Raw genomic sequence first — 60,948 nt, 5'->3', positions numbered from 1 at the left:
CCTTGTTCATGTATTCAGCCCATCCATTATGTACAGTGCACAACTGCCCCACAACTAGTCCCCACAATGTCCTCACAATCTAAACCCTTCCCTGCTACACCATCTCTCAAGCCATGCATTTACTTGTCGATCTTATTGCTCCTATGCTGACTAGCACATGGCACAGTGAGTAATCCTGAAATTAGAACCCCCAACACCTCACCTCAGATAGCTATGTCGTAATTCCTGGAACTCGCTCTGCAGGACCTGAAACCTATACTTTACTGTCGATGGTTCCTACATGAACCACAAATATTGGAGATTCTCCTTCCTTCTCTAAACTGTTCAGAACCTGCTTACACTAGCACCTGGGATGCAAAGGAGTTTAGGCAAAAGATATCAAAACCACGGAAACATTGATTCACTAGCATGATCAGATGCATTGATGATGAGGCTCAGAAAACCTGAATTGCATTCACTCAAGCAGAGAAAGTTCAAGCATGGACCCTGTGTACTGACATCATCATTTTAACAGCAGAGGTTACACAAAGAGTTCAATCTATTTAAAGTTTAATGTTAAACTTTATTTGTGACGCAGAGAATCTAATGAAAACATAGCCCTGCAGGCAGGGTTAATAGACCGTGGATGCACCGGCTCTTTGCACAAAGAAGTTAATAAATTAGACTCAAGTTAAAAAAACCAGCAATACACATCTTAAGCTCTATTGCTTCACATTTCTGTTCAGCCTTAAATATCTCAGTGTCATTTCTGTAAGAGTCAAACCCCACAACAGTTAGAATAGAGATTTGGTGCTGGACACATCGACAGGACAAGATGCTGAAGAAGCTGGTAGGTTCTCTCATCGTGTGTAATGTCTCGTCTGCACTAATTTACATTTTTACTCTTGTTTATTTCATTTTTGGTGGAGTTTCTGGGCATTTATTATTAATAATAATCCTCCTCTTTGACCGTACTTTCAATCTCCTTGCTTCCCACACCCTCCCCCACCCCGACCCCCAGCTCAGGTCCGTAACTGTCTGTCCAGTGCCTTCGGACGTCCTCCCAATGTGAAAGGCGCTTCACAATTGTAATTTTGTTGTTGTTGTTGTAATATTATTATTATTATTAATATTATCTAACTGAAGAACAGATCCTTGTGCTGCTTCTGCTAGTGTGCTGTGGAAATAAATTGAAATGGTTTCTATTTTATTCCTAATGAAATAGTCAGTACCAGGTCAGTCAGGACTGACTGCACAACACAGTACCAAGTGGTTGTTGGTGCCAAGTTGAAATTCATACTCTGAGAGATCATACAATATTGGTAAATGGAAGTAAGATTCTAGTCCGTATGATCCAAGGTTAGAGACATTACTGAGACTTCACAGTGGGAACGTTGCTCTGTATATAACCCTTGCTAGAACTTACATAAGAATGCTTGACAGAAGCATGTAAAGGAAGTTTGCTCTGCATATAACCCTCGTAGGATCTGATTTAAGAGTGCTTGATGCAACAGTATGAAAGGAATTTTACTTTGTAACTAACCGGTGCGGTAGATAACCTGAGAATGATTGGTTCTGTCACTGCTCAATAATAAATCATCCTTACAATAAATAGAGAGAAACTGCTTTCATCCCATCAGTTTGGACTGAATTCAAATCCACCCCCTGCTTGACCCAGGCCTTTCTACTAATATTGGCAACGGGGGGTGCAAGCTGTAATGCTACAGCAATTCCTTCAACTCTGTGTGCATTTACATGATTTATTTAGACTCCATTATCTCCACCCTGACTTCCCTCAGTAACCTGGGATGCATCCCCGTCTGGACCGGGTGACTTATCTACCTTGAGCACTGACAGCCTTGTTAGAATCTCCTCTCGGTTTATTCTTATCCAATTTCTCTACCCTCTCCTCCGATACTGTGGCATTGGCTGCGTCCTCTTCTTTTGTCAAGACATATGAAAAGTACTCATTCAGTACGTCAGCCTCTGCCGCCACAGGAAGATTTCCTCTTTGGTCCCTTATTGGACCCACCCGACCTTTGACTAACCTTTTATTCTGTATCTGCTTATAAAATACCTTAGGATTCCCTTTTATGTTACCCCCTAATCTTTTCTCATACAATATCTTTGCCCCTCTTATTTCCTTTCTCTGTACTTTCTATATTCTATTTGATTACCTTCTGTATTTTGGACCCGACATGTATCATAAATCTCCTTTTTCTGTTTTATTTTAATCCCAATTTCCTTATTCATTCAGGGAGTTTTGGATGCCCTCCTTTCCCCTTCGTGGGAATGTACTTGTTCTGCTTTATACTTTTATTCCTTCCCTATCCCTCCTGAATCCATTGTAGCCAGGAATATTCAGCTCCCATTCCTGCTCTTGTTTGAGCCAGGTCTCTGTTATTGCCACCACATCATAACCCCATGTGGCAACTTGAGCCGCAGCTCACCAATATTATCTGTCACACTCCGTGCATTTATGCACATGCACTCCAAGACCAACTGAGTCTGCTCTGAATTTCTCCCCCATCTAATCCCTCCTTTTTCTGGATTACTCCTGATCACATTGCTATTTGTCTCTCCCAGCCCTCTATGTAACTTGTACGTCCTCTCTAATGCTACATCCTGATTCCCTTCCCCCCTCAAAATTAGTTTAAACCCTTCTCCACAGCACTTGTTAACCTCCCTGTGAGGACATTGGTCCCAGCCCTGTTCAGGTATAACCCATCCACCTTGTACAGGTCCCACCTGCCCCACAACTTGTCCCAGTGATCCAAGAACCTGAAGCCCTCCTTTCTGCACCATTTCTCCAGCCATATATTCATGTGTTTGATTCTGCTGTTTTGATAGTCACTTGCATGAGGCACTGGGAGTAATCCAGAGATTACTTTGAGGTCCTTTGAGGTCCTACTCTTTAGCTTTTTCCCTGGCTTCTGATACTCTCCCTGTAGGATCTCAGCTCTTTGTTTCCCTACATCATGGATCCCAACATGACTTCTGTATGTTCCCCTTCTCCCTGTAGAATATTTTGCACCCATTCCATGATAAGACGTTAAACAGAGGTCCTGTCTGCCTGTCAGGTGGACGTTAAAGATCCCTTGGCATTATTCAAAAAGAGTAGGAAGCTTTTGGCCAACAAATCCCTCAAATAAAAATGATCTTTCTCTCCATGGCTGTCTGTGGAGCATTCAGTACACAAATTGGCTGCTGCATTTCACCCACAAAAAATGCACAATCAATACACTTCACAAAATATCCTGTGATGCACTCTGAGACGTCTCGATGATGATCAAGGTGCTATATCAAAAGCAAAGATTATTATATATATATATGATCGGTCTGTTATTTTTTCTGAAGTTTTGTTTATTGAGCCTGTAATGGGTCAGATGGGTTGAAATGTGACTCATGCTTCCTTTTGTTGTAGTTGCAGGGACATCTGCTTTTCCCATTGATCCTGGTGGCTGGAATTGGAGGAAGCTTCCAATATGGATTCAATGTTTCTTCCATCAATGCAAACTCAGCTGTAAGCAATGTAGCCTTATGCACTTTCCATAACATTCTGTCAATAGGACAGAGAAAAAACTTCAAACAAACTTAGCAGCCAAGGCGAGGATCAAATGACTTGTTACCAAATGGCTTATTGTCAAATAGCTTGGATTATTATTACAGTGACTTGGTATACAGGTTGAGTTCCAATCTAACCCTTCATTGAATTACTCACCTTGTATGTGCCAATCATTGCCTTGTGCACCTTGCTTACATGCCTTGTACATACCTTTTGATGGGACAAATGAAATCTTGGGGGTTAAACTTGCCTGTTTCTTTCCCTATTTTAAGGAACAAGGTTAAAATATGTTGAATAATCTAGCATCCAAACCTGGGAAAAGGCCTGGGTTCTGTCGTCTTTATTGTGGGGGGATCATTTTCAAATGCATCAAATGACCTTCTTAAATTTATGCACGAGACACAGGACACTCATGTATATTGTGTTCTGAGTTAGTGCCGTATCCCATGAATATTCCTGAAGAGACAATTTTCTGTGCTTACAAATGACAAGAGGCCCAATGGACTGAAGAGTTGTGACAGTGCTGTACAGTTTGTGATGTGAGAGAAACAAAGTCACTTACAACCAACCTCCGCTCCAATAAATTAAAACATTATTAAATGATTACAATAAATTATCAGCTTGTGGAAGTGCTCAGAGCCCCACACTCTCATGTTTCTGATTATGTGTGCAGCTACTTATCATATTTTGCTAAATAATCTCAATTATATATTTAGCAAATTAATTTTAATTTTGATTCATTTTACACAGATTTTCAGTTTTTAATACAGACTTATTTCAATCGGTGTTTACAGTATATTAAGCTTTTTATTGCTGAGACGTGGGCTGAGCGTTTTGGCACCAAACTGGAGGACACGACAGTCAAACTTATTTGGTCCTTAGTTGTTTCCATCTATCCTATTGGAGGCTTGCTGGGAACACTGAACGCCGGGCATCTAGCAGTGAAGTACGGAAGGTAGGAGCGCTGAAAATATGCACATAAATATCTTTCTATGAATTCTTTTTTGTATGGATTTAACAGCAACAGTTCCAGATAATTTAGGGCTCTTTGGACTATTAGATCTCTTTATGGAGTCCTGTAGCTCAGTGGTTAGAGCACTCACCTCGCAAGTGAGAAACCTGGGTTTGATTCCCGGCCGAGTAAAATGTTGGGCAAATTTCCTTATTCCACTCGCCTCTGTTTATCTCGCAGTAAGTAGGAACCCGATTGTTGGTCGATTGGTGGATCATCTTTCTGGGGGTAATAATTCCTTCAAAAAAATAAATAAAAATTGGTCACTCAATCCACGACTGTTTGTGGGACACTGCTGTACGCAATTGGCTGCCACGTTTCAACCACAAAATATACAGTGTATTCTGTAAAGTGCTTTGCCATGTCTTACAGATGTAATGAGGCTCTATATCAAATGCAAGGATTATTATTATTATTAATACACCATGCAACAGGTTATTCCCATTAGAGCAGAGAAGGGGACCTGATAGAGGTCTTCAAGATCATGAAAGGTTTCGACAGGCGAGATAGGAAAAAGCTGTTTCCGCTGGTAGGTGTGTCTGTGACTCGCGGTCACAGTCTTAAGATATCACCAAAAGAAGCAGAGGGGAGGTTAGAAGAAATGTTTTCACTCAGCGAGTTGTTTGGATTTGGATTGATCCGCCCGAAAGGGCAGTGAAGTCCGATTCGATAACAGCTTTTAAGAGAGAACTGGATAGGTATCGGGGGAAGACTGGTTTGTGGGGTTATGGGGAGAAAGCTGGTGAGTGGGGTTAATAAAAGTCAGTTGCTCTGTCAAAGAGCCACACAGACTCGATGGGCTGAATGGCCTCCTTCTGTGCCGTAACATTCTATGATTCTATGATTCTATCAGGAAGGGTGGTTGTGGCCAGGTCACTGGTCTCACTTACGAAACAGCTTGATGCTGTAATGGGAAACAGGTAGGAATGAATTCTGGAAGGATTAGATCAAATGGGTTGTAGTGTTTATTTTTTTGAAATATGCAGATTTCTGCTCAAACTGTAATATTTGCTCTATCCCCCTTATACATCAACAGTTTACATTTATATTAGATGTGTCACCTCTGAGTCAGAAGGTTGTGGGTTCAAGTCCCATGTCAGAACTTGAAATCACACAGTCTAAGGGCAAGCTGACAGTCCAGTGCAGTGCTGGGTATGTGCTGTGTTGTCGGAGACACTGTTCTTTGGATCAGACTTTAAACTGAGGTCCTGTCTGTCCAAGTAGATGTGAAAGATTCCATGGCACTATATCAAAAGAGAAGGGAGCTTCTCCTGGTGTTCTGGCCAACAATACCCCAAATTAGTCACTTACGACATGATTGTGGGACATTGCTGTGTGCAAACTGGCTGCCATGTTTCACCCACAAAATACACAGTCGTATGAAGCGCATTGAGATGTTTCCACAACGTGATAAGGTGCTTTATCAAATGCAATGATTATTATTATAATCTTATATCATTATTATCTCGAATTCAAGATCCTCATCCTCGCCTACAAGGCCATTCACGGCCTCGCTCCCTCCTACCTCTCCGACCTACTATCCCCCTATCTACCACCCCGTACCCTCCGTTCCTCTGGCTCCGGTCTGCTCCACATTCTCTGCCCCAACCGCCCGACCATCGGTGGCCTTCAGCCTCTCAGCCCCGAGGCTCTGGAACTCCATCCCCAGTGCCTTCGCCGCTTCCTCCCTTTCCTCCTTCAAGGCCGGTCTCAAGACCTTTCTCTTTGACTGTGCCTTCACCCCCCCCTCTCGACTCTCTACCCCCTCCTCGCTCCCTCCCTTCCCTCCCCTCACCCTGACCATCTCCCCCCTCCTCGCTCCTCCCTTCCCTCCCCTCACCATGACCATTTCCCCCCTCCTCGCTCCCTTCCTTCCCTCCCCTCACCCTGACCATTTCCCCCCTCCTCGCCCCTCCCTTCCCTCCCCTCCCCCTGACCATTTCCCCCCTCCTCGCCCCCTCCCTTCCCTCCCCTCACCCTGACCATTTCCCCCTCCTCGCCCCCTCCCTTCCCTCCCCTCACCCTGACCATTTCCCCCCTCCTCGCCCCCTCCCTTCCCTCCCCTCACCCTGACCATTTCCCCCCTCCTCGCCCCCTCCCTCCCCTCCCCTCACCCTGACCATTTCCCCCCTCCTCACCACCTCCCTTCCCTACCTTCCCTGACCATTTCCCCCCTCCTCGCCCCCTCCCTTCCCTCCCCTCACCCTGACCATTTCCCCTCTCCTCGCCCCCTCCCTCCCTCCTCTCCCCTCACCCTGACCATCTCCCCCCTCCTCGCCCCCTCCCTTCCCTCCCCTCACCCTGACCATTTCCCCCCTCCTCGCCCCCTCCTTTCCCTCCCCTCACCCTGACCATTTCCCCCCTCCTCACCCCCTCCCTTCCCTCCCCGCACCCTGACCATTTCCCCCCTCCTCGCCCCCTCCCTCCCCTCCCCCTGACCATTTCCCCCCTTCTCGCCCCTCCCTTCCCTCCCCTCACCCTGACCATTTCCCCCCTCCTCACCCCCTCCCTTCCCTCCCCTCCCCCTGACCATTTCCCCCCTTCTCGCCCCCTCCCTTCCCTCCCCTCACCCTGACCATTTCCCCCCTCCTCGCTCCCTCCCTTCCCTCCCCTCACCCTGACCATTTCCCCCTCCTCGCTCCCCCCCTTCCCTCCCCTCACCCTGACCATTTCCCCACTGCTCGGGTCCTGACCCAACTGTCCAGTGCTTTGGTACGTCCTCCCGACGTGAAAGGCGCTCTATAAATGGAATCTTGTTGTTGTTGTATTATTATTATAATATCATACCTTTCACATTGGGAAAAGTCTCAAGTGCTTCACACAATGACGGTGTGTCCAAACTGTGGGGTGGGAGTGGAAAGCTGAGAAGGGGAAATACAATGCAGGATTAGATCTAACCTTATTATTTTGTATTTCAGAAAGAAAGTCCTGCTGTTCAATAATCTGGTGGATATTCTAGCAGCTACAATAATGCTGCTCAGCAGGATGGCTCGATCTTTTGAGATGATTATGGTGGGACGCTTCTTGTATGGAATCAATGCAGGTATATGGCTGCTTCACACATTTGTTAGGATCAGTTCTGAATTTTTAAAGGGTGCGATTTATTTAACCTCTGAATGTGGTGCTGCACTTTGTGCATTTCACCTCAGAGATGGAGAGGAGAGACAAGGGACAAGCTATTGGTCTGCAGAGAGAAGTCTAGAGTCCATAATAATAATCCTTGCATTTCATATAGCTCCGTATCACGTCTTTGAGACGTCTCAAAGCGCTTCACAGGATATACTGTGAAGTGAATTGACAGCAATGTCCCACAGCCAGTTGTGGATTGAGTGACCGATTTATTATTTTTTTTGAAGGAATTATTACCCCCGGAAAAGTGATCTAAAGAATGAGAGAGTGCATGTGGAGGTCGCTGTTTATTGAGACATATTTTGCATCAGAGAGGAATCTAAACCAAGCCAAGATGAGGCCAAGGAACTCCTCATGATCATTAATTACACACATGTAATAGAGAACTGTACATCACAAAGACCTATTGACCAGTATTCACAACACACTTGGCTGCAAAATTCTTACATCATTGTTGCTTTAATAGTGTTTTCAGGCAACTTGGAGTCACTCAGGCTGCACAGTGCTCTCGTCAGACCTCACCTGTGCGGTTCTGGTTCTGCGACATAAGGCCCTGGAGGCCATGGCCCCAGTGTTAAAGGAATGAGTGGTGAGCAACGATTAGACAAGCTCAGGCTCTTCAATCCTGAGTGAAGATGGCTCACAGGGGACCGCAGAGAAGTGTATAACATTTTAAATAGGATTAACAAAGAGAAGCCAAGATCAATACTTTTGGATGCAACAGGACAGTAGAACAAGAGGACATGGGCTTAGAATTGTAAAGGGCAATTTCAGGAAAGATCTCAGAGTTTTTCTTTACACAGAGGGTCATCGATAACTGGTACAGGTTGCCAGGTAAGTGGGACAGTCCAAGACACTTGACTCATTTAAAAAGCAGCTTGATGCTGTGATGGGGAGTTAGTTTCTGGAAGGATGAGATCGGATGGGCCTAAGGGCTTTCTTCACCCAAACCAATCTAATGTACTGACAAACCTTGGACACAGCGCAGAATGTTTGACGAGCAGAAGATCCTCAGCATCAACTGATTTATGCTTCAATTCCTGGCTGATCAATCTGCTATCAATTATGTTTGCGACAAAACAGGCGCTATATGTCATAGCAGTGATTGGGAAGTAAACACTCTCTGTTTGTTAATGTGTGTTACTCTGAATGTGTTAGTGCTGACAACTGTGTGTGTGCGTGTGTGTGCTGGTGACTCTGTGTACGTGTGTGTGTGTGTGTGTGCATGGGTGACTGTGTGTACGTGTGTGTGTGTGTGTGTATGCCATGACAGTGTGTGTGTATGTGTACATGGGTGACTGTGTGTACGTGTGTGTGTGTGTGTGTATGCCATGACAGTGTGTGTGTATGTGTACATGGGTGACTGTGTGTACGTGTGTGTGTGTGTGTGTATGCCATGACAGTGTGTGTGTATGTGTACATGGGTGACTGTGTGTACGTGTGTGTGTGTGTATGCCATGATAGTGTGTGTGTATGTGTACATGGGTGACTGTGTGTACGTGTGTGTGTGTGTACATTGTGTGCTGGGACGTCCTCCCGATGTGAAAGGCGCTCTATAAATGGAATCTTGTTGTTGTTGTTGTTGTGTGTGTGAGTTAGGGTGTTTGCTGATAACTATGTGTGTGGGTGTGTGTGTGCTGGTGACTGTGTGTACACACATGTGTGTTTGTGTACAGGTGATTCTGTATGTGTGTGTGTGCTGATGACTCTGTTTCTTGGTGACTGTATGTGAGTTGGTGACTATGTGCGTGTCTGTGCCGGTGACTGTGTGTGTGCTGATGTCTGTGTATGTGTGTGTGTGTGCTGGTGACGATGTGTGTGCTGGTGACTGTGTGTGTGTGTGCTGATGTCTGTGTGTGTGTGCTGATGTCTGTGTGTGTGTGCTGGTGACTGTGTGTGCTGGTGACTGTGTGTATGTGTGTGTACTGATGTCTGTGTGTATGCTGCTGACGGTGTGTGTGCGTGTGCTGATGACTGTGTGTGTGCGTGTGCTGATGTCTGTGCGTGTGCTGTGACTGTGTGTGTGTGTGCTGATGTCTGTGCGTGTGTGCTGGTAACTGTGCGTGTGTGCTGGTGACTGTGTGTGCTGATGTCTATGTGTGTGCTGGTGACTGTTTGTGTGCTGGTGACTGTGTGTGTGTGTGTGTGCTGATGACTGTGTGTGCGCTGGTGACTGTGTGTGTGTGTGCTGGTGACTGTGTCTATGTGTGTGCTAGTGACTGTGTGTGTGCTGATGTCTGTATGTGTGTGTGCTGATGACTGTGTGTGTGTGTGTGTGTGTGCGTGTTGATGTCTATGTGTGTGTGCTGGTGATTGTGTGTGTGTGTGCTGATGTCTGTGTGTGTGTGTGCGTGCTGATGTCTGTGTGTGTGCTGGTGACTGTGTGGTGTGTGTGTGTGCTGGTGACTGTGTGTGTGCTGGTGACTGTGTGTGTGTGTGCTGATGTCTGTGTGTGTGTGTGTGTGTGCTGGTGACTGTGTGTGTGTGTGTGTGTGTGTGTGCTGATGTCTGTGTGTGTGCTGGTGACTGTGTGTGTGTGCGTTGATGTCTATGTGTGTGCTGGTGACTGTGTGTGTGTGTGTGCTGATGTCTGTATGTGTGTGTGCTGATGACTGTGTGTGTGTGTGTGTGCGTGTTGATGTCTATGTGTGTGTGCTGGTGATTGTGTGTATGTGTGCTGGTGATTGTGTGTATGTGTGCTGATGTCTGTGTGTGTGTGTGCTGATGTCTGTGTGTGTGCTGGTGACTGTGTGTGTGTGTGTGTGCTGATGTGTGTGTGTGCTGGTGACTGTGTGTGTGTGTGCTGGTGACTGTGTGTGTGTGTGCTGGTGACTGAGTGTGTGTGTGTGTGCTGATGTCTGTGTGTGTGTATGCGCTGGTGACTGTGTGTGTGTGTGCTGATGTCTGTGTGTGTGTTGTGTGCTGGTGACGGTGTGTGAGATGAATGCTGTACTGTACTGTCAGATGACACCCTCAGTCCAGAATTAGTGCAGATTGAATGGCAGCAGCAAAAGTAATAACAATGGGAATAAAACAAATGGAACATGAGGGCCCCCAAATGGTTTCGAGGCGGAGCAGTGTGTCCTGGGATTCGACAGTGTTAATGAACTAATCAGCTTTTACCCTTAACAGTATTTGAAGTGTCTCATACCCAGCTTGATGTGCCCACAAGTTGTGGAGCAGTCGATGGGACTCCAAATATGTTCAGATTCCCTCAAGAATCCAAACTATACACCGCACTGAGAATGGCTTGAGTCTGGACAATGCCATCACAACGAGATGCTCAGTAAATAACTTACTTGTTCTCCCTTGTTTATTTGAAGGGATTGGCCTCAATGTTCAGAGTATGTACCTTGGAGAAAGTTCACCAATCAAACTTCGAGGAGTTGTGTCTTTGACCCGAGCCATGTTTGTTGCCTTTGGCAAAGTGACAGGACAGACCATTGGACTCAGGTAAATGTGATCGTGCCCTTGACATTTGGACATATTCCTGTCTGCGGAATGCGGTGATATTTTACAACAACAAATTGCATTGATCTAGTGCCTCTCAGCAGGACATTCCAATGAGCTGGACAGTCAAGGGTTTGCGTCCGAGCTGTGGGCTGGAGTCAAGAGTGGTGGAAGGCAAGAGGGGTGGTGGTGGGAAAATGACCAAAGACGTGCCATTGAGGAAGGTTTTGAGATGGGCCTTGAAGGAGGCAAGAGAGTAGGCAAGCCGGAGGGGCTCCGGGATGGAGTTCCAAAGGGTGGGTGCAGAAAGGCTAAGGGCTTGACCGACCTGGAGTGGGCAGGATGGGGGAGGCGGAGCAGGCCAGTACCCACCAAGTGGAGACAGCAACTCGGTTGGTATGGTTTAGGAGGCAGAGCTACCTCTGACACAGAGTTGCACCCAATGACAATTTTAGTTTGTTATTGGGTGCAACTAAATCCAGTTTTCCAATTCATCATGTGATTGACAGTTGAAGGAAGTGATGGCAGAATGAAGCTGTTGCCATGCAACTATTGCATCTCTGACTTTCTTGCTCATATCCTTTGTTTTGGTCGGCTGAGTGTCTGATACATTGCGGAAACTCTTCACCTTGCATAAGTGTATCCAAACTAGACTGTGAGAGTTCCACACATTGCATGAAAATTCCCCTTTATCTGGAATGGAATGTGCACTCTCTTTCCTGAGAGATGATCCTGATCACCTAAACCTGGAAAGTATTAGATGCAGGTTGGTGGGAAACAAGGCTTTGGTACCCCAGAGATATTGCTGGAGTTTACCCAATTAAAACTGCTTGTTGTTGCAAAATCTGTCTGACAAGCACCACACTGCTTGTCTGATTAGGATGACCCTATCCATTAGGGCTTGCGCTTGCAGAGTTAACAAGTGCCAAGTGAGAGCATCAGCTCAATTCCAAGATTGACTGGTTCTTCATTAGATCTCAGACAAGTGCAGATTTGAGCCCCTGCTAAGTCGATAGCTGCTACCAGACGCACCTGACAGATGACACGGTGAGCAGCAACAACTCAACCTCAAATGTATAAGTGCAATGTTACCATCCTCCTCTGAGCAGTGGTTTCACCAGTTGGAACAGGAACAGATCTCTGCCAACCAATCAAGACAAATATCAAGTTTGAATATAGGAACATGTTTCACAAATCTGGACTCCACATAATGCATTCCAGGAGCTGTGGCCCCAAACCTGGCAGGTCCCACACTGCATTCTAAGGCAGTGCTGGGAGAATTGTATCAACCAACTGTCCTCCGATGAGACATTAAACCGAGGTCTTTCAGATAGTGCTAATATCCTCCAAAAAGACTTCTAGTTCGGCTTTAATAATTCACGATTTTACATAATAGCTCTCCTTCCCTTTTACAGTTACTCTGAAAAGATCCTGCTCAGTGGATGAGTGGCTTGAGCTGCCTTCAGTTTGTTTATCACTTGAGCTGCAGAAACAAGAAAGTCACTGGCTACATCGTTTTCTCATTGAGTACATATTGTTAGCCATCAGCCAGACTCCATCCCAGGCTTAATGGTCAGCAATATCCTTCGTGTACGGAGTACCTCGGCACAATCACTCATAGCACAAAGAATGGATAGATAACACTGCAACCCCTCAGCACAGGATGAATACGTTGTCAAAGACATTCAACAGCTGTCTTCTTAGAATCATAGAACTATTAAAATTTACAGCGTTGGAAAGGCCAAAGAGCTGTGCTGGCTCTTTGAAAAAAGCAATTAATATCGTCTCATTAACCTGCCTTTTCCCCATAGCCTTTAAATTATTCTTTTTTAAATATCTTTCTTGTTCCCTCTTAAAAGCTAATTTGGATTATGCCCCAACCCCCGCACCCAGCACAGCTTTCCACATCCTAACAATTCTGCGTAAAAAACATTCCTTCTAATCTCCTGACACAGGTGGTCTGAAGTAACATCGAACAATACAATTGTTACTCATAATAACAATAATAATCTCATGATCAATTGCTGTGTCACGCTGACTCTGATGTCATCTAATTGGCAAAACTCAGAAAGGAAGCAGAGAATTTCTGAAGGAATTTGCTCCACCTTTGAAGTCTTGACATATTCGAATCTTCCCGAAAGCGAAAACGTTGACTTACTTGCAAACGTTCACTCGCTCAGGAAGAGCATTTTACTGAGAGCTCGTTCCGTCTGGAACAATCTTTCTCGTGCAGCCTGGTTACCCAGGACCACAGGCTTCAGGTCCACACTTTTGGTCATCAATGTCATTGCTGTTGATGGGACATTGCAAATCGGTTGCTGGTTTACCTACAAATACATACTAAACTTTGTGGTGAATCCTGTGCAGCATTTTGAGATCACCTCCTGACTTGACGATAACAGTTACAAGGATTATTATATTTATTAATATTCTGACAATTATTAATAATCATAATCTTTGCATTTGATATAGTGCCCTATCACGTCATTTGAGACGTTTCAAAGCATCTCAATTCCTTTTGGTTAGGGTGTCAGTGGATTCATTGTTGAGCTGATTGTAGTCTCACCAACCCCTTCCCCCAGTGCAGGGCTGGACGGTTTTTGTGAGGGGCTACTTCTGACCATTGTCTTCCTTGAATAACGGTGGTTGTTAGGCATGATGCCATCTTATTGAGCAGTGGCTTTAGCTGCTTCTCCATAACTCCTGCTCCCCCCAAACCATGTTGATACAAAGTGACCAGATGTCTATGCCATAGCCTCTCATATTGATGTGTTTCCTTTTTGTTTCCCAGAGAAGTGTTGGGCACTGAACATAGATGGCATTTCCTGTTGGCCTTCAGTGGGCTGCCTGCCCTGATTCAGCTCATCAGCTTGCCTTGGTTCCCAGACAGCCCCAGGTACCTGTTGATTGACAGACAGGACAAGGTCTTGTGCTTGGATGGTAAGTCAACACACTGCTCATAATTTTGACGAATTTACTGTATTGTTTGCAGTATGAAATATTCATTGCATTGCTCAATACAGATTCTGTCTCGTCTCGAACCCTCCCCCACATTGACTAAATGGTCACATTAACAATGTTTGGCTCATTTGGAATTGCTCCCACTTCTGAGTCAAAAGGTTTTAGGTTCACGCTTCGTGTCATGATTTTGAGTTCATAGTCCAGGCTGACACTAATGAAGTGCTGGGAAACTTCTCCTCAAATAAGACATTAAACTGGGGTCCCGTTGGCCTGTTTAGTGGGCATTAAAGGTCCTATGACACTAACCTAAAAGAGAGGGAATTGGTCCTATGCAATAATCCTCCAGCTAAAAATTGGTTATTCACTTCATGTCTGTTTGTGGGACATTGCTGTGCATACGTTGGTTGCTGGTTTACGTACAAATACATAGCCATTAGACTCTATAACAAACTGTGCGAAGTGCTTTGATATGTTTGAATGTGATAAGGTACTATCTCAAATGCATGGATTATAATACTGACTTTTCATATAACCCCTTACATTGAATCCTCTGATCGCTTTGCATAATGGATTACTTTGATGTAAAGTAAAGGATATATATAGCAAACAATGCAACTAATCTGCACACAAATAGTAATGAGATGATCAAATGTAATATTTTTTCAGTGATGGAGGAATATTCGCTAGGATCAATAACAATAATCCTTGCATTTGATATAGCGCCTTATCACGTCTTCGAGATGTCTCAAAGAGCTTCACAGAATATACTGTAAAGTGAATTGACTGTATAATTTGTGGGTGAAATAGACAGGTTCAATTGGATTGTTCTTAGCCGATATTCCTCCCTCACTAAAAAAAAGGGACACGATGGGTAGCTGGGGGAAAGGAAACAGTTGCATTCATCTGGTGTCTGGCAGCTGAAGTTGGAGTAGAACTTCAACAAAAGTGAAGTGGGTTCCATGAGGAAAGTAAACACTGGCAGAATCAATATGTTGCCTTGACTACTCCAACTCCCTCCTTGTCAGCCTTCCCAACTCTTCCCTCCACAAACTGCAGATCATCCAGAACTTTGGAGCTCGTGTTCTCTCCTGAACGAGGCTCCGTGACCCCATCACCCCCACCCTCGCCCAACTCCATTGGCTCCTCATCCCCCAGAGGATCGAGTTCAAAATTCTTGTCCTCACCTTCAAGGCCATCCATGGCCTTGCCCCCTCCTGCCTCTCTGACCTGCTAACCCCTTATCAAGCTGTCCACTCCATCCACTCAGCAGGCTCCGGCCTGCTCCAGGTCTCCTGCCCGCCCGGCCCGCCCCACCATTGACCTCCTTCAGCCTCTCTGCTCCAACCCTCTGGAACTCCATCCCACATTCCCTTTGCCACACTCCCTCTCTTAAGGCATGCCTCAAGATCCTCCTCTTTGACCGTGCCCTCAGCCACCCTCCTACTCTCTCTGCCCTCCACCCTCCCTGATCCCAAAGCTCCCCCACCACTCAGGTCCTAATCCCTGACTGTTCAGCACCTTGAGATGTTCTGTCGACGTGAAAGGCGCGTTACAAATGTAATTTTGTATTGTATCCAGGAGATACTGGGGCTGTTCCACAGCTTGTGCCTCAGTCAGCTCCAGCAGATGGCAGGGTAAGCTGGGAGCACTGGGACCACAGTGTAGCCATGTAGCCCGAGTGATTCTGAACAGTTAGAAGGAAAGTTTCTATCTGCTTAGAGTGTAATTATTCTTTCTGTTGCCTCCAGCAAGAAGCCACCACATCCATAAATAGGATTTCGTTGTCATTGTGTTATTATTACAGGTATTTTGATCAGAATTATGTCAAAAGAGAATATTTATTCTGGTCTTTTCTGGAGGTGTACAGATACTTTCTCAATGCTCAAGCTGACCTTCAGAATTATTACTTTCACAGTTATTAGTTCAAAACAAAACTTAGCATATTCCGCTCTCCCAGAATAATCTAGCAAATTCTTTGCTATAGAACAAATCTGTTCCTACTTTTGTCCAGGCTTGGTGTGTTTTCTCATTCCACATGATTGGCTCATGTCTCTCCTGGTTTTTAGTCTTTTTTTTAGGTTTGTAGTCTATTTGTTGTTGTTTGTTGTTATTGTTGTTGTTTGTTGATGCTGGGCCAAAACATGACTTAGGAACATAGGAACAGGAGTAGGCCATTCAGCCCGTTGAGCCTGTTCCACCATTTAATTAGATCATAGCTGATCTTCTCTTGCTTTTCACTTGCCTTTCCATTCCCTATTGTCCCTCATGGATGTTCTTCATAAATTTCATTCTCAACTCCTTTAGCATTACTATTCTCTTCGCTCGATATATACTTCTTGTTTGTTTAATTCATGTCTATATTTCCAATATGGGCTAACTGCCTCTGAGTAACCTGCTTGTTTTCAGGCTATCCATTTTGTACCATGTTATTAATGGTAGCACTTACTCCATCTCTTCTGGTGACTTCCTTTATTTTGTTTATTTTGTTTCTTTTGCTATCCCCCACATCTTTACATCTAGGTTTTGCACTTAGCAAAAGTAACACCACTAACCCAACAAGCTGCAGTCCATGTCCCCCGCACCCCAGCAGGCTCACAGAAAGATCTGTTCCACTGCATTCATCCCCTACATTCCTCCAAATTCCCTAACATTTTTCTTCTATTTCTTTTCTCTATACCTCTCACATTCATCAAAGCCAGCTCCCATCCCGTAGGAATTTTTAAAAAAACTTCTTGACTCCCTTAACTCCCCTAAACCTTTTTCTTTGTTACTTTCCTATGTTTTACCTATGCTCCCCTCTCACGAGATGTTTTGAGACCTACCACCCTTAAGAACTCGTTTCTCAACACTTTTTCAAAATACCCAGCACTTTCCACCCCAAATGTAGAGGGATTCTCCTCCTCCCTACTGTCTGAGATCTCTTCAGATTACCCCCCTCTATCTTTCTCCCAATCTCTCTCCTTCACCCTCTTCTCCAGGCTTCACTTCATGTTTCCTTTTGTCCTTTGTCTCCTGTTCCAGCTTCTGTTCCTCTGTTCTCTGTCTCCTGTTCAACCCTCTGTTCTTCTCCTGAGCTCCCCTTACCTCACTTTCCAACACAAACCCCAAACCTTCCATCATTAGTGGAAACTCTCCCACCACAGTCTCCCTGAATTCCAGGGATCCTTTAACTTCCCCTTCCCCTCTCCTTCTCCTCCCACCATCTCCTCCTGGGGAATCACCACCACCTTGCTTGGATCCTGCTGAAAACTTCTCTCTCCCTATGAATTGTCTTTTCCCACTTTCCTTCTCGCTTCTTCTCTCCTTTACTACCACCCTTACCTTTAAATTTTATTTCCCTTTGTTCACTATAGGAAGACATTAGCATCTCCAGCGGCCTTTTTACCATTCTCTTTCACTTCCTTACTGTCCTCTTTCCTCCTGCTACCCTTTTCTCCTCCATGAATTTCTTGCTGAGTTCCCTCTTCCTTGTTTGCCATCTCCAGCATGAACATCCTCCTTCAACAAGGTGGAAGAATCTTTACAGACAATTTGTGACTTGCCAGCCACCTGGATGTTGTTGAGGTCTAAGTGCAACACCAAGATCACTCAGCACCAGTTGCTTAATCCAGGTTATCACATGAGGGAAATCCATATTCCTGTGAAGCAACTCTGCCTACAGTAAGGTTCCCAATCCTACCTGCTGCTCATTTCACCATGATGTTTCCGAGGGCAGCAGGCTGTAGCTAGTCAACGCCTAAACCAACTAGTCATTACCACTGGTATTAAACACCTGAGAAAAGATGGGAATTGCTGCTTTGAACCCCACCCATTAATGAGGACCAAGTAACGATTATACTCCTATAATGTGCTAATGTTTATGCCACTATAAAAGACCTACGGAATTTGCTGTGTACTTTAACAAAATATGTCTTATGTTTTCCCCCAAAATCTTGTTGATACAAAATTGCACAGAATTTCTATTCTTCCAGCCTCAGTCTCTGGAAAGCAATCGTCAGCCCTGAGGATCCTAGCTTTCTCCTTCCTAACCCAGGGGCACTGAGGCTAATTGTAGTGCCCCAAATTCCCGCTCTGGCTGGGATAAGATAACCAAGCACAAATTAGGATTTTAACCTGATCTGTAAAGTGTAGGCCTGAGGGCTCTATCCTTGGCCTCCTCCTATTCCTCATCTATATACTCTCTCTTGGCATGTCATCCGCAGACATGGGGTAAACTTCCACAGGTTTGTGGATGACATGCAAATCTACTTCTCCTCCAGGTACAACTCCAAGTCCAACCGTACCTTACCCACTACGCAGTCGAAACACTCATCCATGTGTTTGTCACCTCCCGACTTGACTTTTCAAATGCCGTCTTTGCCGGGGCTCCACCAAACACAGGATCCAGCTGATTCCAAACTCTGCCTCCCTAATACTAACCCTCACTAAACTCCATACCACCATCACACCAGCTCTAGCCGAGCTCCACTGGCTCCCTATCGCCAAACGGATGAATTTCAAGATCCTCTCAATCGTCTTTAAATCCTTTCATGCCCTGGCACCTCTCTACCTCTCTGACCTGCTTACTCACCAACCTATTACCCACTGCCTCTGCTCGACTGGCTCCTGCCTTCCCGTGCCCTCCGTTCCACCATTGTTGGCCATGCTTTCAGCCACTACACCCCTAATCTCTGGAACAGTTTTCCTCTATCCCTCCACCTTGCCCCTTCCTTCCCCATCTTCAGATCATGCCTGAAGACCTTCCTCTTTGGCTGTGACTCCTTGGTGTCATGCTCCGACACTGTCAAGCACTCTGCAACGCTATCCCACATGCAGGGCGGTATATAATTGCAAGTTGTTGTTGTTGTTGTGTGGGTGAAGCTGCTACTCATGAAGCCATTGTGGAGCTGCTAGGTTAGAAGACTTGAAGCAGGTGTAACATTCAGAGGTGCTGACTTCATACAGTTAGGAATAGGACTGAGCATGCAGCTCTTTAAGACAAGATAGCGTCACTGGCATATGAGCTTCAGTTGTCTTTTACCGGGCTATACCTCAAACAACAATTCTCTATCAAAATATAATTCAAATGTAATGGAACTTAGGAGAAAATGTAATGCATATTTTGTTAAAATACATACCATTTTTTGAGGAACAAACATAGCCAGTTATTGTCTCTCCAGTAATTAAAACAGAAGTTGCTGGGAACACTCAGCAGGTCAGCCAGCATCTTTGGAGAGAAGAGAGTGAGTAAACGTTTCAGGTCAGGACTTTTTGACCTGAAATGCACGTTCCAATCTCTCCCCTTCTAAAAAATAACCCGCTCTACTGTTTTTTCTACCCAGGTGGATGACTTTGCACTTCCCTACATTATACTTCATCTGCCACCTACCTGCCCAATCACCTAACCTATCTATGTCGCGCTGCATTTTTTTAATGTCGTCCTCTGTGTTGACACTTCCTCCTAGTTTTGTGTCATCTGTGAATTTAGATATATTAACTGCGATGTCCTCATCTTGATCGTTGATGTAGATGGTAAATAGCTGAGGCCCAATGACTGATCCTTGTGGCACTCCACTAGTCACATCCCACCAATCTGAAATGGACCCGTTTATCCCTACTCTTTGTTTCCTACCCATTAACCATTCCCCAATCCACAGTAATATGCTCCCCCCCAATTCCATGGGCCCTTATCTTTTGGACTAACCTTTTATGCAGCACCTTATTGAACGCCTCTGGAAGTCCAAATAGACCACATCCACTGATTCACCCTTATCTACTTTACTGGAAATATCCTCAAAAAGCTCTTTGAGGTTTGTCAAACATGACTTCCCTTTTGTAAAGCCGTGTTGACTCGGCCTAATTATATTGTGCCCTAAATACCACACTACCACATCCTTAATCAACGATTCTAAAATTGTTCCTATCACTGATGTGAGACTAACTGACTATAGTTCCCCATCTTTTCCTTTCCACCTTTTTTAAATAGTGGTGTGACATTTGCGATCTTCCAATCCATGGGGACTGTTCCAGAATCCAAGGAATTTTGGAAGATCAGACACAAGGCCTCCACTATCTCATAAGCTCCTCTTTTAAAACCCTGGGATGCAGACCATCCGGACCAGGGGATTTGTCACTTTTTAGTGCTAACAGTTTCCCGAGCACCAATTCTCTACTAATGAAAATTTCCCTAAGTTGCTCCCTGTCCTCATCCCTTTGGTGCATCTCTATTGTTGGTAGACTGGTTGTGTCTTCTACGGTGAAGACAGATGCAAAGTACCCATTTAGGGCCTCTGCCGTGTCCTTATCCCCCATTACAACTTCTCCCGTCTCTGACTGAAGTGGACCTACATTTACCCTCACAGCCTATTCCTCTTAATATATTTGTAAAATTTGTAAAAGCTTTTACAATCAGACTTAGTGTTCCCAGCGAACTTACCCTCATACTCCTTTGAAATCACCCACTATTATCGCTTTACCTTTCCTACATGCTCCACTGATTTCTTGATGGATACCCTGTGTTATATTGTGATCGCTGTCTGGGGGTCTATAAACCACTCCCATTAATATTTTCTGCCCTTTATTATTTTTTATTTCCACCCATATTGTCTCGACCTCCTGGTCATCGGATTTCAGATCCTTCCTCTCCACTGCTTTTATTTCATCCCTAATTAACAGGGGTGTCCCGTCCCACCCCCCCCCCCACCTCGTTTCCCACAGTGCCTGTCTTTCCTGTAAACTGAGAACCCTGGAGTATTTAACTCCCACCCTCGATCTCCTTGTAACCATGTTTCAGTGATGGCCACTCGATCGTACCCATATATGTCTATCTGTGCTTTTAAATCATCAGTTTTATTCCGAATGCTTCGCGCATTCAGATATAACATTTGTAATTTCCTACAATTTCCTCTACTCTCTGATTCCTTATCTGTTTGCCAAAGCTTCTTACCCCTCGTTAACATATTCCTATTATCTGCCTGCTATTCTGCACTGTCATCTTTACTTTTTCTGATGCTAATTTATGGTTTCTCTTACCTATATATTCCTCCCCTTTACTAGTTTAAATTCGTATTTATTTCCCTGTTAATTTGTTTAGCTCGGACATTTGTCCCAGCACGATTTAAATGTAGCCCATTTCTCCAAAAGAGCTCTCTTTTCCGCCAATATTCGTGCCAATGGCCCATAAAAAGAAACCCCTGAGTTCCGCACCATTCTTTTAGCCAAGCGTTCAAGTCGTTAATTTATTTGTTCCTGTACCAATTGTCGTACGGTACAGGCAGTTATCCCGATATCACCACCTTCGATGATCTTGACTTCAATTTGGACCCCAGCTCTTCAAGTTCCCTTCTCAAGTCATCTTGGCCAACTCTATCGATGTCATTGGTACCTATGTGAAGTACCACCAACGGATCCTTGCCTTCATATTTTAAATTACCCTCTAGCCCTGCCGAGACATCCTTCACCCTGGCCCCAGGGAGGCAGCAAAGCCTTCGGGTCTTCTGGTTGGTGTTGCAGATGATTGTGTCTGTCTGTCTAATAGTCTCGTCCCCAATGACGACAACCATCCGCTCTTTTGCCCCAGTGTTAGAGGTAGTTTTTCCTACCCCCTCACCGGCTTCCTTGTCGATACAAGTTCCAAGGATCTCATATCTGTTGTTCAAGGTTAATGCCGGATTTACTACCACTCTTCCCGTTGTCCCCCCGACCTCCTGACTGTCCATTGACCTATTCTGACCATAACCAATGTTGACCATATATTCCCTCAGGGGAGTGACTGGCTCCAGGATGTCGCTATCCAGGAAGCACTCACTGTCTCTGATACTCCGCAGTGTCTGCACCTCGGACTCCAGCTCCGCCACTCTGACACTCTGAGCTGGAGCTGCCTCAGTTGCAGACATCTTCTGCAGATGTGGTCGCCCGGGGTCAGACTGCCCTCCGTCAGCTCCCACATGGCACACTCCTCACATAACACCTGCCTCGGCATTGTCACCTCTTCCAACTTGAGTTAGTCAGTTAGTTAACTTAAGTTAATTAAATTAAGTTAATTAGGTTAAGTGAATTAAGTTTTAATTTAATCAAGTTGATCCAATAAAGGTAAGTCGATCAAGTTAAGTTTGTGGTGTGTGATGTGTTGATAGTAGTTACTGTCAGTCTGTAGTTGGTGTTGATACTGACGTTGCTCTGACGTCACTTTTTAATTTTCTCACTGTTTTTATCCTCTGCTCCTGCTGCTCCCCTCGCCCCGCTCCTCGCCCCTCGCTCTACCCCTTGCCCTCGTCCTACTCCTCGCCCCTCACCCTACCCCTCGCCTCGCCCCTCGCCCTACCCTCGCCCTACCCCTCACCCTACCCCTCGCCCTGCCCCTCGCCCTACCCCTTGCCCCTCGCCCTACCCCTCGTCCCTCGCTTACCCCTTGCCTACCCCTCGCCCCACCCCTCATCCTGCCCCTCACCCCTCACCCTGCCCCTCGCCCCGCCCCTCACCCCTCACCCCGCCCCTCGCCCCACCCCTCGCCCCTTGCCCCCCCTCGCTCTCGTGCTGCTGACTGGCTAACTGTGCACAATTGGTTGCCACGTTTCGCCCACAAAATATACAGTCAATTCACTTTACAGTGTGAAGCGCTTTGAGACGTCTCAAAGACGTGATAAGGCGCTATGAAATGTAAGGATTATTATTATTATTTCCAGCATCTGAATTATTTTGCCTATTGTCTCCCCAGTCACCGGCTTCACTGTGTTTCCTTTAAACAGCATTACAAAGGCTCTGGGGGAAAGGTGACTTCAGTGAGGAGATTGCGGACATGGAGGCAGAGCAAGCGGTAATAAAGGGAGAAGGTGCTAGAACAGCCCGGGAGATGTTCAGAGACAGGTCAATTCGGTGGCAACTCATCACAAATGTCATGGTCACTGTTGCAATGCAGCTGTGTGGTATCAATGCTGTAAGTATCATTGTGTAAAGATCAGACAAGAACTCAGCCAGGACTGTCTGCAGTATCTGTACACCTCTGTATTTCACTAATTCTGTAGATCAGTCAAGCTCAGCATTGAATTGTTTTAGTCGGTCGGGTATCTGACACATGTGCAAACTTATCACCATGCTCAAGAGTATTTAAACCAACAACAACAAAATTACATGTGTATAGCGTCTTTCACGTTGGGAGGACATTCCAAGGTGCTGGACAGTCAGTGTTCCTGGGGTTGGGGTCGGGAAGGGTGGAGAGCAGGGGGGAAAGAGGGTGATCGAAGGCACGATCAAAGAGGAGGGTCTTGAGATGGATCTTGAAGGTGGCGAGGGAGGGGGCGAGGCAGAGGGACTGTGGGATAGAGTTCCAGTGGATGGGGGCAGAGTGGCAGAAGGCCCGCCCGCCATTGGTGGGGCAAGCGAGACGGGGGACATGAAGCAGGACAGAGCCCGCTGAGCGGAGGGAGCGGGCAGGATTGTTGGGGGTTAGAAGGTCACAGAGGTAGGGAGCGCAAGGCCATGGAGGGCTTTGAAGGTGAGGACCAGGATCTTGAACTGTATCCTCTGTGTGATGGGAAGCCGGTGGAGTCGGGCGAGGATGGGGGTGATAGGGTCACAGAGCCTGGTGCAGGGGAGCGGGCTGCAGTGTTCTGGATGATCTGCAGCCTGTGTAGGGAGGAGTTGGGGAGGCCGACAAGCAATGAGTTTGCATAGTCAAGCCTGGATGTAATGAATGCGTGTATGAGGATTTCGGCGGCCTGCGGTGTGAGATAGTGAGACTGAGAGTTACACATAGGTAGACCATCTACCTACACATAGGAAATGGCCCTATTTCAGGAATGGAATGTGCAATTTGTCTCTCCAGAGATGGACCTTGCTTACTTAATTCCAGGTTCAGGTTGGCAAGAGTTAACACCTGGGGACCTCAGATTGTGGATTGAAGTATTGCTGGAGTTTAACCAGCTAAAGCCATATAGTTTGTCATTGACAGCAGTATCTTGCTGCTTGTTCAGCTAGGACAACCCATAGGTTTTCAGCTTATAGGAGCTGAGGAGGAAAAATGTCTGCTCCCAGTGACTGGACTGCCCCTCAAAGTCCTGCGCATGAGCCAGCTAGCTTTTTTATCATCAGCAGTGCTCTAAAATACTGCAGATTCTCTAGGCTCCGGAAAGAGTCTACCAAGACTCTCACAAGAGGGTTGATCGATTCCAACATTCTGTTGCCAAGCATGACACTTTAGAGCTAGTTCAGACCCCTCTTACCAACTCTAGCCCCCCTCCCCTGGAGGACAGTCACTAGTTGCTCATTCAGCTTTGAAAGTTACAGGAATATAAAACAGATCATTTACAAATTCCCTTTCTCCTGCATTCGGGCCAATTTTGATGGAAAATGTATCCCATTGCAAATACTTTGACAGAGGCAGGGACTGAAGTTTTCAGTTTGGATTCAAATCAGATTTAAATAGGAATAATTAATTATATTCATTATATAATTATTACTCATTTTCAAATCCCTTCATGCCCTGGAACCTCCCTACCTCACTGCTCGACTGGCTCCGGCCTCCTTCATTTCCCTCATGCCCTCCATTCCACCATTGATGGCCACGCTTTCAGCCACTCCTCCCCAAACTCTGGAACGCTCTTCCTCTAGCCCTCCACCTGGTCCCTTCCTTCCAATCACGCCTGAAGACCTTCCTCTTCAACCGTGCCTACAGTCACCTCCTCCTCTCCTCAGGTCGGCATTGTGCTCCGCCACTGTCAAGCGCTCTGGGACGCTGCCCTGCGTGAGGGGTGCTATGTAAATGTAAATTGTTGTTGATAGCATTGAAGACAACTTGGCCTGAATTTGAATGTTACTAATCTAATGCAGTTGAAAGTGCTTTTTTATAGAAATGCTCTTGATGCTTAAAACAAGGATTAACCTATCCAGCAAAGATATTTTCCCAAATAATGAAATGCTCACAGTTTCTATCATGTGTAACTTCACTTCACATTTGAAATCAATCTCATGTTTGTCTGTCTACATAAATATCTTGGTGCAGTAAGATTGGTAAGTAGAGAGAAAGAGTAAAGATTACAGTGAATGTGAACTATTTCTATTCTATTGAAATAAGATAAGATTTCTGTTCCATTTTATCCCAGTCAATTCACTTTACAGTATATTCTGTGAAGCGCTTTGAGACGTCCAGAAGATGTGGAAAGCGCTATATCAAATGCAAGGATTATTATTATTATTTATTTTTTGTCAGATTTATTTCTATGCCTCTGAGGTTTTCCAAGAAGCGGGAATTCCATCATATTCAATCCCATATGTGGTACTTGGAGCAGGTGGAACACTCCTTTTCACCTCACTCACATGTGTAAGTACATGGAAGCAACCTGGAGGCCTATGGCGTAGCAACAACAACAAAATTACGTGTATAGCGCCTGTCACATTGGGAGTGCTTCCCAAGGCACTGGACCATCAGTGTTTTGGACCCAAGCTGGGAGTCGGAATCAGGGAGGGTGGAGGGCAGGGGGGAAAGGAGGGTGACCGAAGGCACGGTCGAAGCGGAGGGTTTTGAGATGGGTCTTGAAGGAGGCAAGGGAAGGGGCGAGGTAGAGGGACTGCGGGATAGAGTTCCAGAGGGTGGGGCAGAGTGACTGAAGGCCCACCTGACAACGCAAAATCTGCAGGTATGTAGGTATGCTTGATTAATGAGAAAATCGCTTGTGTTTTTAACTGAACAGGGATTCTTTATAGAACGAGATGGCAGGAAAGCATTACTTTGGAAAGGATACGGAATGATGACCGTGTGGGCAACCCTCTTGTGTGTCACTCTCCCTCTGCAGGTAAAGAACACTTTCCATTTTTAATTTGCTTTATTATACCAAACAACCAAAGCTGATTAATGTCAAGTGAAGTAGACAATTTGCAGACATTTGCAAGTAAGACTCTGCAAGCAGCCATGGTTTGCACTAAATATGGTACACACTACACAGGGAAGGCAATCCAAACAATTCCAATTTTCATTAATAGAGCCCCTTTCACATTAAAGCACTTAACACTGCTGGCTGGGCACCTGAGCTCGGGGTGGAACCTGAAGGAGTGGGGAGGGGAAATATGACTGAAAGTGCAATCAAAGAGATGCATTTTGAGATGGGCCTTGAATAGGGTGAGAGAGAGGGAGCAGGTCAGAAGGACACCAGGATAGAGGTCCAGAGAAAGGGGCTAAAATGATAGGCAGAGCCAGGGCAGTGATCACTGAGTGAAGGGAGTGGCAGGTCACAGAGGGAGGGTGAGGTCCGATATGTCATGGAATAAAGGTGAGAATGAAGATTTTGAACTTGATTTGCTGGGGGATGGGGAGCAGGTTGAGCTGACAGAACCTGGTGAGGGAGAGGGCAATGGGCTAAGAGTTCAAAATCTGATTAATAGATTGAAGTGAACAATTTATTATTGGTTTTTTTCCCTCAAAAAAATAATAATAAATTGGTCACTTCAAACCACGACTGTTTGTGGGACATTTCTGTGCACAATTGGCTGCAGTGTTTCGCCCACAAATATACAGTCAATTCACTTTACACTATATTCTGTGAAGCGCTTTGAGACGTCTCGAAGATGTAACAAGGTGCTGTGTCAAATGCAAAGATTATTATTATTATATAGAATAACAGATATTTGGTAGGTTACAAGCTGGAATCTAATTGTAGGTTAGGATGGTTTATATATAAATAATGCGGCACTGGGAGTGAATTATACACAACATTTTAATTGGAATTTTTGAAAAAGAAAAGCTCAGGTGTCTTACATTATAAAAGGTTTCTAATTAAAAATACACAGCCTGTTATTCCCTGTTCAGTTTTAATATTCACGGGATGTGTGTGTGGGGGGGGGGGGGGGGGGGGGGGGGGGAGTTGTGTGTGTGTGTGGGGGGAGTTTTGTGTGTGGGGGGGAGTTGTGTGTGTGTGGGGGAGTTGTGTGTGTGGGGGGGAGTTGTGTGTGTGTGGGGGGGTGGGGAGTTGTGTGTGTGTGTGGGGGGGGGGGGGGGGAGTTGTGTGTGTGTGTGGGGGGGGGAGTTGTGTGTGTGTGTGTGTGTGGGGGGGGGAGGTGGGAGTTGTGTGTGTGTGTGTGTGTGTGGGGGGAGTTGTGTGTGTGTGGGGGGAGTTGTGTGTGTGTGTGTGCGGGTGGGGTGGGGGGGGAGTTGTGTGTGTGTGCGGGTGGGGTGGGGGGAGTTGTGTGTGTGTGGGGTGGGGTGGGGGGGGAGTTGTGTGTGTGTGTGTGTGTGTGTGTGTGTGTGCGGGTGGGGTGGGGGGGGAGTTGTGTGTGTGTGTGTGTGTGTGTGTGTGGGGGAGTTGTGTGTGTGTGTGTGGGGTGGGGGTGGGGGGGGAGTTGTGTGTGTGCGGGTGGGGTGGGGGGGGAGTTGTGTGTGTGTGTGTGTGGGGGGGGGGAGTTGTGTGTGTGTGTGCGGGTGGGGTGGGGGGGAGTTGTGTGTGTGTGTGTGTGTGTGTGTGCGGGTGGGGTGGGGGGGGAGTTGTGTGTGTGTGTGTGTGTGTGTGTGTGTGTGGGGGGGGGGGTGGGTTAGCTGGCTATGTTGGCGTGTTGATGACACCCTGACGGTATTGGCGTGTCTCGGTGCCTGTACCTCAGGCTTGTACTTGTGTTGGCTGATTGTGAATTTGCCCTCACTCAGGCTCGCTTTACCTGGATGCCGTACTGCAGCATATTCCTCATCTTTGCTTATATCTTCAGCTATGGAATGGGCCCTGGTGTGTTGGATTACAGTAATTCATTGTTATGTGATTCGTATCTTTGCTTTCGGTTTTGTGTTATTTTCCCATTCTCCAAAATCTTTTAACCCAAATAATAGGAAAATAGGAAATGGACAGAATTGGAAAAGATATGGAGACATCTGTCACGTCCTAATGTGAAACAAATTTCATACATTATTTAATTTTCAATCCCCTTGACTGAATTAGTTGCTATATAGCTATCCAATTCTCTGTTAAATTTGCTTACACAATCTGCCCCCACCTTCCTGCCATCATCCATTCCATCTTTTCCCTAAATCCAACATTCCATTGCCAGACGTATCACCTTGGAGCCAGTTCAGTTCTAAGGAGACTCCTCCGTCCCAAGGATGATAGTCCCTACATATTCCAGGGTTGAATCCAATGTCTCTTCACTTGTTACCAGATACTCCAGGGTTAACCTATAGTGCAGACTGGAACCAAACAGGTCATGTCATGACTTTGGGCTGTGTAACACTTACAACACTGGTGTTGGGAAAGGTTGGTCAACCAAACTAAAGAAAACTTTAAAATACTGAGCATTTGACTGCTTCTGGAATTGGAATTACCTGAAGCACAAAGGACATCTTTCTCTTAACAGCTATTTGTTAAGTGACTGACATTCATACACACAGCAGATTACCATATTATGTTAACTATCTGGCAAAACAGATATCTGATTCCATCAATAGAGTCTAAATCTGTTACTTTAATTCTATTGATTGCAATTATTAAATCTATCTGGGAAGTCTGGAGTAAAATAAATAATGTCTTATTCTTTTTCTAGCTGGTGTTACTGCCATTATACCGTTTGAAATCTTCACTCAGTCCTGTCGTCCAGTTGCATACGCGATAAATGGCACTTTCCACTGGCTGGGCCTCTTTGTCATGGGAATGGTTTTCCCATTCATTGTCGTAAGTAAATTTGTAAATTATAGAAACATCATAAAGAAGTAACATGGTCAGTCAGAAACGTGGGTTTGTGTGAATTGCTTTCAATATCTGGGAAACAGGGCAATTGGATGAGCTTAGTGCACTGTGGAAAGGAGTCAAAGAAAATTGGAGGGATATGGGGTATGAATAATAAGCGGAATATAAAATTGATAAGTGGAAATGATTAGGACACTGTATTTACCTCAAAGATAGGGTTGGTATCCTGAAAGGATTAGAAATGGGCTTGACCTGGCTCAGTTGGTCGCACTCTTGCCTCTGAGTGAGAAGGTTCTCGCCCCATTTTGCGACATTGAGCTTATAGACTAGGGGACTGATACAGCGATGCTGGAGAAGTGTTGTGATAATAATAAGAACATTTCTTGCATTTTATATAGTGCCTTATCATGTCTTTGAGATGTCTCAAAGCGCTTCACAGGATATACTGCAGAGTGATTTGACTGTGTATTTTGTGGGCGAAACACAGCAGCCAATTGCGCACAGCAGTGTCCCACAAACTGTCGTGGTTTGAAGTGATCAATTTATTATTTTTTTTGAAGGAATTATTATTACCTCTAGAAAAGCGGCCTGCCAATCAACTAACTTCCGGGTTCCTAGTTACTGCTGGTAAACAGAGGCGTGTGGAGTAAGGAATCTTGCCTAACATTTTGCCCTAGTGGGTATCGAACCCAGTTCTCTGCTTGCGAGTCGAGTGCTCTAACCACTGTGTCGAGTCCTGTACAATATCCACACAGTGGAGTCCCCCACTCCAATATACAATTGGAGATGGATAAGTCTTTAAACTGAGATTCTGTCTGCCTGACCAAGTGGGTGTTAAAGATGTCCTGGCACTATTTGGAAGGAGTTTCTCCTGATGCTTTGGCCAACAATCCCCCAGACAAAAAAAGTGGTCCATCACTTCATGGCTGTAACTGGGACATTGCTGTTTACAAATTGACTACTATGTTTATCTACAAATACAGTCACTATACCTCACAGAAACATTCTGTGAGGTGCTTTGAGATGTAATGATGTGATAGAACGCTAAATCAAATGTAACTTTTGTAACCTGTCTTTGAACACTACACATTATTTCTTTAACTTCTGGGACATTTACCCATTGAAAGGTTAAAGGTACTACATAAACGTAAAAATGTATAGTATTGTATTGTAATTTGTATAAAACCTTGGTGAGACCATATTTGGAGTACTGTGTCCAATTCGGGTCACCAGGCTTATAAGAAGGATGTAGCAGCAGCAATGGAAAGCTTACTAAAATGATTACAGGGCTGGCAGGTTACTGCTATTAGTATAGAATTGATAAGTTAGCCTTTTTTACACATTTCGGAGTGTCTTATAGAGGTGTTTAAAATTAAATAGAAATTCAATATGTTGCATAAATAGGCTGCTCCCATTAGTTCAGGACAGTGTAACAAGTATAAGACAGTGACTAGGGGAATCTGAAAGAGAATTGAGGAGGTAACACTTCACGCATAGGGTGGTGAGATTGTGGAGCTCGCTGCCTGAAGCAGTAGTTGAATCACATAGTATAGATGCATTTAACAGGAAGTTAGACCTTCACATGAGGGAAAAGGGAATTGGGGGAAGTAAGGAAGGTGAAGATTCGTGGAGAATAAACATTGTTGTGTTTAGTTCGGCCAAGTGCCCTATTTCTGAGCTGTACATTCTTTGTAAATCTTTGTAACTTGGCTAATAATATACTCTCTGTCTCATAGGAGGGACTGGGCCCATTCTGTTTCCTGATATTCCTGGGAGACTGCCTTGTCATCGCGGTGTATGTGTTCATTATCCTGCCAGAAACCAAAGGGAAATCAATCCTTGAAATAACTGCAGAATTTCAGAAACTAAACCAAAGGAGAGCAGGACCTGTCACTTTGCTTGATGGTGTTAAATTCAAACAAAACAATCCTGAAATTTTCATTATAGCCACCAAACTGTGATGTGGAATTCTGCAGGAAAATGCCCAAAGAATGAGGCCTCACGACAGCACCCATCCCATTCCCGGGCAGTTCATCTTCCAACAATCAGACGGATCTTTTCTCACACTGCAACTTGATCATGTGACCAGAGTCTGGGCACTCGCCAGACATACAAGATTACAAACGAGGTTAGAATGAAGAAGTCCCTTTGGCTCAATTGATCATATCCTTCCAGAATAATGCTGGCATCCCATTATAGCATTAAGCTGTTCCTTAAATTACTCAAATGAACTGGCCTCAATCACCTTTCTTGGTAATAATCTGTTCCAAATCATTAATTACACTGCAGTTAAAGAATTATTTCCTGTCATCCTGAAATTGCCCTTTGCAACCATGAACCAATACCTTCTTATATTGCCGCCTTGCCGTATCTGAAAGTAGTCTGACCATTGATTTGCTATCATTATATGACCCAGATCTAGGCTGGTTCTTTCACTGTGAGGCATTCTGATTATTGTCATGGTCAATGCTCAATGAGCGATTATATGCCTGGATTAGCAATCATCAACGAAGACACTCTTTAGCAGGTCATTTTTAACATAGACAGTGGCCCACCAGGTCTGAGGAATTCCCCAGGAGTAGTTTCAAAATTCCCCGCCAGTAAATTGCTTTTGCATAATAATAATAATAATAATAATAATTATAATCAAGGTAACGGCGATTTAAATAGTAGTCGTCAAGTGGTCACTATTTAGATGGTGGTGGTGTCGAATCTGTAGCGAGTCCTCTCGTGATTAGTCACTTTGACGAGCGCTGTGGACAGGGTGGACTCAGACTGGAGGGGCTCGAGTAGGGAGTGGACGGAGAGGTGTGAGCAAAGTTGATTTGCAACAACACATTCCAGAACTTTAGCAAGGAAAGGCAAGTTGGAAATGGGCTGGTAGTTAGCAAGCTTCGAGGGATCGAGGGTAGGTTTGTTGGGGAGGGAAGTGATGACAGCAGTTTTGAGGGGGAGTGCGACGGAACCTGTGGAGATCATAGAATCATAGAATAGTACAGCACAAAAAGAGGCCATTCGATCCATCGAGTTTGTGCTGGCTCTTTGAATAGAGCAATGGACTGGTTGACAACACTCGTCAAAGTGACTAATCATGAGAGGACTCGCTACAGATTCAACACCATCACCATCTAAATAGTGACCACTTGGCGACTGCCAATGAAATCGCCATTACCTTGATTATTATTATTATTATGCAAAGATGCAAAGATGGACTGGTTGACTGTCAGCCAGCAGGGGGCAGAGGAAGTGTACCCCATGTCTGCGGATGACATCCCGAGGGAACATGTAGATCAGAAAGAGGAGGGGGCCAAGGATAGATCCTTGGGGTACCCCACAGGTGACCGGGTGAGAGCGGGAGGAGAAGCCGTTTGTGCAGATGTACTGCTGGCGGTTTGTGAAGTAGGACTCGAACCAGGTGAGTGAGGTCCCACTGAGGTGGATGACGGAGGAAAGGCGGTGGAGGAGGATGGTCGGATCGACTGTGTCGAACGCGGCGGAGAGGTCCAGGAGGACAAGGAGGCAGAGGGAGCCCTGGTCACAGATAGAGAGGATGTCGATTGTGACTTTCACAAGAGCAGTCTCTGTACTGTGGGCGGAAACCGGACTGGAGGGGTTCGAAGAGGGAGTGGGAGGAGAAGTGTGCGCGGAGTTGGTTGGCAACAACGCGTTCTAGAACTTTTGCGAGGAAGGGCAGGTTAGAAATGGGGCGATAGTGGCTGGGGTTTGAGGGATCCGGGGGGGGGGGTTTGAGGAGAGGGGTGATGACAGCCGTTTTGAGGGGGGCAGGGACTGATCCAGAGGAAAGGGACTGGTTGATGACATCAGCCAGTAGTGGGCAGAGGAGGGGGAGCTGGGTGACCAGCAAGTTGGTGGGGAGGGGGTGGAGCAGCAGATGGTGGGTTTGATGGAGGTGATGGTGGGTGAGAGGAAGGAGGGAGAGATGGGGAGGAAGGAATGTAGGATGGGGGTGGTGCTAGGAGCAGATGATGGGGAAGGTGAGGGGGACAGAGATGGGGTGGTGGTGGGTGACAAGAGGCAGGTGGATGAGGCTGCCTGGTGGATGTTATGTATTTTAGATGAAAAGTCCATGACCTCCTCGCACTTGGCATTTGATGTGAAGATTGAGGAGGCCTGAGGGGGGGCACGGAGAAGGTAGTGGGTGGTGGAAAAAAGGATTTTTGGGTTGTGTTTAGCCTCCAAGATGATGTTGGAGTAGAAGGCCATTTTTGCACGATTCAAAGAACGGCAGTAGCTGTGGAGATGCTCGAGCCTACAGTTTTCCGCCATCTGCGCTCGAGCAGATGGGTAACAACGTAGTTGAAGGGGTGGCCATTGTTGTGGGTGGGGGAGTGTATGTGGAGGGTGAGGTTTAGGGAGGAGAGGTGGGCAGCAAAATCATGGAGGATGGGGCAGGAGGAGTTTAGGTGAAGGTTGAAGCAGGAGTTCATTGGAGACACAGAGGGATGAGAGGAGGGAGAAGATGTCCGAAAGGAAAGAGCCAGGAATTTGTGGGAGCAGTAGGTGAGGAAGATTTTGAACGAAAGAAGGTAGGGATGGTACAGGGTGAGGTGCTCAAAGGAGGGGAAGGAGCCAGAGGAACAGGGAGATAAATCAAGAGAGGTTTGGGAGATAAGAACCACCCACCACCACTTTGGTTGGGGTGAGGAAGAAGTTGTAGCCAGATGGGAAGCTTCGATGAGCAGGGTGGGGTCAAGAATATCGATGTGCTCATCCAGGATGAGGTCGTGGATTGGATTGTGACAGCTTTGTTTGAGAGGGAGCGGACATTTTGGAGAGGAATGCAAATAGGGGAACTGGCGGGGGAGGGTGTAGGGTTGGCGGTTGTAGATTGTGGGGGGAAACGACTGTTGAGTATAAGTAGGGAGGAGAGCTGGGAAGGTTGTGGATGAGGGAAGGGGGGGTTTAACTGTTGGAGACGGGATGGGGGAGGCTGGCCTTACGGAGAAGGTGAGAGATGGGGCAGTTGGGGCGGCTGCTTTGGGACGTGCCCAGGCTGGGGCAGTGGGAAGGTGTGGGAGGTCCAGGAGAGAGAGGTGAGGAGAGCAGTAGGGGAATAAAGCCGAGTGAGAGTCGTGAAGGGGCAGGAAATAGAAGTGGGGGCATATAGTCAGCCCGCAGACATGGAGACAGTGGGGCAACCTGGTCAGGATAGAGGAACCAATTATTTTAATCATTCTAAGGTCTGGAACATATATGAAATATTGCTTCATCTGCAGAAATCTGTTTGTAATGTTTCTGGATGTGGATAAAAGTGCCCCTTTGAGTTCACTCCCCACAGTGACAATTCCTTAAAAAATGCCCAATTCTTTCAACTTAAATTTTAAAATAAAATTGTAAGGACACAATTGTAATTTTAGATACTGGAACATGTTCTCCTGCGAGGGAGGTCGAGCCTCATTGGAGCTGAATTGGCTCCAAGATGATGTGTATGGTAATGTTAATAGATTGTCAGGATCGAGCCAGCCTTCTTTTGCAATCTTGGTATTCCAGCTCCTCAGCCAAGCAGGTTGGCAATAGTCCAGGGCATTGCTGATGACAGACTCATCGGCAGGACTTGGAGGCAACAAACTGGGGATACAGCTTGCTATGGTGCTTTCAATGGCAAGTTTTACTTTTATTTGGTACTCATTTGATCTCATCCTTCTCGAGTACTGCAGCAGTACTCAAATGCACACTCCGGCCCCCAAGCCTTGACTCTTGCCAATTTAGACCCAATGCTGGATTAGGTCAACAAAGTGTGTCCCTGCACGGAGAGTCACGGGAATTTCCATGTGGCACGCATGGAACTGTATCTTATTGGATACTCTTAAGCATGGTGATAGATTTTTACATGATAGACACCCAGTTGACAAAAAAAATGAACAACCAATTTTATTAAGGGACCTATAAGAATGCAGACGGTTGTCCAATAGTAATTTCGGCTATGTATATTAAATGTATTAAATATTTATTTTATTCAAATTTGTTTGATGTTTTTCTAATTATTTTGTGTTATTGTGAATGTTATACTAATTTTCATTATCTCTGTCAAATTGTTACCTTTTTCCTTCAAATATGATTCCACGGACAATGTCAGCCTGGCTCAGTTGGTAACACCTTTGCCCCTGAGTCAGAAAGTCGTGGGGTATGGAACTCAAGTGGCTGATAGTCCCACAGTGCTGCATTGGGGCTGTCCTTCGGATAAGATGTTAAACTGAAACATTTGTTCAGGTGGATGTAAAGATCCCATGGCACTATTTGAAAAGAGAAGGAATTTCTGCTGCTGCCAACAATTATGCAGATAAAATTGGTCATTCAGTCCATGGCTGTTTTGGGGACAATATTCTGTGCAATAGGCTGTAGTGTTTGCCAACAAAATACACAGTCTTTAGAATACACAATGCTTGAGAATAAATCCTGTGAAGTGCTTTGAGATACTCTCCTAATTTGAAAAGAACTATATCAAATGCAAGAGGATGCTACCAACTAAAAGATCAGAAAATCACCGCTTAACAGAATTGGCCAGGAGAAGAACATAAAAATCTTAATGATCCTTATAATAAATAGTAACAATAATAATCGTGGCATTTGATGTAGCACCTTTTCATGTCATCGAGACGTTTCAAAGTGCTTCACAGGCTAAAATATGGTTCAGTTGATAGCATTTACTTGCAAATCAGGAGAACAAGTATACAGTCACTACACTGAACATAATATCCTTAAGGACATCCTCCTTTAAAGCACTGCACAGTATGTTATATTAATTGCAAGGATGATTATTATTTTTGTTACACTGCACCATTCCTCATTACACTGCACCATTCCTCACTGTAACATTCCTCATTACATTGCAGCAGACCCTTCATGGTTTGCATTGTTCCCCGACTTGAAGGCAATTTAAAGGTCGATTGAACATTACATAACTGTGCTGCTAATTAGTTATTGTTTTTGCTTTTTCTTGTGTATTTTTTTCTCAGTAAAAAAATGAGAAAAAAATACGAGAAAAAGCACAAAAAATGCAAAAAATGACGTGTAATTCTGCAGAAAGTGTAATTTTACTCATCATTTAGATTAAAACTACTTGAAATTTTATTTCACTCGACATTTTTATAGCAAACCTCCCCACCCCCGCCACCCCCCTTCCCCCCTGAAAAATGCTAAGAAAAAAAATGCAAAAATTCCCTGCTCTTCCTGATTTGTTTGTATCAACTGATATCTTTACTGGTGCATTTATACCTTAAAATTTTAAAACGGGCTTTTGTAACAGCCGAATGGATGTGTCTGCTCCCTCACCGGCTGCTGTGCTTTTTTCTCATATAAATTCCCTATCTGCCTTTACCAATTCCCTTATTGGTCCGATATTCCTGGTCACATTTGGTATAAGATGGGATAACCAGTTTACCATTCCTATTAGTCTTTTAACGCTTCTCCTGCCCTGAGGTGTCTCACATCTTTGTTTCAACCTTCTTTGGATCTATTTTTAACCCTTTATGTGTAATTATATTGCCTCTATATTTGACCTCTGTCACTCCCATTTTTAAATTTTCTCCATTTAACTTTGCAGTTTCATTTAAGCACTTTTTAATTTTTTTTCTAGACATTGTTTGTATTCAGCTCTTGCCCTTTCGAATATTAATATGTCATATATGTAATTTATTACATCTGGTATTCCTTCCAGTATTTGTGCTATTTTTTTTCTGGAATAGCTCCAGGGCTGATTTTATGCTAAATGTCATTCTCTGAAAACAGAATCTCCCAAATGATGTTAAGAACATTATTAAGTGCGCACTGCTCTTTGTCAATTTAACTTGCCATACCCTGAGGAACAACCTGGCGTTGACAAACGTGTTGCTCCATGTAACATGTATTGCATGTATGTGTTCAAGCAGAGATATTGTGTAATATTCTCTCTCGCCCTCCTCACTCACACAAACTCTCACTCCCCCTCTCACACTCTCTCTCTCTCTCACGCTCTCAATTGTTGAATACTCAATCAGGATTATTTGGACAAATGACGAGCAGCCAATGAGGGGCGTATAAAAGGACATTGGGAGAGGGACAAAGAGTGTGTGATGTACAAAGGTGTTTTATTGAGAGTTTGGAAAGACACAATAAAGAAGTTACAATCAACCCTGTGACTTGGATTGAGTCTTATTACATCAATCACTCTCAACTCCCCCTCTCTCTTTCTCATCACTCTCTCTGCTCCCTCCCTCCTTTCTTTCTTTCTTTCTTTCTTTCTTTCTTTCTTTCTTTCTTTCTTTCTTTCTTTCTTTCTTTCTTTCTTTCTTTCTTTCTTTCTTTCTTTCTTTCTTTCTTTCTTTCTTTCTTTTTCTTTCTTTCTTTCTTTCCCTCACATTCTCTTTCAAACTCACCTTCTTTCTCTCTCCCTCTCTCAATCATTCTCTCCTCCCTCTCTCACTCTTTCTCACTCTCTATTTCACATGCTCTCCCCCCTCTCACATTCGTTAACATTGCTGCATCTTTTTGGAGCAATCCTTTCACTCCCATTTACCTGTTATTTGTAGCTTACTTCTTCTTGGGTATTTATCTTGTCCCCTTTGGAAAGACAATATGCTTCATCCACTGCTCCCGGCAGGGCAGGGCATTCCATATCCTGTGTGTGAAAAGATTTCTCCTAATCTCCCCATTTGCTTGTTTATTAACTATGTTAAATTGATGCCATTTATTTACTGACTCACGACCGGTGGAAAAACTTTCTTCCAACTTATTCTATCAAAACCCTTCATAATTTTAAAGATCTCTATCAGGTCCCTTCAACCTCTTTGTTCTTCAATCCAATAGAAAAAGTCCTGTTGGAATAAAGAAAAGGCCGAAACCTGAACCCTGCTATCGTCCTTGTAAATCTCTTCTGCATTTTCTCTATCGCCTTGATGTTTTTCCTGAAGTGGGGATAACCAACATTGGACACTATATTCTAGTTGTGGTTTAATTAACAAGTTCTATCAATTTAGCATCACTTATTTGGTTTTATGTTCCGTACCATCTTTATAAAACCTAAGATTCAATTTGCTTTCTTGACAGTTTTGCTCAGATGCCTTTCTACCTTTAAGGATTTATGTACGTCGGGGGGTGGGAGGGGTCCAACCTGTTGGCTGCCGAGGGCCGGATTCCCTATTAGAGAAAGGGCCACAGGTTGCATAAGCAATATTTTGTGTTTCCTTTCCAGAAACACAGCAACATTTACACAGCACCTGTTTCACATGGGTAGGACGCCTCAAACTGCTCGATACTGCCGGCTGGGCACCCGAGCTGGTGGTGGGAGCTGAGCCAAGGCAGGTGGGATGGGGAGGGAAATGATGACCGAACGTGCGGTCAAAGAATTAGGTCCTGATGTGCTTTGAAAGAAGGGAGGGACTCCGGAATGGAGCTCCCAGAGAGCGGGGGCAAAATGGCAATGGTGGAGCAGATGGCGTGGGGGGACATGAAGCAAGCTGATGTTTGCTCGTAGGGTAGGTTGTGGTGAGGTGGGGGGGTGGGGGTGGAAATGAAGGACATAGAGGAGTTTCTCAATGGGGAAAGAGGGAGCTTTCCATGAGGAAACTGCATGGCCCGTCACTTGGGTGTCTGACCCTCACGTGTGGGGGGGCCAAGAACAAAGAAAGCTCCGATCGTTGTTCTGACAATGAACCACAAAACCTTACCAGACTTCATTGGTTTCCTATCTCTGAACAAATCAACTCACTATTTTAGAGTGATGCTTCACTACCTCAATCTTAGTTTGAGACCTCACAGTTTCTGTGTGATGTCCAACTTTCTACAAACGTCTCTATTTACTATAACCTCAGTGTGTTACCGCACAGTCTCAGTGTGATAATGATAATAATAATAATCCTTGCTTTGGTGTGGTGCCTTTCACGTCATCGAGATGTCTCAAAGCGCTTCACAGAATACACTGTAAAGTGAATCGACTATATTTTGTGGGTGAAATGCGGCAGCCAATTGCACACAGCAGTGTCCCACAAACAATCATGGATTGAATTAACTAATTTATTATTATTTTTGTACAGAGTAGAACTGAAAAAGAGGCAAAGAGAGCATATGAGAAATGATTAGTGGGAAACATAAAAGGGAACACTAAAGTCTTTTATAATTAAAAGATTAATTACATAAAGAGTAAAAGGACGGTCAAAGCAAAGTTAGGGCTGACTAGGGACCAAAAAGATAATCTTTTTGTGGAGGCAGAGGGCATGGCTGAGGTACTAAATGAATACTTTGCATCTGTCTTCACAAAAGAAGAGGATGCAGCCAATGCCACAGTAAAGGATGGCTTACTGATCAGTGAAATGCCTTATTGTTTCAATGTGATGCCAGTGTGAAAGATAAACGTATGACTAACTATGTCACTGCATGTGTAGACATCCAGATAACAAAAGCACCCAGACGACCAAAAGTTTCAATATGGTGTCTCACTGTCTCAGTGTGGGGATCACTGTATCAGTATCCGTATTACGGACCCGGCTAGCTCAGATTACTGTCCTGTAGTTTACTGGTTAGAGAACTTGCCTCGCAAGTGAGAGATTTGGGTTTGACTCCCAGCAGGACGAAATGTTGGGCAAGTTTCCTTACTCCGCATGTTCCTGTTTACCTAGCAGCAATAGGACCCTGGTTGTTAGTCGATTGGTGGATCGCTATTCAGGAAGTAATAATTCCTTCAAAAAAATAAGAAGAATAAATTTGTCACTTCAATCCACGACTGTTTGTGGAACACTGCTTGTGCGCAATTGGCTGCTGTGTTTTACCCACAAAATATACAGGGAATTCGCTTTACATTATATTCTGTGAAGCACCTGAAGACGTCTCAAAGACGTGATTAGGCTCTATATCAAATGCAAGGATCATTATTATTATTGAGATCACCACAAAAGATCTACTCAATTCAGTCAGTTCAGCTCCAAAATGTTTATCTTCTCCTTCATTCATGTAAAACATGCTCTGCTTCAATGGCTATTTGTATAAGGTATTGCACTTTCTAACAATTTTTTGTAAAAATTGGATTCAGAGATTGACATGATGGAGAGAATTACTGAGGTGAAATAGTTTTGAAAGTGAGTTCTTAAAGATGCAATGTGGTTCAGCCTCCGATAGTGGAGCAGGGGGATGAGTTACAGTAGAGTTGGAAAGTAGGACTGGAAAAAGTTGGACAGTAGAGTGGCTTGTGACTGAGAGGAGATTTGAAAACATCTCAACAACTTTGAGATTAATACAATGCAGAACAGGAAGTCAATTTAGTGATGAATACGAGTGATGAGAGTGCAGGATCTTGGTTGGAGTTTCTAGATCAGTTGATGTGATACAAAGTGGATAGTCAGGGAGGTAATAAGGAGAGTGTTAGAGATATCTATCCTAGAAATGAAACATGATACGGGTTTCACCAGTGGAGGTGGTAAGCAGGACATGTTCTGGAGGAGGTTCTGGCACTGGTTCAGATGTGGGGTATGAAAGGAATGCCCGGAGTTTCAAGAAACATCCACGTAGTGTATAGGGAGGGATACCTTTTGCAGCCAATAAGCTGCAGTCCTCCAATCCTCTTCATCCCTGTTTCCTTTTGAGATTTTGAGAAGCCGAGATGCCATCCTGTGTGAAGGGCACTATATAAATACAAGTTGTTGTTTATTTAAGAATAACTCCAGGTCCTCTTCTCCAACACAAACTAGCTCCTTTGTCCACCTTCCCATTCCTTGTCCATCCTCTCCTCCAACTCCAACTATGAGGAGTTGATAGACTTCATCTATCATTGATTTCTCTGCTGCCTCCTACGCTGTTGACCATTCTATCTTCTCCACCGCCTCTCCTCTCAGATTCACCTTCACAGTCCTGCCCTTGCCTGGTTTCATTTTTACCATTGTCTCCACTTTGTATCCACTGACGCCTTCTCCTCCAGCCCTTGCAACATTACAAGTGGTGTTCCCCAGGACTCTGTCCTTGGTCCTCACCTCTTTAATATTGATATGCTCCCTCTCTGTGATATGATTTGCATGAGGTTAACTTCCACATAAATGTGGATGACACCCAACTCTATCTCTATCTCCACCCTCAACTCCAGGACAACTGCTGAACTGACAGACATGAAGTCCTGGATGAGAGCTAACTTTCTCCAGTTGAATCAATAAGACCGAAGCCGTACTGCTTGGCTCCTGTCAGAGCCTCCTCACCTCGGGCACTGACAGTATCACTATTCATAGATGCACTCTGCATCTCACCGAGCCAGTATGAAAGTTTCATGTATTGTTCGATCCTCAACTGTCTTCTAAACCACACATCGGTGTCATGTTGTTATTATTATTATTATTATTATTATTATTATTATTATGAGCATGTTCCCCTAGCTCTGGAACATTGCCCGCCTCCACCACTACCTTTCCCCTCAGGCTGCCAGGACCCTCATACATACTTTCATCACATCCAGGCTATGCTAACTCCCTGCTGATCGGATATCCCATGAGGATGGTTTGCACCATGGAACACATGGGACTTGGATTTAAGGAAGTGGATGGAGGTGGTTATTGTACTGGGGAGTGGCAAGCAGGGAGATGGTTCTGGATTTCATTGGGGTGAGTGAGATTAAGGTGCAGTAGAGATGGTGGTTTAGCAGCTTGATTGCTGCATTAAGATCACCATGGATGAAATTCCAGAGAGAAAGAAATTCTGAGGATGAGAAAGTGTTAGTGATGGACTCAGGGGGAATGTATTTTCCAGGGATGGAAAGAGATAGAGGAAGGTTTGGTAGAGGGAAAGGGGATTGGAAAGAGAGGGCCATTATTGAGAACTCAGGCAGAGGGCGAAACCTTGGGCAAGTTTCTTATCAACAGAGATATGTCATTTTCTATCTACGATGTGATGGTGGCGTTTATATAGGTGGTGAGGCGCTTTGGGAGTGAGAAGGGCAGCAAAATCAGAGGAGATTGGGCAGGAGGAGTAGAATTGAAGGTTGAAATCACCCATTATGAACAGACAGAGGGATGAGCGGCGATGTCTGAGAGGAAGGAGATGGGTAGTTTGGGAGGATGGTGGACAAGGAAGATTTTGAAAGACAGGGAAAGTACAAGGTGAGTTGCTAAAAGGAGGGGGAAGTAGCCAGAGGAATAGGGGAATAGACTGAGGGAAGTGATATTATACATATGGATTAAAAGGATCAATCAATTTCACCCACAAAAATACACAGTCAATCCACTTTATCTCTCTTGTAACTCTTTGAGATGTCTCAATGCCATGATAAGGTGCAATATCAAATGTAAGAATTATTATCGTTATTATTAATTGCAAAGAAGTTTGCTGGCTGTTGGAGTTGGGGAGTCGCATTTTGCATCCGTCAGTACACAGATAATTTACAAAGATTTACAAAGTCTGTTCATCACATAAACAGGCCACTTGGCCCAAGCAGACATGCTGGTTTATACTCCACATGAATCTCCACCCATTCCTTATTCCCTCCCATATCCTTCTATTCCCCTCTCCCTCATGTGAAAGTCTAGTTTCCTCTTGAATGTACTCATCTAAACTATCTGATTCAACCACTACTTCAGGCAGCGAGTATCACAGTCTCTGCATGAAGTAGTTGCTCCTAAATTTTCTTTTGGACCACCTAATCGCTACCTTATACTTGTGTCCCCTGGTTACAACAACAACAACAACAAAATGACATTTATAGAGTGCCTTTCACGTCGGGAGGACGTCCCAAAGCGCTGAACAGGTGTCGGGGGCTGAGCATGGGGGAGGGGTGGGGTAGGGGTGATGGAAGGCAGAGAGGTGGGAGGGCGACCAAAGACACGGTCGAAGAGAAGGGTCTTGAGACCGACCTTGAAGGAGGCGAGGGAGGAAGTGAGTGGAAGGGACCGTGGGATGGAGTTCCAGAGTGTGGGGGCAGAGAGGCTGAAAGCTCGGCCACCGATGGTGGGGGGGGGTCGTGCGGGAGACATGGAGCAGGCCGGAGCCCGCTGGACGGAGGGAGCGGGCAGATTGGTAGAGAGTCAGCAGGTCAGAGAGGTAGGAGGGGGCAAAGCCATGGATGACCTTGAAGGTGAGGACAAGGATCTTGAATTCGATCCTCTGGGGGATGGGGGTGTCATCCGCATAAATGAAGTCGGGCGATGGTGGAGTCGGGCGAGGGTGGGAGTGATGGGGTCGCGGAGTCTGGTGCGTGAGAGTACACGAGCTGCAGAGTTTTGGATGATCTGCAGCTTGTGAAGGGAAGACTCCCCAACCAGTGGAAACAGCTTATCTTTGCTAACCTTATCGATCCCTTTTATAAATTTAAAATTAGGCTCCTCTTAAATACTTTTTCTCCAGTGAAAAATGGCCTAACCTATCCAATCTATCCTGATAGTAACCTACATAATGATAACAGTCCTGGTATCACCCTGGTAAAACTACACCTTACTGTTTCCATAGCTGCGAAATGTTTCTTATAGTGTGGAGACCAGAATTGGACACAATAGTCTAAATGTCGTCGAACCAGGGTTTTGTACAAATTCAAAATCACTTTTATACTCTATCTCTCTGGATATAAAGTCCAAACCCCTTGGGCTTTGTAGCCTTTTTTATACAGATAATCAACACTGTGCTTCCAAAGCAGAATAAATGACAGAGTGAATAAATCTGAGCTATTCTTTGCCACTGGGCACAATGTGGATAAATTCAGTAAAAATGTAAATTGTTGAATATGAGGCTGATTTTCATAAAAAATTTGGTAATTTATTGTATTATACAAACACTTCAGAGGCACATTCATCCTTTCCTAAAGCTCTACAAAATCTCACAGCACAAAGCAAAATCTGAAATTGGGGAAAAAATGTATGGCTGTGAAAAATATAAATGAGTGCAGAGAAGTTGAATTAAATTCAGAAACAGCTCCTCACACGCACAATCCATTCACAAGCCTTCAACTCACATCACTCCATCCAGTTCACAAAAACAAGAATTTGAAGTTGTAAGAACATTACTCCTTTTAAAATCTTACTATTTAATATATACAACCTCTCTCTATTCTTACAACATTTTTGTTGTAGAATTCCTCTGCTACCTGTCCCCTCTGCATCATTCTAAATAATGTCTGCTCCTTCATCAATAAAGCCCTCACCATCCACAACCTCATTGTCAAGGAAAATATTGATCTCCTCACCCTCACTGAAACCTGGACCACTCCAGGTAACACTTTCCCCTTCCACTGAGGCCACCCCACCAGGTTACACCTTCAATCATACCCCTTGACCCTATGGTCATGGCGGTGGTCTCCAGGTCTTCTCTGGGTTTTTCTTCTTACTCCTCCAGATCCTCCTTTGAGCACCTTACTCTTTATCATCCCTCCAGTTCTTTCCCTCAAAATTGTCCTGATTTAGTGTTCCCCCAAACCCTCCTCCACTTTCCTCACTGACATCTCTATCCTCCTATCTTCCTTCCACCTCCTCGTCTTGGGCGATTTCAATGTCCACTTCACCCCTACTTGCTCCACCTCTGCTGATTTTTCATCCCCCCCTCCTCTCACAACCTCTCCCTCCACCATTCACACCCATGGGCACCTCCTCGACCTGGTGATAACCTGGGGCCTCTTTATCTTGAACATCACCATCACCAATAAAGCCATTTTGAACATCTATTTCATCTCCCTGAACTCTTCCATCCGACTGCCTGCACCCAACCCACAACTCCTACTTACAGACATTGTGAATCTCTCTTTGTCTCCTAGCAATGTTCCCAATGTTGTGATCCCGCTTCATAACTGAGATTGTGAATATATGTTAACCCAAGTAGTCCAAAGAATTACCTTAATGAATGGTTACAAATGCTTATGATGATTAGGCAGCATTTTAATTAATGGTTAAAAATAATGATGTAACCAGAAAAATGTCAAGATAATTTGTTTAACATTGTTGAAGATGTTTGTCCATAACAAATTCACCTTTTAATTAAGTGTAGTGTTAAAGACGAGGTAGCTGAAGATGTCTTCCCATAACAAATTCATGTTTATGTTAAAGTGTTCTATAACAAATCTGCAGTGTAATAACAATTCCACAGATTGTATGTTATTATTCTTTTTATGTGAGATAATTGCTTCATGGATGTGAGAAAGGAAAAATTGTTTATTCTTATCCTGTCTGTGGAAAATCGATTACAAAAATGAACTGTACTTTGTTCAGCCTTGGACAGAGCATATCATGTGCCGTCCATACAAGAGCCATCTTTTCATGTGACAATATGAAGTGGTGTTGCCTTCGGGGTTAGACTCAGTCAGACTTAGACTATTCTATCTTTTCAACTTTCGTTAACTTCAGCAATTTCAGGAAGAAGGAAACTGCACAAATTCCACAACATCTGAAATCGATTGAAAGGTAACAGGAGAAGAAGAATAACAACGATTGAGAAGAATAACAACATATAACAACTGGCGATTAAAGTGCACAGTTCAGCTGTCCATCATCAACTTTGACTTTGTGATCAATATATCCAAGCAAGAGGTTTTGGGTCTGAAGCAAGAGACATTTCATCTGATGCAAGACTTTTGCTGCTGTTTGTGAATTTACCAACTGACTTTGATACAGACGTTTGTTTATGCTATTGACCTGTCTATTGTATTGTGATATTTGAACTAAAATTTTTGACACTGTTGACTACTCTATTCTTCACCACGGCCTCTCCTCTCAGCTCCACCTTCATGGTTCTGATTTGCCTAGTACCGTTCTTACCTTTCCCATCATCTCCACTCTGTTTCTATCAATGGCTTCTCTGCCAGCCCCAGAGCTCTGTCCTTGGTCCTCTCCTTTTTAACATCTACATGCTCCTGCTTGTGGATGTCATCTACAGGCAAGGGGTTAATTTCCACATGTATACGGATGACACCCAAGTCTATTTCTTTGCCTCCACCCTCGACTCTCCATCTCACCAATCCAGTATGGAACCTTGGTGTCTTATTCAACCCTCAACTGTCCTATAAATCCCACATCCATGCCATTACCCATTCTGTCTTCCCCCACCTCCGCAACATTGCCCGCCTCTGCCACTATCTCTCTCCTTAGACTGCTGAAACCTTCAGCCTTTCATTATGTCCCGGACTGACTATGCTAACTCTTCCCTCTGCAAGCTGCAGATTATTCAGAACTCAAATGCAAGGATTATTATACAACAGCAACAAAATGACATTTGTGAAGCTCCTTTCACATTGGGAGGACGTCCCAAGGGGCTTGACAGTCAGAGTTTCGGACCCGAGCATGGGGTTTGGGGTCGCGCAGGGTGGAGGGCAGGGGGGGGGAGCTGGGTGATCGAAAGCATGGTTGAAGAGGAGGGTCTTGAGACGAGGCGAGGGAGGGCGTGAGGCAGAGGGACTGCGGGATGGAGTTCCAGAGGGTGGGGGCAGAGTGGCTGAAGGCCCGCCCTCCAATGCTGGGGCTGGCGAGGTGGGAGACATGAAGCAGGCCGGAGCCCACTGAGCAGAAGGGGCAGTCGGGTTGGTAGGGGGTTGGGAGGTTGCAGAGGTAGGGGGGGAGCGAGACCATGGAGGGCTTTCAAGGTGAGGACCAGGATCTTGAATTGTATCATCTGAGCGATGGGAAGCCGGTGGAGTCAGGCGAGGATGGAGGTTACAGGATCACGAGTCTAGTGCAGGAGAGGACACGGGCTGCAGAGTTCTGGATGACCTGCAGCCTATGGAATGAGGAGTTGGGGAGGCCGACAAGCAAAGAGTTTGCATAGTCAAGCCTGGATGTTATGAATGCATGTATGAGGGTTTTGATAACCTGCGGTGTGAGACAGTGGTGAAGCCGGGTGATGTGGAGGTGGGGAAGGCAGAGCGGGTCATGGCGCAGATGTGGAGTAGAAAGGATAGTTGAGGGTCAAACAAGACCCCAAGGTTCCGGACTGGCTTAGCAAGGTGCAGTGAGCAGCCATGGATGGTGATGCTGTCAGCGCCTGAGGTGAGGAGGCGCTGATGGGAGACAATCAGGAGAGCCTTGGTTTTGTAGACATTCACTGAAGAAAATTAGCTCTCATCCAGGACTTGATGTCTGACAGCGGGTGGTGGAGTTGGTGGGGGGGTGGTAAGCAAATCAGAGAGGTAGGGACGTGCGAGGACATGAAGAGATTTGAAAACGAGTGAGAGGATCTAGAAGTCAATATGTCCGGTAATTGGAAGCCAGTGTAGCCTGGCAAGGACTGGTGGAATAGGGGTCTGGAATTTTGTGCGACGGAGTTCTGAATGAATTGAATTTTGTGTATGGTGGAACTGGGGAGACCAGCGAGGAGGGCATTTGAAAAGTACAGTCGGGAAGTGACAAGGCGTGGATGAGGGTTTACAAATCATGAACCTTTACAAATCATTGGTTAAGTCTCAGATGACTGGAAGGCCTTCTCCTGCACTGTAAGATTCCAAGAATCTATGAACCAACAGCCAGAATTCACTTTGTGACGGAATTTGCTCGTTGCAAACTTGCAGGCTATGTATTTTTTTAATTTCTTTTTCTGTATTCTCCTTCCTTTCCTTTCTAGTCCTCTCTTATTCCCTCTCTCTCTCTCTTTCTCTCTCTCTCTCTCTCTCTCTCTCCCCTCTGCAGTGTTTCCTCCAGCCTCCTCCATGCATACGGGTTGACTATGCCCGCTGATCCCTAGAGCACTCGGAAGCGAGAGACCTGGGTTCAATTCCTGGCAGGGCGAGTAAGTTCACCTAGCAGTGAGTAGGAATCCAGTTGTTAGTCGATTGGCGGATTGCTTTTCCGAGGGTAATAATCACTTCAATAAAATAAATAAATAATAACTTGGTCACTCAAACCACGACTGCTTGTGGGATGCCTCTGTAGGCAATTGGCTGCTGTGTTTCGCCAACAAAATATACAGTCAATTCACTTTACAGTGTATCCTGTGAAGCGCTTTGAGACGTCTCAAAGATGTAACAAGGTGCTATATCAAATGCGAGGATTATTATTATTATCCCTTTGCTTCTGGTCTCAGCCACCGTGACCCAAGCCACCTCATCTCAAACTGCCCTGCTTCTACTCTCCACCCTTAGCTACTCGCATTCAGTTCTTCTTATCTAGCTTGGAGGAGATAAGTGGAGTGTCCTTGTAGCTGAACTGACTCCAAGGTGACGTGCCTGGCAATGGAATATTGGAATCGAGCCAGCCCTCTTTGGTGCTCTCGGTAGTCCGGTTCCTGAGCCAGGCTGGTTCACAGTATTCCAGGGCACTGATGATGACAGCACAGCCAATCTGGCTCATCTTGGAAGGGCAGACCAGTCATTAAGGGCAGGCAGTCATCCCCCTCAGCTCCTGTTTACCCTGCAAGCCAGAGCCCTAATAGGTAGGGTGATCTCCTAGCTGGACAAGCAGCAGGAAAGCTTGGCCAGACAGCAATATCAATGGCAAGCTATGTGGTTTTAGCTGGTTAGACTCTAGTAGTTACCCCAATGCACACTCTGGGGTCCCCAAGTCTTGGCTCTTGCCACCCTGCGCCTTATACTTTCCGGAATTAGACAATCAGGATACACCTCTACAGGGAGAGAGTGAGCATTCCATTCCTACAATCTATCTCTGGACTTTTCATGTATAGGTGGAATACATGTAATAATAATAAATATAATAATAACTTCAATAATAAATATAATACAAATAATAATAATAAATATAATAAATATAATAATAATAAATATAATAATAATAAATGTCATAATAATAACTATAATAATAAATGTCATAATAACTATAATAATAATTATAATAATAATTATTATTTGTAAGCAATCCCAGAATTCTAGATTGCTTGAGTTGACCAAAGGGTTGACTAAAGAAAAATCATGGTGACTCATGGACTTGTTTTCTTCAGGAAAATTGTAGCTGTTTGACAGTGGAGACATGTGTACAGAACAAAGTTACTTCAAAATAATCGTGGGACAAAGACTCGTTTTGAAACCAATTAATCCAATGTGTGACCAAAAAGGTGCAAAGAAACAAAGATTATTTGGGGATTATATCAGAGAAGAGAGAATGGAGGAGCTAATCGCAACCCATCTCGAGGAAAGAGGACGATACTATAATCAATATGGATCAGTGCACGTTAACAAGCCGATTCCTCATCAAAGCCATCATGTTTGGTCTGATCAATTCATTGCAGTGAACTTTACTAGCCTGTCGTAAGCATTCATTTGATTTGATGAAATGGAGAACTTTCATATGTATTTTTTTACTAATCTTTTATAAAATTTTACTGCTTGAAAATTTGTGTCAGTTCATATTTCACTGCAGAGTCACGAGTTTAATTAACACTTACAATTGGCACCCAAACAGGGACGCTGTTGTGTTGAAGTTGGAGAAGTACAAATTTTAATATTGTTTAGAAATGGAGTATTTGTTTAAGTTGACCAGTTATGTTTAGTGAGTTGGTGGTTGATGGTTGGTGTGTGATCCAGTTGCACTGTGACATGGCACCTGTACTGATGTACAGCCAACAGCTATCGTCGCAGTGGCTGATTATTCTCAGGGGCTTCCTGGGCAAACATCCTCTGCCTCCCTCATTAACTCCGATTGAAAATAAAAGGAGGGAGAACTCGAACAAGGAGAAGGAAGAGTTAATTAAGAAATCTAAGGAAAAGGCTATCGAGGCAGAAGTCCAAGTAAGGGAACTTAAACTTCAGGATACCCTGGCTGAGAGAGATACAGAGATTCAATTTTACCGAGATACCATCAGTGAGCTTAGGGATACTATGGAAGAAGAGCAGGAGGAAAGAGACTGAATTTTGCGTCAAAAAAATACAGTTTAAATGTTCACACCAAATATTATCAGGTACAGCAATTGATGTTGTGAGGCAAGAGCAGGAATGCGGTGACAAGAAAAATGAATGGATGAGAAATCTGGAACAATTTAAACAACAGAACAGTAATTTAGAGTGCAAACAGCTCTGCCTAAATCAGCCAGAAAAGGGGATCCTGTGTCACACAGTGCCTGTTGAAAGGAAATAGAAAAGCTTGAAGCATAATTATCAGCAAAGCTAGATATCATTTGTCCTACGATAGATAAACAGAATGAGGATGATCCAGTGGACTGGGGGGAAATGAATAAGGACTTTACTAACCTGTCATAAGCATTAATTTGATTTGATGAAACGTATCATTTTGATATGCATTTCTTTACTTCTATTTAAATTTTAGTGCTTAAAAGGAAACTTGTGTCAGTTCATACTTCACCACAGAGTCATAAATTTAATTAAACCCTTGCATTTGATACAACGCCTTATCACGTCTTCGAGGCATCTTAAAGCGCTTCTCAGAATATACTGTAAAGTGAATTGATTGTACATTTGTGGGCAAAATGGAACAGCCAATAGCCTCCGGAAAAGCAATCCACCAATTGACCAATTGACCAATTGACTAACTTACTTACTGCTCAGTAAACAGGTGTGTGGAGTAAGGAAACTTGCCCAACGTTTAGCCTCGACATGGTCTAGATGGAATCTTTAACAGGAAGTTATCCAGGTTACAGCAAATATAATAATTTTAAAAATATTATAATAATAAATATAATAAGGAATTCTCAGTTTGGTTTGAATACTCTTAAGCATGATGATGTGTCAGACACCTGGCTGACTAAAAAATCTCATTATCAAACATGAACTTGACATGTCTGAGCTCTCCATGAAGGACAAGGCCATGTCTGAGCATTGCCTTATCTCTCTTTCTCCTCAAAACCCTTTTTCCTCCACCATCTCTTTTCACCGTTGGAAAAAGCTTCCCCTTAGAAATAATCTCTTATCCTTGGACCTTCTCCCCCTCTCTCCCTCCAGCCACGGTGACTTTACTCCCAGGCCATCCTGGACACCAAAAATAATCCCCAAAATAATCCTGTTCTCCACCACACATCACCTCCTCCTCCCGCCTTCATCAAACACCCTCGATCCTTATCCTCCAACACAACGCGAAGGGTCATGGACTTCTTTATATCTCAAAAAAAGGTAGATGATGCAGCCATGTGGATGTTGGCTGTAATGCAGCTGCAACCTCTACCGCAACCCCCAGGCCTCCATCCATGTCTTTCATATCCCCCAGATCATCTGCTACTGTCCCTTCCATTGCCCCCACCCGACACTCCTTTGCCCCACCTTCTTTCACAACCATCATCACCCATATGAAACCCACCATCTGCTGCCTTGATACGAACGCCCCCCCCACCCCACACACACACAAAATTGCTGACCACCCAACTGCCCCGCCTCTTCACTCTGCTGTCAGACACTGTTAACCAGTTCCTCTCCTCAGGCACTGTCCCACTCCTCTCAAAACCACTGTCATCAACCCCTCCTCAAAAACCAAACCTATCATTCAGTCTTTAAATTTCGCAAACTACCAGGCCATTTCAAATTTTCCTTCATCTCCCAAGTCTTACAATTTGTTGTTGCTAACCAACCCACCAGTCTGGTGTCTGCCCTTCCCATAATACTGAAAGTACAATTACATCGATCTTTCTCTGTGATCAGGGCTCTCTCTGCCTCCTTGTCCTCCTGGACTTCTCCGCTGCCTTCAATCCAATCAATCATGCTATTCTTCTTGACCACCACTCCTCTCTTATCCACCTCAGATGGATTGTACTCCCTGGATTGAGTCCTACTTGACCCATTGCCATAATTTCATCTCTGCCAACATTTTGGAGTCCTGTAGCTCAGTGGTTAGAGCGCTTACCTCACAAGCGAGAGACCTGGGTTTGATTGCTGGTAGGGCAAACCTTGGGCAAGTTTCCTTACTCCACACACCTGGTAATAATCCCTCAAGAAAAAAACACAATAATAATTTGGTCACTCAATCCACGACTGTTTGTGGGACACTGCTGTGTGCAATTGGCTGCCACTTTTTCCCATAAATATACAGTCAATTCACTTTACAGTATAACCTGTGAAGCGCTTTGAGACATCTTGAAGATGTGATAAGGCGCTATATCAAATACAAGGATTATTATTATAATATTATTTTCTCCTTCCCCCCCATATAGTCACCTGAACAATGCAGTGAGTGACGGCAAGAGGGGTGGAGTTGGAGCTATGACTCGTACCTCAGCTCCGTCCTTCTTCCCATCGCTCACTGTGCAACCTCATAGCAGAGAGTGACGGGAAGAGAGGCGTAGCCAGCAGGTAAAAGCGTCAATCATAACTGGGCCCCTCAGACCTTGGGGCCCTAAGTCATGCCTTACCTGGTTATTGGTTAATCCGGCCCTGCTTAACTGACCTCTTAGCCTGATAATATTCAGGCCTGAGGGGCTGACTGGCCTACTCCTGCTCCGATTTCTATTTCTTATTTCTTAGCTCAGATCAATAGATTGTTATATTGGAACACCTAGGAAGAGGTCCCGAGTGAACGTATATAAACAGAACATGGTGTGCTAGTGAGCTGATGGGAATTAGATGCTGATTAATCTATTTGCCCAATAAAGGAGTTCTGTAAACACAGGGAAATCTGAGTCACAGTTTGTAACACGGTGTCAGAAGTGTGAAAGAAGTAGAAAATGCTCAAAAAAAGAAGAGAGAAGCTCGGAAAGAAAAATACAGTCAATTGCAGAATTAGGCTGAGGGTGTGTGATCCCAACAATGACTCAGGAAGTGAGTCAGACAATGGAAACCAAGTAATGAGGACTGATACAATAAATATTTTAGTGGAATGTTTTAAGTTTGATGGAAGGGGACAGGGCTCTCAGGTGCATTCACCAACAAGCCGAGATACTTACATTTAAATAGAGCCACAAGGGAATGTTGGAGGCAGTTTAGATGCTCATTGAGACATTTTCAACAGGAACAGGCCTGCACAGCACCATCAGACAGAAGAGAAGCAAAGTCGCATGCAGTATGTTCCAACTTGGTAGGAGAGGACACAAATGATCTTTTCGAAAGTTGGGAATTGACACGAGCTGAGAGGACTGTATTAGAGTATGTAATGAACTTCTCCGAAGATTATTGCGGGTGATGAACAAATATTTTAATAGAATGTTTTAAGTTCAGTGCAAGGAGACAAGGCTCTAGGGAGTCTTTCAATCAATATCATCAGGTTTTGATACAATTGATTAGCTCATGTGCTTATGGGGCTCTGCGGAATGAATTAATAAGGGACAAATAGGTACTTGGATTGTACGATAATAAACTACAAAGAAAGTTCTTAACAGACTGTCTTAATGTGGGACAGAGTGTGGAAATTGCTGGAGCAGAGCAGCTGTCATTGTTTAATATTAAAACACTAAATGTACCAGAATATTTGCTGTTATAACATTTACACAGTGCCAGGAGAAGGCGACGTGTAAATGTTATAACAACAGGTACAACTCTCCTTAAGCAGGGATGTGTCCCAGAGTGCTTGACAGTGGCATACCAGTCAATAGAGAATAACAGCTTGAAATAATCACTTTGGAAAATCCAGTGAACTTTATAGTTGATGTCACCTTTAGCAGGTCCTATCAATTCTCAGGAGGAAAATGTTCCTGGGAAATCCAAGCTCCTCAGATGAAATCCAAACCCACATAATTCGAGTATTGTTTTTTCAAATTACCATCTGTAATAAAAATGCAAAACCTTTTCCAAAATCAAACACGCCTGACTGATGAGGGATTTGCAAATTTGGTTTAAGTACAAGAAGCTCATCTGCCCTTGGAGCTTGAGCAGAATTGTGATTATGTTGCTGTATCTGCAAATTAAACAGATGGTTTAAAATAAACCCTTTGTACATTCCAGCTAAGAAACACTGCAGTTCCTAAGCTCGAACATTACAGTATGACATTGACCTCACTCTGCATAAACCACACATGAGCTGTCAGAACCTTTTCCCTGGAACAGCTGCAATTTTGCATCTAATCAACACTGTGACTGTGACTGTCCAACAACAACAATTTACATTTATACAATATAATCCAAACCAGGAGGTTGCCCCAAAGTAATTATAATAATATTAATAATCCGATTTGATGCAGCGCCTTATCACATCTTCGAGACGTCTATAAGCACTTCACAGAATATACTGTAAATTGAATTGACTTTATATTTTGTGGGTGAAACATGGCAGCCAATTGTCACAGAAGTGTCCCACAAACAGATGAAGATTAAGTGACCAAATTTTTTTTGAAGGAATTATTACCCCCGGAGAAGAGATCCGCCAATCGACTAACAACTGGGTTTACTGCTAGGTAAACAGAGGCGTGTGGAGTAAGGAACCTTGTCCAACGTTTTGCCCTGCTGGGAATAGAACCCAGATCCTTTCGCTTGCGAGGCGAGTGCTCTAACCACTGAGCTACAGAACTCCACAAAGTAAATACTTCATACAGTTAATTGGGAGCATAGCTAAGGGGGAACTGGATTGGGTAAGGGAAAAAATGGCTGAAAATGCAGTCCCAAAGAAAAGTTTTAAAGTGGGTTTTGAACGTGATGAGCGAGGGGCCTTGGGGGAGGGACTCCAGGATGTAGTTGCAGAGAGTGGGACAGAATGACTGAAAGCTTGCACACCAATGGTGGGGCAGATTGGGCAGGAAGCTCCTTCAAGGCCGGTCTCAAGACCTTTCTCTTTGACCATGCCTTCAGCTCCCCTCTCGACTCTCTACCCCCTCCTCGCTCCCTCCCTTCCCTCCCCTCACCATTTCCCCCCTCCTCGCTCCCTCCCTTCCCTCCCCTCACCCTGACCATTTCCCCCCTCCTCGCTCCCTCCCTTCCCTCCCCTCACCCTGACCATTTCCCCCCTCCTCGCTCCCTCCCTTCCCTCCCCTCACCCTGACCATTTCCCCACTGCTCGGGTCCTGATCCAACTGTACAGCGCCTTGGGACATCCTCCCGATGTGAAAGGTGCTCTATAAATGAAATCTTGTTGTTGTAGCAGAAGTAGGAGCCCAGTTGCTAGTCTGTTGTTATATAATAATATAAAATAATCCTTTCATTTCATATAGTGCCTTATCATGTGTTTGAGATGTCCCAAAATGCTTCACAGAATATACTGTAAAGTAAATTGACTGTATATTTTGTGGGCAGTGTCCAACAAACAGCTGTGGATTGAGTGACCAAATTGTAATTTTTTTTAAGAATTATTACTCCCGAAAAACTATCCACCAATTGACTAACAACTGGGTTCCTACTTACTGCAAGGTAAACAGAGGCATGTATATCAAATGCAAGGATTATTATTATTGTTATTATTATATAAATGTGAGAATCATCCAAAATAAAATAGTGGAACTAGAGGCACTGATGCCAATGGGTAATTACAATATGTTAGAACTCACAGAGATATGGTTAAACCAGGCTAATGGAAGGGAATATAATTTACAAGGGTACAGGTGTTCAGGACAGATCAGAGTGATGAGAAAGGTGGAGGAGTTTCCGTGTATGTAAGGTACTCGTGGCAGGTTAAGGTAGTTGAGCCAACATCATAGAATAAATCATAATATGAAATTCTCTGCTTAGATGTGTTGATGAGCAAAAGGCTAGATTAACATTTGGGGTTTTCAATAAATTGCCAGAGCAAAGCAGTGAGAATCACTTAGCACTGTATGATATCAGGAGTGTATATGAAAAAGAAGGTAGTGCTGATGGGGACTTAAATCAGCCATAAACTGGTATTGGATATCAAGGCAACATTAAAAGTTTTTATAAATATATTAAGACAAAGAAAGTGGTAATGGGGAACATGGGCCCATTAAAGACAGATGTAGGTGAGACTATAATGGACAATAAGCAAATGGCAGACAATAAGGAAATGAATACTTTGCTTCTGTTTTCACAGTCGAGGTAAAGGACAAGATACAAGCGGTACAAGGGAACCTAAAAATAAGGGCAAAGAGAAGTACTCAATGGATTTAATATAAATTCAAATTTGGTAATGGAGAAAATAATGGGACTAAAGATAGACAAATTGATAGAATTCTAAAGATAGAATTGCAAATGTATTACTTAAGAAGGGAGGGAGGGAGAAACCATGTAACTACAGACCTGTCAGCTTCACTTCAGATCTGGGGAAGTTACTGGAATCTCTCATCAGGGACAGAGTGACTGAGCACTTGGACAAGTATGAGCTAATCAAAGAGATCCAGCATGGATTTGTAATGGGTAGGTCATGTTTGACAAGTCTAATTGAACTTTTTGAGGAGGTCACTAACATGGATAACATTTGATAAGGTTGCACACAAGAGATTATTAGCAAAACTAAAAGTGCATGGAATGGGAGGTAACCTTGCAATGCGGCTTGGTAATCAGTTGGAAGGCAGGAAACGGAGAGTAGGGATAAAAGGAATGTTCTCTGATTGGTAGGACATGACAAGTTCCCCAGAGGACTGTACTGTGGCCTCAGCTTTTCACCATATATATTATAAAATCATACAACACAGAAGGAGGCCATTCGGCCCATCGTGTCTGTGCGGGTCTTTGAAAAGAGCTTCCAAATCAACCCCACTCCCCCACTCTCTCTCCATAGCCCTGATCAACCCCACTCCCCCGCTCTCTCCCCATAGCCCTGCAAACTTGTCCTCCCCAAATAATTATCTACTTCTCTCTTAAAAGCTGTTATTGAATCGGTTCCCACCGGCCTTTCACGCAATGCATTCCAGATCCCAACAACTCGCTGTGAAAACATTTCTCCTCCCCTCCCCTCTGTTTCTTTTAACAGCTATTTTAAATTGATATCCTCGAGTTACCGACCCACCCGCCAGTGGGAATAGTTTCTCTTTGTTCACACTATCGAATCCCCTCATCATTTTGAAAACTTCTATTAAGTCTCCTCTCTGCTCCAAGGAGAATAATCCCAGCTTCTCTAGCCTCTCCTGTTGCATAAACTTGGTCTGGATTCCTTTGAGTTTAGAAGGTTGAGGGCTGATCTGATTGAGGTTTTTAAAATAATAAAAGGGTTCAATAGGGTAACTACAGAGAAACTATATAGATATACATATATATACATATATATACATATATATTGACTTGGATGAAGGAATAGAGAGATTTCTACCAAAATTTCCAGATTCCACAATGTTAGGAGGCACAGTAAATTGTGTAGATGGGAGCAGAAAGTTACAAGGGGACTTAAACAGATGAAGTGAGTGGGCAAAACTGTGGCAGATGGAATTCAATGTTGGAAAGGAAGTGTGAGGTCATCAACTATGGATCCAAAAATAGCAAAAACAGAATATTTTCTAAATGGTAAGAAGCTAAGAACTGTGGTGGAGCAACGGATTTGGGTGTCCACATACACAAATCACTAAAATCAAGCTCACAGGTACAACATTATCAAAAAGGCTAATGTGATGTTGGTCTTTATCTCAAGGAGGCTGGTATATAAAGGAGAGGAAATGATGCTTCAACTATATAAAACCTAGGTTAGATCCCATTTGGAGACTGTTCAGTTTTGGGCACCGCACCTCTGGAGTGGCTCTGGAGGGGATGTAGCACAGACTCACCAAAATGACACTTTAAAGGGCTAAATTATGAGGACATGGGTGCATAAACATGGTCTGGATTCCTTTGAGTTTAGCAGATTGAGGGGTGATCTGATTGAGGTTTTTAAAATAATAAAGGGATTCAATAGGGTAGATACAGAGAAACTATTTCCTCTAGTGGGGAAATCCAGAATAAGGGGGCATTATCTTAAAAATAGAGCTAGGCCATTTAGGAGTGAAATTAGGAGGCAATTTTTCAACATCAATATCTGCTGCCTCTGATTTACTGGCTTCTGCCTCCTCCTTGTCCCTCAAATCCTGATCTCCAATATCGGCAGCCTTGCCTTCAACACGCCAAAGCTATGGAAACCCCTGCCTCAAACCCTTTGCCTTGCCCCCTCTTTCACCATTTTCAGGTTGAAGACCTTCCTGTTCGACCATGCCGATGGTCACCTTCCCCCTCCCCCTGGCTTGGCATCAGGCTCCACCATTATTAATCGTTCTGGGATGCCTGGCATGGAGGGCACTATATAAATTCAAGTTGTTGTTGTAGCAAGGGAAAAGGGGCAAGGGCAGGTAATTGGAGTTAAGGTACAGATCAGCTATGATTTTATAGAAAGGCGGAACAGGTTTGAGGGGCTGAATGGCTTCCTCTTGTTCATATGTAATGCCAAAGTGGGAAAGACTTTGAGCTTACAAATGTGATGCATTACCTGCTTCCTGACTCAGTGTATCAGGGAACCCACAAAGGGCAGTTCCCTTCTAGACTTAGTTCTTATCAGTGACTCTTAGGAAGTGGAAGTAGTTGATCCCCTAGGGATGATTACCACAACTTAATAACCTTCAGTTTGGCCTGGGAAACAGCTCCAACGTAAAACCAAACTCTGGTCTACAACTTTAGGTGGGCAAACTTCAGGGGTCTGACTATGAGGTATTGCTCTAGGACAGATCAGTTGAGGATAAATGGACAACCCTAAAGAACATTATGTGATGCATGTAGGACAAGTATATTAATCCAAGTACAGCAAAATAAACAAAAAAAACCCCAAATGGATCAATATGAAACTAAAAAGCGAAGTAAAGAAGAAAAGGAAGATTTACAGAGGGAGAAATAAGAGGACAATTATTGGGCTGAATACAAAACATACAGAAAGCGGTTTAAAAAAAGAGAGAGATTAGCGAAGCCAAGGAAGAACTGGAAAGGGAGTCATAGAGCAAAATGCAAAACATAAACCTCCAAATTCTTTCAATATTATAAGATGTGACACAGATCTGTTCCGACCAGTCCTGGGTGAATCTTTGCTTGTGGGTCTGGCTCCCAAAGTCACAAGTCTAATAGGCTTGTGACCTGTGACTGAGCCCAGTGAGCACTGTGTGTGGGGGCAGCTTGTGCTAATGAGGGAGAAGAGCTTTTAGTGCTATTATTTTATGAAAGTCAGTGCAAAGAAGTCTGGTTAAAAGAAGATATTGGAAGATTTAACGACTTTAGGTGTTAAAGCAATGGACTGCAAGGAGCCATGGTTGGGTCATATTGTTGATGAGTGGTAGATTCTTTATCCACTCGGGACCAAAGAGGAAATCTTCTTGTGGAGGCAGAGGGCGTGGCTGATGTACTGAATGACTACTTTGCATCTGTCTTCACAAAAGAAGAGGATGCAGCCAATGCCACAGTATCGGAGGAGAGGGTAGAGAAATTGGATAAAATAAGAATAAACCGAGAGGAGATTCTAAAAAGGCTGTCGGTGCTCAAGGTAGATAAGTCACCCGGTCCGGGCAGGATGCATCCTAGGTTACTGAGAGAAGTAAGGGTGGAAATGGAAATAACGGAGGCTCTGACCACAATCTCTCAATCCTCCTTGGACACTGGAGTGGTGCCAAAGAACTGAAGGGTTACAAATGTTACTTCACTGTACAAAAAGGAGTCGGAAACTGCAGGCCAGCGCCTTACGTCAGTCATCAGGAAACTTCTGGAGACTATAAACCGGGACAAAATAAATTTTCACTTAGAAAAATATGGGTTAATAAAGGACAGTCAACACGAGTTTGTTAAAAGTAAATCATGTTTAACAAACCTGATAAGAGTTTTTTGATGCAGTAACGGAGAGGGTGGATGAAGGTAGTGCAGTTAATGTAGTTTATATAGATTTTCAAAAGGTGTTTGATAAAGTGCCACATAATACAATACAACATTGCATTCATAAAGTACCTTTCACATCGGGAGGATGTCCCAAGGTGCTGGACAGTTAGGGATTAGGAACCGAGTGGGTGGGGGTTTGGAATTAGGGAGGGTGGAGGGCAGAGAGGGTAGGAGGGTGGCCGAAGGCACGGTTAAAGAGGAGGGTCTGAGGCATGCCTTGAAAGAGGCAAGGGAGGGAATGAGGGGAAGCGATATGGGATGGAGCTCCAGAGGGTGGGGGCAGTGAGGCTGAAGGAGACCGATGGTGGGGCGGGCCAGGAGGGGGACATGGAACAGGCTGGACCATGCTGAGTGGAGGGAGTGGACAGGTTGATAAGAGGCTAGCAGGTTGGAGAGGTAGGAGGGGGCAAGGCCATGGAGCACCTTGAAGGTGAGGACGAGAATTTTGAACTCGATCCTCTGAGGGATGGGGAGCCAGTGGAGCCGGGCGAGGGTGGGGGTGATGGGGGTCATGGGGCCTGGTGCTGAAAAAGACATGAGCTGCAGAGTTCTGGATGATCTGCAACTTGTGGAGGGAAGAGTTGGGGAGCTGCCAACAAGCAGGGCATTCGCCTAGTCAAGTCTGTATGAGGGTTTTCGCAGCCTGAGGGGTGAGGCAGTGGCAGAGTTGGGCGATGTTGCGGAGGTGGGGCAAAGCAGAGCGGGTCATGGCTTGGATGTGGGGGAGAAAGAACAGTTGAAGTTCAAACAATACGCCAAGGTTCCTGAGTGGCTTGGTGAGGTGGTGTGTGCATCCCTGGATGCTGATGCTGCCAGTTGCCTGAGGTGCAGAGCCGCTGGAGCGATCCAATCAGGAGAGCCTCGGTCTTGCTAACGTTCAACTGTAGAAAGTTAGCTCTCATCCACGACTTGATGTCTGTCAGGACAGCAGTGGTCCTGGGGTTAAGGGTGGAGGCAGAGATACAGTTGGGTGTTATCCGCGTACATGTGGAAGTTGACCTCATGTCTGCGGATGATGTCACCAAAGGGAGCATGTACAAGTTGAAGAGGAGGGGACCAAGGACTTGTTGGAAAATAAGAGACTTGTTAGAAAAATTGAAGCCCATGCTATTAAAGGGACAGTGGAAGCATGGATACAATACTGGCTGGGGGACAGAAAGCAGAGAGTTGTGGTGAACGGTTGTTTCTCTGACTGGAGGGAAGTGTGCAGTGGTGTCCCCCAGGGTATATATCAGGATTACTGCTCTTTTTATCTATCTTCTTCTATCTTCTATCTTTATACTAATAAAACGACAATGTCTCTCTGTGCTTCAAGAAGGATCTCAATAACCACTCGATCTAGAGACATGATTTATATCTCACCAGAAAGGTCTTGCACCTGGATGTGACATGGACATATTTCTTTTCAGGTATCTCCTATCAGAGAAGGTTAAGGGGAGAATTAATAGAGGTGTTCACAATTTTGAGGAGATTCGATAGAGTGAACAGAGAGAAACTATTTCCACTTGTGGGTGGGTCAGTAACCAAAGAACACAGATTTAAAATAGTTGCCAAAAGAACAAGGGGGAGATGAGGAGAATTTTTTTTCACACAGTGAGTTGTTCGGATCTGAAATGCATTACCTGAAAGGGTGGCGGAAGCCGATTCTATAACAGCTTTCAAGAGAGAAGTAGATAGATATTTGGGGAGGACAAATTTGCAG

General features: G+C 44.5%; 1 protein-coding gene across 1 annotated transcript; it reads left to right on the top strand.

Moving 5' to 3' along the window:
* Positions 1-732: 732 nt before the first annotated feature.
* LOC103190031 (solute carrier family 2, facilitated glucose transporter member 11) lies at positions 733-31,681 on the top strand. Its single transcript, XM_007910636.2, has 12 exons — positions 733-829; positions 3,404-3,502; positions 4,339-4,499; positions 7,475-7,599; positions 11,009-11,138; positions 13,927-14,075; positions 22,823-23,010; positions 25,282-25,392; positions 25,763-25,864; positions 27,706-27,781; positions 28,590-28,717; positions 30,469-31,681. Exons 1-12 carry the CDS (start codon positions 815-817, stop codon positions 30,691-30,693), a joined length of 1,509 nt encoding a protein of 502 aa, XP_007908827.1. The 5' UTR covers positions 733-814; the 3' UTR covers positions 30,694-31,681.
* Positions 31,682-60,948: the final 29,267 nt, after the last annotated feature.

The sequence above is a fragment of the Callorhinchus milii genome, unplaced genomic scaffold (assembly GCF_018977255.1).
Source record: "Callorhinchus milii isolate IMCB2004 unplaced genomic scaffold, IMCB_Cmil_1.0 Scaffold8, whole genome shotgun sequence".
Taxonomy (NCBI): Eukaryota; Metazoa; Chordata; class Chondrichthyes; order Chimaeriformes; family Callorhinchidae; genus Callorhinchus; species Callorhinchus milii.
Note: the sequence above shows the minus strand (reverse complement) of the source record. Positions and strands in the feature narration are given on the sequence as shown.

Excerpts from the sequence above, each read along its gene's own strand:
- LOC103190031 (XM_007910636.2), top strand. Across the intron at positions 11,139-13,926 it reads GGACAGACCATTGGACTCAG|AGAAGTGTTGGGCACTGAAC; the intron begins GTAAATGTGATC and ends TTTGTTTCCCAG. Across the intron at positions 27,782-28,589 it reads CAGCTATGGAATGGGCCCTG|CTGGTGTTACTGCCATTATA; the intron begins GTGTGTTGGATT and ends TTCTTTTTCTAG.